The 52,362-nt window shown below is 42.7% G+C and overlaps 2 protein-coding genes across 3 annotated transcripts; both read right to left on the bottom strand.

Moving 5' to 3' along the window:
- Window positions 1-1,014: 1,014 nt before the first annotated feature.
- On the bottom strand, window positions 1,015-31,147 carry LOC138960139 (cyclin-dependent kinase 1-B-like). The gene is made up of 8 exons (XM_070331896.1): window positions 31,049-31,147; window positions 19,782-19,834; window positions 12,546-12,702; window positions 11,528-11,651; window positions 10,725-10,895; window positions 9,843-10,006; window positions 9,178-9,319; window positions 1,015-2,641 (listed from the first exon to the last, which is right to left on the bottom strand). The coding sequence occupies exons 2-8, from the start codon at window positions 19,816-19,818 to the stop codon at window positions 2,525-2,527; spliced, it is 912 nt and encodes a 303-aa protein (XP_070187997.1). The 5' UTR covers window positions 19,819-19,834; window positions 31,049-31,147; the 3' UTR covers window positions 1,015-2,524.
- Window positions 31,148-32,859: 1,712 nt separating this feature from the next.
- On the bottom strand, window positions 32,860-51,532 carry LOC138960136 (sorting nexin-16-like). Of its 2 annotated transcripts, none has more exons than XM_070331890.1 (8): window positions 51,446-51,532; window positions 50,139-50,937; window positions 47,672-47,770; window positions 47,253-47,401; window positions 42,557-42,626; window positions 41,934-42,070; window positions 40,646-40,798; window positions 32,860-38,465 (listed from the first exon to the last, which is right to left on the bottom strand). In XM_070331890.1, the coding sequence occupies exons 2-8, from the start codon at window positions 50,718-50,720 to the stop codon at window positions 38,432-38,434; spliced, it is 1,224 nt and encodes a 407-aa protein (XP_070187991.1). In that variant the 5' UTR covers window positions 50,721-50,937; window positions 51,446-51,532; the 3' UTR covers window positions 32,860-38,431. The 2 variants fall into 2 exon arrangements, with proteins under 2 accessions (XP_070187991.1, XP_070187992.1); XM_070331891.1 differs by lacking the exon at window positions 51,446-51,532 and adding an exon at window positions 51,213-51,376.
- Between the last annotated feature and the right edge of the window lie 830 nt (window positions 51,533-52,362).

Raw genomic sequence — 52,362 nt, 5'->3', positions numbered from 1 at the left:
ACATGCTGAAAAGTGCCGCATCTCAATCTTGCTATTGTAGCAGTTCAGACGAACGAGTTTCGTCCCACCTTAGTTCACCGTCTCATATGTTCATTACTATAGTGTCGAAAGTGAAGCCTTCACTGTTTCTGGACGCTATACTCCGATACTGTTTAGCTGTTGTTGGACTGAAAAGGTGACAAAAAGATTGTCTTCCCGTAAATGTATGAATTTTGGGCTTGGTATGTGTATTAACAACAGTTAATACTGAATCAGTGAATGCTCTGATTGTACTCAATGTGTGAATTGTTATAAGTACATGTAATACAAACCCTTGAATATAAATTGTCAATTTACAGCAATTCAGTGTCCGTTTGTCTAAAGTGATGCTTAGAGAATTCCTTGCGAAGTTTCACATTTTGAATGCATATTGTCAAGTCATAATTCAATGCACTTTTTATTCTCGCAAGTGACAGTACCGTTCTGTTAATGTAACCATTCTCCCTGATCGTGAATTTTAAACGTTATATTTAAAACCCTTTGTGAATGTGATGCTACTTTGTGGAGTGAATTTGTCAATGGTTTTGTAGTGTGAGAATCAGAATGCCTCAGTATCATGATACTCTTGTTTCTGTTATTTGGATGAATGCAGCAGTTTTTATCAACTGTTTACGTGTTTTTGATGGGAGAGTTTTCTGTGAAAATTGAATGAGCTTGTCTATTAATTAAGGAGTTGATTTGTGATGGTGTTGAAAATTGAAAGTCTCACGAAGTTCATTAACACTTCACAATGAGCGAATTATCAATGCAATCTTTAAATTTACCCTGTGGATTCTTTTCAAGATACATGTATACAGTATTTCTTTGGATGCATGAGTTTTTGTTCTGTCTGCTAATAAACCATGATTGTACAGTTGTACTTCTTAACAAAATAAGCTATTTCACAATATGCTTTGATTTGCATGAATGTCAAATCTAAAAAAATCAGTTAAGTTGCAAGTCATGCAAATACACCACACAAGCTGAAGTCAACAATTATGTGTCAAAAACGATATTTAATCAATATTCATAATTTTCATGTTAATGAAGAAGGTGCATTTACTCATGATTTGACATTGACGGTTGCTATCTTTCACACTTATACTTGCACTTAACACAAATCATCTGGGCAAAGAAGTGAAATCTGCAGTTATCACTAAACGAAAGTCTGTTTCTATGACGATTGGCAAGGAACACAAGATTTCAAGAATAGCATCACACTTACTGTCTTCTACATGGGAAAATAACATTGCAACCTCACTGAAGCATGCAGCATTAATGTTGACAATGACAGCCTAAATCATATTTGCTGATTTCTCTAATTTTCTCTTCCCAGGCATTTTGGTATAAATCCTAGTTCATCATTCAAAAATGTCAGGCTTTATTTCTGCTTCAAATCCCAGGATGTTAGCATCACAGTCTAGTGAGAACCCTGAAAATGATTAACATTTCTACACCATGGACAAGAGAATAAGTTTCATTAACAAAGGCTGGTATTTGCAAAATGAAGATCTGTACAACTCGAGATCACATGATGATAATGGAAAGATGCACTGCTAGGACAAACATTCACACAGAACGGAAACAAGTGAGAAAGGTGGAGACAGACTGATGCAAAAAGGAGACAAACATGATAACAAGAACACTTTGGTGGCATTTCATCAAGCACCTTCTATCCATATTTTGATCAGACATGCAACATTTCACAAATCACAAAACATCTCTCATACCTTCAAAAACACACAACTTTCATTTTAAGCTAAAGATAAAAACCATACCTCATGTATGAAACACTTTCACGCACCACAGATTCTAAATGCCAACAAAGGCCTACAGATTTTCATTATTATTTACAAATGCTTCCAACTCCAAGGAAGTTCAAACACGGCTCTTTATGCATAATAGATCTGTTCAGTCTTTTGCTTAAAATTTTTGTGAAAAAAACAACAGCTTGGCCCACCTGATCTTATCATATTTCAGGTATATAGTCCTCAATAGGCATCAACCAAAAGCCTGTAGGACATGAAGCTTCAACTTCATCATCGTTGGCCCAACCACCAAATCAATACAATGAATCCAAGATCAGAAAATAAATGTTTTGGTCTCCGAACAAGAGTGGAAAATGTCCTAACAATGCTGCCTTGTAAACTGTCCTACACTTATTACGAGGATGAGGAGGAGAAGAAGAGACAGACAGAAATAAGAGTCCTCCGTCTATCCTTTAGGGCCAACCCTTTCTTGCCATATAAAACCAGCAGTCAGCTTCCTCAGACAAGGATGCTGTAAACCTTTCCTGTATGGCGACGGAAAGGAAAAATGATCATGCTGTACAGAAACTTCACAAAAATCACAGCAGAGCAACCCTTCCAAGCCCAGTATGCAGGAACACTATCCTCTCTGACTGGCAAAGGAAAGAAAATAGCAGTCTTCAGCGCTGTATATGCTTGGTCACACAGGAGCTGTCACTGGGCCTGTTGACTGTGTGTTGAGGATCCAGGTCCACTGGTTACTGAAAAGTGATGAGGTTGGCGGGCAACACAGACTTGTCAAGGTTGTTGAAGTATGGATGCTTGATCATCGCCTTGGCCGAGATACGGTGCACTGGGTCAAACAGCAGCGTTTTCTGAAACAGACAAACCAGAATGTAAAGGTATCGCAAGTGCAACGGTACTGAACAAAATGGAAACTCCCTGCTCGGGGGGGTGCGGAAGGGGGGGGGGGGGGGGGGGGTGTGTGGTGTGTGTGTGTGTAAAATAACCAGAGCATGCAACTTTTTTTTCGGGGGGGGGGGGGGGGGGGGGGGGGATCAGAGCTTTTTCATTCACGTCTTACCTTATCTACAACCAGGGAAAGAAGACTTGATTAGTATGCAACTTTTGATGCAACAGCCCAGTTTGTATGGGAAGGGAGCAGGTTATGAACTTTTTCCTAGCTATTCTCACATGTGCCGAGTTGAATCGCCACAATAACTGCAACACTGACATACACCACTACTGTCCAAAGACAATATTTCTGTAATACAGAGACAAGAATGGAAAACGACCTAAAATAAAGAAAATGGGTACATACGTTTTTAAATTAACAAAATTGTCAATATATTTTGTTACACGACACTTGAGATTGCCACAAGTTCTCAAATGTCGTATAGTTGTGTTCTTTTATTCTACGTCGCCCGTCTTCGCAGCAGCAGAAAACAACTCGTCAAATTGAGTTCGAGGATTTATTTAGCATTACATACATACAACTGCACATCTAGCAGAACTCAAATAGAAGCTTTTTTTAACATTCAAATCGCGCTGGCATATATAGTAAATACTCAATCTCGAGAATATTCCAGACCGAACACGATACAACTACATTATACGAGCCGTGCATGGACTAAACTAGCGACATTCTCTCTGACGTACATCAAAAGCACCGACACACTTAATCCGAACGAACGCCACGAACTTACGACTAAAACAGCATGGTAAACAACTTGTTTTGACAGGACTAGAAAGTTCACCTGCATTCTCGTCCAAGCATAAATATTGTGTTTACAAAATATAATTCGGTACTTTCCCACAAAGTACAAATAAGTCAACTACATGCAACACACAAAACTGAACCAAAGCTCAGCAACGGTAGCGTTTCCTAACATTACCCCCAACACCAGAAGAAATTTACCTAATTTCTTTCAATCATTGAAACGCTACCTGTACACATATTATGTATACATAACAGATTGAAATCCAGGTATGTACATTAGTCTGTTGGAGAATGAACACCGTTTTACTCAAATACTCGGCTGAGAAAATCTGCTCCAACATTGTCTGAACCTTTGATCGATTCCACTCGCATATCAAAGTTCTGCAAGTACATCACCCACCTCATGATACGATTATTCACAAACTTCGCAGAGTTCAGGTAGGTGAGGGGTTTGTGATCAGTCTGAAGCACGAATTTCACCCCTTGGAGGTAGAGTTCAAATTTCTTGATTCCCCACACGATGGCTAAACACTCTTTCTCCATGGTCGAGTAGTTCTTCTCGGCTCCTGACAGCTTCTTGCTGGCATAGCTGACCGGAAACGGTTTACCTCCATGCTCTTGCATCAGCATGGCGCCGATCCCTTCGTCCGATGCGTCTGTACGCAAGATGAACTCTTTGGCAGTATCAGGAAGTCGTAGCACCGGGTCTCGTGACATCAGGTCGCGCACGGTCTGGTATGCCTTCTCCTGAGCTGGTCCCCAGAGTATTCGGTTGGGGCATCCTTTTCGGGTCATGTCCGACAAAGGCGCCGTTATGGCGGCGAAGTTTGGAATGAACTCTCTGTAGTACCCAGCCAATCCAAGGAAGGATCGCACCTGCTTCTTGGTTTCAGGACGTGGCGCATTGAGGATCTTGGTGACGTTTTCCAACAAAAGCCCCTTCTGCTGGTCTTCCGTCAGGTCAGGTCCTAACTTGACGTCACCCACTCCCTCTTTCTTGTGGAGGTCTCCCAACTCCAGTAGTTCCTCGCCGTCGAACTCGTCTAGTTCGGCTGGTTCTTCCACACTTGCTGCGACCTGTACTGCTTCTGGAGGTCTCTCCACATACAGTTTCAGGAGGTTAGCGTGGTAGATCTTGGACTTCTTGCCGACATTCACCTTGTAGTCGTTGATCCCTACCACGGCCTCAACCTCGTATGGGCCTTTCCACTGCATCAGTAGTTTGTTGTGATCAGTGGGAAGCAGTATCAGCACTTTGTTACCTGGTGTAAACTTCCTGTTTACGGCTTTGCGGTCGTAGTAGTGCTTTCCGCTATCCTGAGACTTTCTCAAGTTTTCTCTCGCAATCTCGAGAGTCTCCTCCAGTTTCTCTCGCAACTCGAACACGTACTGGTTACTGTTCTTCACTTCAGGTGTGTCCACATCTTTCGTCCACAATTCCTTTAGTATCTGCATCGGACCTCTCACGGTCCGCCCGTACATCAGCTCGAACGGGGAGAATCCAGTGGACTCTTGTGGCACCTCCCTGTATGCAAACAGCAAGGCATTGATGTAGCGATGCCACTGCCTTGGCTGCTCACTGCATAGTTTCTTCAGCGTGGACTTCAACGTCGCATTGAATTTTTCGACCAGCCCATTGCACATCGGGTGATAGGGTGTCGTAGTCAAGTGACGAATGCTCAGCAGCCTGTTGACCTCTTCCATGCATTCAGAGACAAACTGTGTCCCCAGGTCTGTGAGGATCTCTTCAGGAACCCCAATTCTGCTGAAAATGTCCACAAGTGCCTCGGCAACAGTCTCGGTGTCAATTTTCTTCAGAGGCACGGCTTCTGGGTACCTGGTTGCATAGTCTACCAGGGTCAGTACCCAACGATGACCCGCTTCACTTGGCGGTTTTATCTCGCCGATGAGGTCAATGGCCACCCTCTTGAAAGGTCGGTCGATCAAAGGCATCTTCTGCAACGGCACTTTCGGGACCCTTCCTCGAGGTATGGTTTTCTGGCAAATATCGCACGATCGGCAGAATCGAGTCACATCTGCATGCAGTCCTGGCCAGTAAAACGCAGCCTGGATTCTGTCCGATGTCTTCTTGACCCCCAGATGACCTCCCATAATAGAGTCGTGGGCCACCTCCATCACCTGGCGCCTAAGTGGTTGAGGCACCAGAACTTGACGTAATGGCTTCCCACCGTTGACTCTCGCGTGCTGGAACACTCTGTACAGGATCTTGGCCTTTACTTCAAATTGCACAGTGCCTTCGCCCTTAGTCATCTCCTTGACAGGACGACTCCTGTACTTTGTTAAGGTCGAATCAGCTTCCTGTAGCTGAATCAGCTGATCCCTGTCCACGACAGCAGTTGCAGAGCTGTTGGTGACCCTGAGTGGCGTAGTTGTTTTGTCCTTCTTCGCCTGGGCTCTGGTCGTCACAGCGCTTACAACCTGCGGCTGGTCGCGGCGATGCACAGTTGCTCTGTCATCTCGTAACAGTTCGCTGATATCTTCATTCGCGAATGGCAGTGGGTCTTCCTCCTCAGCAGCAGGCTGAGCTGAGCCCATTCTCCATTCGAAATCAGGGTCATCAGGACGTCTCGCACCCCCAATGTTCCCAATTAGTAGATCGTACAAGGGCTTCTTCAGGCAGACGGCCTCAACTTCTCCGGTGAAGTATGGAGTATCGATCTGGATTTTTACCACTGGTGCCTTCACGCATTTGCTGTCAGCCATGAGCGTCCACTTGAAGTCACCAGTGAACTTCTCTGTTGGCACCAGATCCTCTTTGACAATGACTCCATTGCAGCCCGAATCTCTGAGAACAGTCACTTCCTGCTTCTCAACAAATCCCTTCGACACGGGCATGTTCGACACTGACACAGCTGCGCTGGCGACGACAGAGATTGACCTGCCATTGGCGAGTAGAAGCTGGCCATCAGATATACATTCTTCTACGTCCGATGGTGTATCCACTTGCTCGGCAGCCCTTGGGAGTATGACGCTGCTCGCACATACTTGTTGGTTCGAGCCACTCGTTTGCCTCTTGTTGTCGTAATATCTCCGTCGATGTTCTTGCGCTTTGTCATTGACATGTCCGTTATTTTTCTTTTGGGGACAGTTGGCGACTCGGTGACCCTTGGCATTGCAATGGAAACACGTTATGTTCTGCCCTTCATTGGATGATGGTGCGGACTCAGTTTGTCCCTTGGCAGGTTGGTTTCCCTGGTTCCCGCTCTTCTGGAAAGGTTTCGATGACTTTGACGTCCCCAGGGTCCTTCCATGAGCAATGAGATAACGCTCAGCAGCATCAGTAATGTCCTTCAAACCCCGCAGTTTTTGCTCTTCCAAGCGGGTTGCCAGGTCCTTCGGGCAGGCATTAAGGAACTGCTCCTTCACGATCAAGTCCCGCAGACTCTCGTATGACTGCTCTTCACCTGATAACTCCACCCACTTCTGCAGGTATGACGACAGGCGCTCCACAAACTGGCTCGGTGTCTCTCCAGACAATGGCTGGCATTCGCGGAAGCGTTGACGGTAGCCCCTTTCAGTGAAGTTGTAGCAACGCAACAGAGCTTCCTTCAGTACATCATAGTCTCTGGCGTCATCGTTTGAGAGTCTAGTGTAGACCTCAAGTGCTGCCCCAGTCAAATGTGCGCTGAGTTGAATCGCCCAGTCGTCGCGCTGCCATCTAGCACTCTCAGCGAACCTCTCGAATCTTGCAAGGTAGCAGTCGATCTGGTCCTTCCCGTCAGCGAATGCTGGAAGTTTCGGTGCCCTGTGTAGCATTTGCTGCTGGTTATCTCTTTGGCGTGGTGCCGCGTGCTCATTTTGAACACGCACCATTTCTGTCTGAAGCTCTAAGCGCTTCGTCTCCATTTCTATCTGGAGCTCTAAGCGTTTCAGCTCCATTTGCCTTTCTTCACGCTGTGCTTCTCTTTCTCCACGCTCACGCTGCGCTTGTCGTTCTTCACGCTCACGCTGCGCTTGTCTTTCTTCACGATGCGCTTGTCTTTCTTTTTCTTCTCGCTCACGCTGCGCTTGTCTTTTTTTTTCTTCTCGCTCACGCTGCGCTTGTCTTTCTTCACGCTGCGCCAGCAGTCGTGTCTGGGACTCGACGAACTCCGTCAACTGCTTGCCTTTTAGTCCCAGTTCAATTCCTTTTGCCCAGAACTCAGCCATTCTGGTCTTTTCCGGTGCGTTCGTCTGTATTCTTTCACAGCCCCGAACGTAGACGAATGTAGTCTTCTAAAGAACACAGTCTCTACTGCACCTCCGATGCTTCTCTCGTCGCTGTTCACCTTCGTAGACGCAGGCTGCCACCCTCCTCGTCTAACGTGACGGCGCACTCTGCTCACGATACGTACACGACGTACCTCAGTCGTATTTCGTAGTATTAATGCACTAGCTCCGCGACGAAGTCCGTCTCGTCCAAACGGCAGCTAACCTCTGTAATCCCGATACACTCCGGCGTCGCTCACCGTACCGAGCTGCGGCGATTACCAAACTCTTCACCAGTCACACCGAATCCACGGTTCCGTAGTCTCAATACTGATCCCTCAGGATACACCCGATTGATGGCTACCTCCTGTGACTGTCTTGACTCTGGTCCTTGTTACTGGAAAACCCTTGGCGTTAAACGTAGATCCTTGGCTTGGCCCCCAATTGTTACACGACACTTGAGATTGCCACAAGTTCTCAAATGTCGTATAGTTGTGTTCTTTTATTCTACGTCGCCCGTCTTCGCAGCAGCAGAAAACAACTCGTCAAATTGAGTTCGAGGATTTATTTAGCATTACATACATACAACTGCACATCTAGCAGAACTCAAATAGAAGCTTTTTTTAACATTCAAATCGCGCTGGCATATATAGTAAATACTCAATCTCGAGAATATTCCAGACCGAACACGATACAACTACATTATACGAGCCGTGCATGGACTAAACTAGCGACATTCTCTCTGACGTACATCAAAAGCACCGACACACTTAATCCGAACGAACGCCACGAACTTACGACTAAAACAGCATGGTAAACAACTTGTTTTGACAGGACTAGAAAGTTCACCTGCATTCTCGTCCAAGCATAAATATTGTGTTTACAAAATATAATTCGGTACTTTCCCACAAAGTACAAATAAGTCAACTACATGCAACACACAAAACTGAACCAAAGCTCAGCAACGGTAGCGTTTCCTAACATATTTCATACAAGATAGGCAATGGCTTGCACATGACAATTGTGATGTTTACTGCCTCAATGAATGAAACTTGCTTAACTTTTTGTTTCAAACTGAGCACCAGGAGGAGTAAAGGCAAAGGAGGAATTCCTCCAAAATGAGGAAGAATCTTATCTCTTGTTTGTTTGTTTATTTGCTTAACGCCCAGCCGACCACGAAGGGCCATATCAGGGCGGTGCTGCTTTGACATATAACGTGCGCCACACACAAGACAGAAGTCGCAGCACAGGCTTCATGTCTCACCCAGTCACATTATTCTGACACCGGACCAACCAGTCCTAGCACTAACCCCATAATGCCAGACGCCAGGCGGAGCAGCCACTAGATTGCTATTTTTTAAGTCTTAGGTATGACCCGGCTGGGGTTCGAACCCACAACCTCCCAATCACGGGGCGGACGCCTTACCACTAGGCCAACCGTGCCGGTCAATCTCATCTCTGATCGATTCATGTGCCCCCTACCTGCAGAAGGTCCATGCCCAGGTTGTCGAGGTTCTTGAGGGAGGTGTGCAGCTGGGAGCCCTTCCAGCACGGGAAGTTGGGTTTGTAGTCGGGCATCTGACAAACACCTGGCCATGTCTCTTCTGTTGGGGTTCCCAGAGTCCTGAAACACAAGGTTCAGCTCTTTACTTGAAATGCAATCTATAATGCGGAGACAAACCAACACCCAAATTCATTCAACAGGTATGCCAGGACCCGGGGCTGGTTTCATAGCCCAACAAGTCGGTGAACTCAATTTGAATGAGTGAATAGCAATAATCTGACAAAATCAGGTTTCATGAAAAAGCAATTCGGACAACCACTATTGGGTGAAGAACCTGGTGTATGTTCTATAACTCAAAAGTTTCTGCCATTTACTAACAAATTGAAATTCCAATAACAAAACAAGTATAAAGCACACATGACAAACTGAATGACCAGTACCCAAATGCAGAATAAATAAGCTACAGTTACACTAAACCAGGAATACAGTGTGCTCTGCCTACCTGTAAACTACGCTGAACAAAACACAAGGGGTCATTATGGAACCGAAAAACAGCACTCCAGTTAAAAATGTGGATACAGGAAGACTAGCAATCATGTCTCACTGAAACAAGCCTAATTTCCAAAGTCCTTAGCTTACATACCTGAATATCCTAAAGAGCTGGTCGATCTCGGAGTCACCGTGGAAGAGCGGTCGCCTGTTGACCATCTCAGCAAACATGCAGCCGATGCTCCACACATCCACCGGTGTAGAGTAACGTGTGGACCCCAGCAAGATCTCCGGGGCTCTGTACCACAGTGTAACCACCTGGACACAGCCACACATGTTAAAATCAAGTCTTATTAAAAGTATCATGATTGGCTACAGATGGCTGTATAAAGTAAAACTTTGCGTTGTGCCACAACAACATTTTGTTTCTGCCAAAGCTAAACCTGGGGATGCTTGAAGAGGGAATGTTCAGCGTGAATATTGATACAACTTTGATATCAAACTTTAGTATCTTTGCCTATTTACATACAGGTATTAGGCACAGCATATAAAGGCCTCTTGACCAATTCATTGTTAACATGTCAAAATAAATGTCAGCAGTTGGCTGAACCATTACAAGTTCACAAGTGTTGAACCAGCCCGAAGCTAAAATGACATTGTTTGTACACACTAATGAACACCTAACCCTGCATACAAATGAACCAAAAGCAGAAGAAAACAAATTACAATAAGAATAATTCGACACAAAAGTAGAACAATATGTGACCCTCCACCACGAAATGAGTCGCATGTCACCTCGCGCGGTTCTGCGCTAGGCTTAATATAAGTCCGGGGAGTGTCTGGTAACAGTGTGAGGGTCACCTTAGTCACAGGCTTATAACTCAAACAGTTTTCGCTCCTTTCTAAAACGGGTTTCACCACTGGATAGAGCAGACAAAACTCATTACGATAATGTAAAAATATGAAAATTATGCAAAGGTGACATGCGACTCATCCCGTGGTGGAGGGTCACATATCGAATTTTCACATCACTTACTTCATGTGTGTAAACTCTGACTGGAATGCCAAAGGCACGGGCGAGACCAAAATCAGCAACCTTGATAACGCCCTTGTTGTCGATGAGTAAGTTTTGAGGCTTGAGATCCCTGTGCAAAACTCGCCTTTGGTGGCAGAAGAGAATTGCAGCTGTTATCTGATAAAGGTAGCTCTGAAAATAAAAGGTCATAAAAATAAACCAATGAAGAAGAATTAAATCTAACTGTGAACATCTTTATCAATACATTGCATTTAATTTACAAATCCCCCACCTGACCTAAGTTTGTAACATGGCCACCAAAGAACCTGTGACCAACAGAGCAGAACAAGTGCCAAGATACATAGCACGCAAAAGTAATTTTGAGAAATCAATCCTTCACCACACTTTCATGAGTACAGAGATTTAACATGACCACTGATCTAGATGCAAATAAACCTGGGACACTTTGCCTTGGAAATCCCAGCAGACATTGCTTTTTTTCTGTCTTTAATCACTTCTTCAGTGTGTCCTAACTTTAGTTTGGGCCTTGTTTCCACAAAAGAATACAACGTGAACATGTCCCACTTTAAAGTTTAACACATGGGCAGTTTGAACCAGAAACGGAAGAACCTGGCTTGGAAGAGGACAATCCAAATGCTGCGGAAAACAAGGTTAAAAACAAATATCCTTGTTTTCCATTTCCCAAGGGACTCTACCGGGTTTTTTTTGTGCCTTACCATCCAAAACAAATGTGTGTTCTTTTTATGGGGGGGTGGGGATGGGATCAGTAAATTTAATCTGAATGCAGCAACAGAATGTAATACCTTAATGAGCATTCGGTCCATCTGCTGGCCTGCGGGAATGCTGTCGAGATATTTCTTGAGATCCATGCTGAGGAACTCAAACACAAGGTACAGTTTGTTCTCCTGCATCAGAACGTCTTCCAAACTGAAACAAAAACGGTTTCATGTTCACAATTGAAAACTCAACCGATACAAGTACTCCTGCACAACATTCGCAAGACTAAACAAAATAAGACAATTTTCAGGTGTTTTTGTTTAATCTTAAGGCCAAAAAAAAAAAATTGTCTGTTTAGGGTAACATGACCAAAAAAAGTAGGGTCGGTAGGTAGGTAGTTTTTTTGTTTTTTTTTTGTGTAAATGCTATGTTGGCTGAACATTCACTTCTTATATTTGATGAATACATGTTTCAAAACTAACGTTTAAATAAAACAGAGAGAAAGGGAGAGAAAGAAACGCCAAATGTCTCTTTTTAGCATTTTTACCTCTTTTTTTTTTTTTTTTTTTTTAAATCAAAAAAAAGTTTTTGGGTCGGCGCCAAATCGATAGGGTCGGTCGGGTTACCCTAAACAGACAATTTTTTTTTTTTGGCCTAATCATCCACCAAACCACTTTCCTGCCCATAAGACTGAAGCCCTCACTCAGTAACAGTGCGACTGTCATCATACATCTTGCTTTAACATCTAATTTGTAAAAGCAGACAACGTACAACAAAGTCACTCTTCTCTCTTGCCATGAAGGTAAATTATTCAACAGACGGTTTATAGAGTAAACCATTGTCTTCCCCACATACTTCAGTCATTACTTTGGTGACAACATGAAGGTAAATGATTTAACAGACGGTTTATAGAGTAAACCATTGTCTTCCCCACATACTTTAGTCATTACTTTGCCTGGTGACAACATGAAGGTAAATGATTCAACAGACGGTTTATAGAGTAAACCATTGTCTTCCCCACATACTTTAGGGAAAAAAGCTCAAACAAATCCACAATAAGTTGCAACTCTCTAGCTGACCGCAATCTCTCTGGTCAGAACTTACCAGACAATGTTGGGATGCTGCAGTTCCTTGAGCATGGAGATTTCCCTGACTGCAGTGGAAGGGACGCCCTCCTCGTCGTTCTCCAGTCGAATCTTCTTCAGGGCCACCATGCGGTTCGTCTTCTTGTGACGACCCTTGTACACCACACCATAGGTGCCTAGAACAGCCACATTTGAAATTACTGACGGGCGCAATGGCTTAGTGGTAAGACGCCGGCCTCCAAAGCGGAAGGTCAGGGTTCGAATCCCGGCCGCGCCTGGTGGGTTAGGTGGAGATTTTTCCCCGATCTCCCAGGTCAACTTATGTGCAGACCTGCTAGTGCCTTATCCCCCTTCGTGTGTACACGCAAGCACAAGACCAAGTGCGCACGGAAAAGATCATGTAATCCATGTCAGAGTTCGGTGGGTTATAGAAACACGAAAATACCCAGCATGCTTCCTCCGAAAGCGGCGTATGGCTGCCTAAATGGCGGGGTAAAAACGGTCATACACATAAAAAATCCACTCGTGCTAAAACATGAGTGAACGTGGGAGTTTCAGCCCATGAACGAAGAAGAAGAAATTACCACATCACATGAGAAGAGTATGTAGAATCTTATCTCTCTGTGATATTAATAGTTTTACACTTAATACTATACTGAGCAAAGAGTTTGTACTTGAGCAGATAGCTTGAAGTTGAAGATGTAATAGATCATGTACCTGCAGTTATTTAAAAGGACTTTTTGCAGGGATGGGCTTTAATCGAAAATTTCAAAACTAAATTTTCATTTAATTAATATACTTACTCAACTCACATAAATGGCATTAACTTCAGTTCATTGCTAAGATATTGAAGTAGTACTCGACCCTGGTAAGGGGGGAAGTAACTCCCTAAGAAAAACAATCCGTAGTCAAGGACGGGAGTCACCTCCCCTACCGGTAACCCGCACATGCGCGGTCCTGCTACCGGCCGTCATTCCCCCACGGAAACACACACCTGTAACACATATAATGTTAGCGGGGATGGATGGGAGGGTATAAACGATGTGAGTTGAGTAAGTATATTAATTAAATGAAAATTTAGTTTTGAAATTTTCGATTCAATCACATATTCTTACCTCAACTCACATAAATGGCAGATTGCACATAAAGGCGGTGGGATACTCACATTAAACTCTTGGAAGTATCTGGCCTGCGGCAACCATGGCTGGGAGGCAGTTGGTACCGTCCGGGTGAGTGCTGGCAATGTCCCGGAGGTAGTAGCTGAGGAAGACATCTTGAGACGTCCAGTATGCAGCTTTGAGGACGTCTGACATCCTACCAGACTTGAGGACAGCTAAGGAAGTTGCCCACGCTCGAGCCTCGTGAGTCCGAGGTGATCGAAGAGGAAGGACTGACTGCCCCCCCCCCTTGTGTCTGCCACCACTGATAGGCATGCCTTATAAGTGTGGAAGACCATCTGGTAAGCGTGGTTTTTGCAATGTCTTTATTTCGGGCTGTATTAATCGAAATAAACAACAACTTCTGAGCTGATGCTCGAATCGGAGCGGTACGCAACAAGTAAGCCTTAAGCGCACGTACCGGACAGTTAGAAAGATCCGGATCGCCGGGGGCTAAAATGTCCCGAAGAGGCCGAATGGAAATGATCGGTGAAAGTTGGTCAGGTTTTTGATTTTTGGCGAGAAAATCGGGACGGAAACGCAGTGAAACCGAGCCGTCTCTTTCAAAAGTGATATCACGGTCTAAACCCGAGAGGCCGTGGATCTCGCTGCCCCTTCGCGCGGAAGCGAGCAGTATGAGCATGAGAGTTTTGCGCGTAAGGTCAGAAAGACTAGCGTCTTGTAAAGGTTCGAAAGCACTAGAACGGAGAAATTCGAGTACTAGCAGAACGTCCCAAGCCGGAACAGAAGTTCTCTCCGTTGCAGAACTGAGGGCCGCGCCCTTTAGCACACTCGCGATGACTCCCCCGAGGGAGATGGAGCGACCAAGCTGCTTAAGAGTAACCGAGATGGCTGAGCGGCGAACGCGCAAAGTGGACGCGGCGCGTCCCTGAGCGGAGAGCCATGCCAAGTGGTTTGCGACCTGCATTGATCGCGGGGCAACCGGGACAACATTGTTGGCCGCACACCATCGAGTCCAAGCCAGCCAGTGCGACGAATAAACAGAGGAGGTGGAACGCCTGTGAGCCTTCTGGACTAAGTCCAAAGTAAGATCTGAGGCGCCTGAGCGCTTCAGTGATCGCCGAACAGTCGCCAGGCGTGAAGATCCAGGAACTCGGGGCGATCGTGAAGAATGCCCGTCCTGGGCTGTAGAAGCTCCCCTCGCCGAAGGCTGAGCGGAATTGGCGGGCCGCTGGCGAGCCGCAGGAGGTCCGGGAACCAATGCTGACTGGGCCAGCGCGGTGCCACGAGAAGAAGACGAGGCCGCTCTAAGTCGGCTTTTCGCAGGACCCTTCCGATGAGTGGAGTGGGAGGGAAGGCGTAAGCCACTAGCCCTGTCCAGCTTATCGTCATCGCGTCGATCTTCCACGCTTCCGGGTCCGGAAACGGGGAAACAAAGATCGGAAGGCGACGCGAAAACCTCGTGGCGAAGAGGTCGACCATCGGTCGCTCTACCTGCGCCCAAAGGCGGAGGAGCGCCTGATGTGTGATGGTCCACTCTGTGTGGAGGATCTGAGAGGACCGGCTGAGGGCGTCGGCCAGGACGTTCAGGCAGCCGGGCAGGTAGCGAGCCGAGACCAGAATCTGATGGCGAGCGCACCAAGAAAGGATCTCGCATGCTCGGCTGGACAACAGTTGAGATCGGGAACCGCCCTGTTTGTTGAGGTAGGCAGCGACTGTCGTGTTGTCGGTATGAATCAACACATGGGTGCCCTGGAGGGCGGAGAGAAAATGCTGAAGCCCCAAAAAGACCGCCTCGAGCTCGAGGCGATTGATGTGCCAAAGCCGCTGCTCTTGTGACCACCGACCGGACGTCGTGTGTGTGTCTACGTGAGCCCCCCAACCCTTCTGAGACGCGTCCGAAAAGAGATGCGTGGAGGGAGGAGGAAGCGCTATGGGCACTCCCTGCAGAAGCCAAGGGGTGTTCATCCACTGAAGCGTGGTCTGCTGAAACCAGACCCCGAGAGGAACTAAAACGTCCCAGCCTTGTGAAGTCGGATTCCAGACTGAACTGAGAGCCGCCTGAAACGGGCGCTTGTGGGATCTGCCCAGCGGAATAAGGGACGACATGGACTCCATCTGGCCCTGTACAGACGCAAGCGTCCGGGCTGGGGCTGACTGAAGCCCTAAAAGGGAAGACAGGAGAGCTTGCAGTTTGTCCACCCGGCGTTGAGTGGGACGGACTGTCCACTCCCGTGAATCGAAAACCATGCCAAGGTAAGTAAAGGTCTGCGACGGAGTCAACTCGGACTTGGTGTGGTTGACTTGGAAGCCGAGATCCTGAGCCTGGGCAAGGACAAACTGGGTATGCTGAAAGCAGAGCGCTTCCCGCTGATGAAGGATCAGCCAGTCGTCCAAGTATGCCCTGAGCCGAACCCCGTGCTGCCGAACAAGGGCACAAAGCTGGCGCACCACCATGGTGAACACCCAGGGAGCAAGTGACAGCCCGAAGGGTAGGGCCCGAAACTGGAAGATTCGGTCCCCCCACAGAAAACGCAACCACTTCCGGTCCGCCTCGTGCATGAGGATGTGGAAGTAGGCGTCCGTCAGGTCGACGGACGTCACCCAGTCGCCCGGGCGAAGCGCCTCCCTGACGGTCGCCGGCGTTTCCATGGTGAACCGAATTTTGCGCAAAAAGCGGTTCAGTGGAGAGAGGTCCAAGACTGGCCGCCACCCCCCGGAAGCCTTGGGGACAACGAAGATTCTTCCGTAAAAACCCAAGGAGGAGTGGTCGAGAACCTCCTCTATAGCCTGCTTCTGCAGCAAGAGAAGGATTTCTGCCTGAATTGCCTCCCGAGCGTCGGGGCTGGCCGGAAACCGGAAGTTGGCCGGCGCTCTGGACAAAGGGGCCTTGCCTTCCTGCCAAGGAAGGCGGAACCCCGATCGAATCACCCCCATGATCCATAGGCTGCTTGTCCGAGACAGCCAAGCTGGAAGGGCCCGGGGGAGGCCGCCTGCTACCAAAAGGGTAGAGGCTGGGGGGGTGACTGGATCGGGGGGGTCTCATTGGGGGTTGGGCTTGCGCCCAGACCCCCGCTTCCCAAAGGAAGGTTTACGCTGGTAAGGGCGGGAACGTGAACCACCCCTACCTGCCTGAGACGACTTCTGCCCCGAGGACTTGCCCGCAGCTGGTGCAGAACTCCGTGGTTTGTTACCGTGCTGCTTAAGAGCGAGTTCCGTCAGTTGTACCACATGATGGTCACGAGCCTCCTCCGTTTGCTGCCAGAGGGCATCCAAAGAGCGTGATCCCAGCAACGCACCCTCTGAGAAGGGAGAGACTCTCAAAGAGTTTATGGTGGCCTTATCCGTCAGGCGTGAGCCGTTAAGAAAAGCCTCGCGCCTCCAAAACACAACCTGAGAGTAGAGCCGAGCAGCAAGAGTCATCTGACTGTCAGTGACCTTCGCGAGGGCCGCCAAGAGCATGGCAGCATCAGCCTCAATGGCATCGTCACGGAACCTAAAAGGTTCGATGGACGAAGCGATGGCTCTCGTGAGAGACCGGATGAGCGTTTCCGCTAAGGAGGTCAGTTCGAGGGAAGAACGCCCGCTCTCCTCCAGCCCGAGTAGACTCTGTTCCGTACACACGGCAGTCCTATCTCGGCTATAACCGTCCTGCCGTAAGCGAGCCAGTTCCGGAGTCACCGGAAGTGGAGCTGTGGGCAGCGAAAACGAGGAGAGAAGGGAATGTGGCCTGCTAGGCAGCCGCGATCTTCTCGAATTAGCTGGGAGGCCGCCGCCTGCCTGAGCCGAGGCTAACCAAGGCTGAGCAGACGGGGGGGCTTCTCCATGAGCAGCCAAGAGAGGGTAGGGTGTGTTAGCGTCCGCCAACACCTGAGCCATCACAAAAGGGACGGAAGGAGATTCAATGAACCGGAACTTCGCCTACGTGTCCCCCGCGCCCGCAAAATCTGCCAAAGCAGAAGGAGGGGGTGCGACCACAGTAGAATCGGCGGAGACACCCTCAGGGAAGTACCGTGAGGTTATCTCCGCAGCCAACTCCAGAGTAGGGCCCAGTTTATTGGGAATCCGTAAGGGGGTAACAGATTCAGAGCAATCCTCATCCCCTTCCTGTTCCTCTCCAAAACCTTCCTGATCTCCATCAGAAGGAGGGTCCGGTAAACCGGAAACCCACCCGTCCACGGAAGCGGAAGTGGCTAGAGTCGGTTGAACAATAGACGGAAGCGCCGCAAACTGTCCACCAACAGCACCGCCGACAACCGGAACCGCCGCGGCGGAACCGGAAGTCGGGGCCGGAAGTCGATGCGTAACCAGGGACGGGATAGCAGGGACACTGCCACCGGAACCACTAGCCCGCTGTCCTCCACCGGAAGTGCCTGCCACAGCACAACCGGAAGTCGAGGACGACAATCCGCGGGCAGGCCCGACCGGAAGCCCCGAGGGGCAACCAGAGGAGCCTACCCCCTGCGAACTCCAACCAGGAACGGCGGCAGCCGAACCAAGAGCTACAGGTCGATGACCGCCGACAGAATCTTGTAGGCCAGAGCTGGGCAAACAAGACGCTGCTGCCTGCCCCCCAGAGGCCGGGACAGCCGAAACTGATCCCAGGGGGGCAGGCTGGCGCGCTACGCCGCTCCCTAGCGCACCCGCCACGTGATGGACGGTGTACTGCCGGGGAGGAGCCGTCTGCGAACCCGGCGACGCAAGAGCGTAACCCGGGCCCGCAGGCAAGTGTGAGCCCCCAAAAAGATGGGGACTCCCACAAACGCCGCCCAACGCCGAAGCGCTGGAACCGGGCGGCGCTAAGGCCGCGAACCCCCCTGAAAAGGCAGGGGAATCCGCAACCAAACCAGAAAAATCCGGCCCGAGATCAGCCGACGTGATCGTCGCGGACGGCCGCAGCCTAGAAAGAGAAGCCACCCCCCCCACGCCAGGCGGGAGGGGAGCGACAGGCCTTTCCGCCGAATGTAAGGCAACTAGGTCATGTTTCAGAGTTGCAAACATAGCCAGAATTTCTTCCCGCGACACGGACTCGCTAGACCGTGGCGTCTGCGAGCGCGAGAGAGGAGAAGAAGAACGTTCCCGCGTAGGGAAAACCGGTGACGGTGACGTAGAGTCGAGCGAAACCCGTTCTGTCTTCTTAGTCACCGGGTCAGTAACCAGAATTAAAGAAGTAGGCTGTGAAGAAGACACAGAGGCACGCGTCTTTGATTTAGACTTGTCTTTATCCTTCTCTTTTCCCGGTGAAGAGAGTAGGGAAACAAGTTTGCCCTTGCTTTTTGAGTTTTTGTCCGCCATTTGCAATATCGAACACGCGCACGTGGAGATGAATTACAACAGCGAAAATACTCAAACGAACGAAAAAACTCGAACGAACGCAGCGAAGAGATAGTGAAACGATCTTACCTAAAGATAGCAACGCAAAGACCAGGGTCAAATGGCCTTCCACAAAGGCCAAGGCAAAAAATATGCCGGAGTACAACAACACGTCTGTGCAGTAGTGTTGAAGTGGGTGGAATGGCGGCCGGTAGCAGGACCGCGCATGTGCGGGTTACCGGTAGGGGAGGTGACTCCCGTCCTTGACTACGGATTGTTTTTCTTAGGGAGTTACTTCCCCCCTTACCAGGGTCGAGTACTACTTCAATATCTTAGCAATGAACTGAAGTTAATGCCATTTATGTGAGTTGAGGTAAGAATATGTGATTGAATATGGCACAAATGCACATGTTAGTGTTACGATGTATGCAAATATTGTCAAATGAACATTAAGCAGGCCATAAAGTGGAGTACAAAGAAAAAGTGTAGATGTCAGCTTATGTTACTGTCAGTGTTACTCTTTGTACAGCTCAGTCACCTCATGATGAAGTGTACAGAGAAGAAATGTTTCAGACGCGTATACTATAGTAAGATTATGCATTGGCCTGTGGTGCAGATTGAAGAGAGTGAGAAGACAAGAACTGAGAGAAACAGTATGATCAGAGCCCAATGCAAGAGAATATAAGGTGGCTGAATACACCTAAACACGCAGACACCTGGGTAGCGCGACTCCGTTGCTGCTAGCTTTCTACTGGGAGGAAGCGACCCGAATTTCCCAGCGATGGGACAATAAAGTAATGAGAAATATCAGATGCAGTGCATACCTTCTCCAATCTTCTCGATCTTGACATAATCATCCATGATTGCAAACTGTACTCTGAAACAGAAAATTAAGAGATAATGAAAGACTTTGAGTCGTAGTTGAAAGACCTTTGTTTGAAGACTTTGGCTGGATAACCGACAGTTAATGAGTTATGGATCAAACATTCGCAAAAAAGCGGCACTCTTGACAACCCCCAAAATAATTTATTTTTATTTTATAGAACCAACGAGTTGTAAATGAAGATAGTTACGTTTTAATCAAATGCCAATAACTGTGTTTGTTTTTTTTGTTTTATATAGAGAAAGGTTATGAAGATCAATTTTAGAAAAAAAAGGGTATCTTGACAACAGCATGGATCTATTATGGCGGACTGACCCTAAGGAGAGATATGATTGCTGGATCGGATCTGGTGTCAGCTTACGAAACAGTTGATGTAAAGCAGCGCTTTGTTATTTAGTAACTGAACAAAATCATTTCTTTGTTGGAATGTTAGTGGTTAATGAACTGAAATGCTGCTTCTAGCCTCGGGACTGATTCCACACTGCTTGGTTTGCAGTCAGTGGGTCACATTCTATCAGTGACTCGTTAGTTTTTGTTGTGGCCAGAAACGGGATGACCTATCTTTGTGAGAACCTATTTGTATTTTAGGCCACACTTTTTTTTTTTTTTTTTTTTTGACCTCAGTTGCATGCAGGATGGTTCAACCCATATTTTGTGCCCAATTTTTGTAATTTTTTTTTTTTTTTTTTTTTTTTTTCTTTAAGGCGGGGAGCATCCTTCTTCCTTGGTCTCTTTCTGTATAACATAATCAACTTTATATTATACAAAACATAAATTTCTGTCTAATGTTTAACTCTAATTCCAATAAAATACGTAAGTCTAACTTCTTCCCATACTTAAATTTTCCTATGGTCATTTTTGTTATCAAAATACAATAATTTATAAAGTAAATTTGATCGTTTTTTAAATTTTCATTCCAAAAACCAAATAATATATCTGTTTCATTCAAAGTTATATTATAATAAATTTGCTTAAAAATAAAGTCTTTACATAGTTTCCAAACGTTCCACACCTCTTGACAATGAAAAAAGAAGTGCTCAAGTGTATCCAGTTCATTACAAACTTCACAATTATTAGTTTGACATAAACCCATCTTGTTTAGTAAAATATTCGTTGGGTAAATTCTGTGTAAAATTTTCCAATGAAGCAGACGCAGTCGTTCTTCTTTTGTACAATTAACAGCTAACAGCCAGTGTCTTGATTCCAGAACAATATTATGCTTTCTTTGCCAAAAAGAACAGGCGCTCGGAGTTTGTACCTCGAAATTAACCAAAACAGTTCTTATTTCCCTTGGTGTAATATTACCAATACGAGTCAAACCCTGCAACAGAACATATCGGTATGGCAATGCGTTAATCAGTTTTGTTTTAAGTGCTGTACATAACGCATTATACTCAAATTGTCTGGCTGGTTTATAAGCAACCTTTTGACATAATTCTTCAAATGAAATCATGTCACCGATTTCATTCATGACATCCTTTACATGATAAATATGACATTTAATAAAATCTTTGAAAAAGAGGCATTTATGTTTATATTGTATATTCATGTTGTTCCATATACATTGATTCATCAATGGAACAGGTGTGGCATCATACTTTTCATACAAAATGTGTTTGTTGTCTAGCCAGGTTAACAATACTTGTCTCCAAAAGACCGATCTGCAGTTAACAACGCCAACCAGCTTCTTGGAGGATGCATTAGAGTCAAAACAGGACAAACCATTACCCAAACTTGAAAAAACATATCTAGGAGTGACAGACCAGTAATTGTCTGTAGAGTTCTGCAGACCAATAGCCCACGACATCATAAATGAGTTGTGCATATCCACAACATTTATCATATTTAATCCACCATCATCTTTTAATTTACACATAATTGTTCGTTTTACTTTTTCAAACGCCCGTGTATTTGAATATTTTTTCTTCCAAATAAACCTGAACAAAATGGAATTAATTTGATGTAAAACATGATAAGGAACTGCTAGAGACTGGAAGATATAAACGAACTGAGATATAAGAAAGGTTTTAACAATGCAAATTTTACCTTGTATACTTAAGTTTCTTTTGGACCAATTAAAAATTATTTGTTGCATACGTTGAATTTTCTTAGACCAGTTGTCTTCAATTGATGACGCAGGTATATTGTTTGAAAAAACAATTCCAACGATTTTTACTTTCCGTTTCCATTTAAGACCAAAATATTGGTCATTACAGTATTTGTTTGACCCAATCCACATGGCTTCAGTTTTATTTACATTCACTTTTTGGCCACACTTGATATTGGCTGCCCCAGCACAATCGCCGCAGCTGGCTTATCATTAATTGCCGTAGATGCCTGACATATAATGACAAGGCGTCATTCCTTTCGATGCAAAGCTACCTCCACTTCTCACATCATATATATATATATATATACTAGAATGAATACCCGCTTCGCCGGGAAGAAGTACTTAGAGCCGTACGCCAGCTTCGCCGGGTCCGAACAATGGACCCGCCAAGCTTAGGTCCCTCCCAGATTCGTGGAATGGGAACTGCACGAAAATGATTCAGTGGCCATAATGCCATTCCTGACCATACCGAGTCCCATCCTTGTCGACGAATGTAACCGTGTTAATCACCTTTGGAGGCGAACTCCACTCAAACAGGATTGAGCAATTTAGAGGTTATCTCTAAGCCCTTTTGAACTGTTATGGCTTCTCAAAGGAAGGCCAGTACATACAAATACACAAAAGCCGCCAGACCACATCACAAACAGAACTGAACAATCCCCAGGTGTTGCCCACATAGAGAGACACACACACACACAAACACAGAGAAGCCGTATATATAGAGAGATAGATGACAGTGTATTTTTCGCGTGGCTATAAATTGATTCGACCTTTGCACTTTTACAGTGAGGATAATTTACGGGTCCAATTTACGTTCTGGACACTGCGGTGACCTTCTAAAAATAGTAACAGAATGCCGGGAATATCCGAAGATGCCCCACTCATACTATAGTGCACCATACGAAGGAAGGGAGGTAAACGCTGAAAACCTGGAGAAGATAAGGAAGAGTTACTTATAATGGTGAAATGAACACAAAAACCAAAATCGGTTCAGCGCTGCGCGCTGAGAGCACGTGTTGAAATATCTCATCGATGATATTGTGTCCGGGGTGTAGCTGAATACGGTGTCCAAATTTGAAAAAGATCCACCGAGAACTTTGGTGTTGTGATGTGGTGTAGCGGCTTTGGTGTGTCGGTATGGGGGCCCGGGTAGCTGAGGTGGAACCAAAATCGGTTCAGCGCTGCGCGCTGAGAGCACATGTTGAAATATCGACCAGGTTGTGTCCTGTCCCGGGTCTACCTGAATATGCCCACCAAATTTGAAGCAGATCCATCGAGAACTTTGGCCGTGCATCGCGCACAACCACACACACACACACAGACAGACAGACACTAGTCGTATATATATATATAGATTCTTTTTCTTTTGACTTTTCCAATACAATAGATGTGTTCAGCAGAACTGGTGTGGCTGAGTAGCGCCAGAAACAATGTGGCAAGGAGTTTGTGATTCTTTGCGCATTAATCGCTGAAAACATGCTTTGACATGGGTCACATTGGTTCGCCAGACCTGGGAACCCCTATTTTGCACATGTGGGAGAATTCTCAAGCAAACTTGGTGTATTTATAAAACAAGAGTGTACACCACACAGCATTCGAACATCCATAATGGAAACATGTCTCACCCGCGTTCGTCTGTTACTAAAGTTTACCAATACATTTAAAACAAAAGCTTCTTTCACTTGCAATGTTTACGGACAAAAACTGGGATCATCATCATGTGTCAAAATACTGGGTCCGTTTCGGCATGCGCCTGTGAAGAAAAGTAATCTAGGAATTGTTCTGGTCATATTTTATTCCACTGACCGTACTGCTCGTATTCTACTATTTCTAGTCTAGACAGTCATGCGTACAAATTAAGACGAAATTATATGGTTCCCAGGTCTGCTCGAGGTAAGGTATAGGTGGTACACTGGTAGGGAAAATGAGAAGGCCCTGCAAGGCCCCCTTCGTTTTATTCTATGTTCTATTTGGGTCTGTTATAATGGATGTTAATTTTGAACTTGCGTGACAGTCACTACACAACATAAGATTACTGGCTGCAGCAAGTGCAAGTGGAAGAGTGCTCAGTTTTTGAAAAGACAATGAAATTGAAAAGTCAGCGTTTCGCATGAAAATGTTCCATCAGTCTTGGACCGACAAGAAATTCGCAGAAGACTTTCAAATCTTAATGGCATGTCGACCATGTAATCGCTGTTCATTTAAACCATCCTCATCAATGTCCGCAGCCCAACGTGTCTAGGCACGACGATATATGGAACAATGACGCTGTTTCTGACAGAGAAAAGTAACTATTCCTAGGTAGCGGCAGTCAAAACTTGGTTTTGAAGTGAGAGTGAATGTTTTGTGATGTCTTGAAAGAAAAATAAAGTACAAGCAAAACACAAAAAAAAGTAAGTGGATACCTTTATTAGTTCCTGAGATTTTGATATTTTAGTACATACGCTGTCGCGACTCTGCTTAAAACTGTAAAATAGGGCAACTTCAGCAGCATGTGGGTACCACATAGTTATCCTCAGCCCTTTCAACTTTTCAGGATCTGTTATCAGCAACCAAGAATAGAAAAAACACATAGTTCTAGCCCTCTAATCTCATATGGCTTCTGTCAGCAAGCATGCAAACTTCACGAAAAACACAATTAAAACCATCGCAAAATTGCACGGGAGGGCAACTTTGGGTCATCACAATTCACACAATATGTATAGCAGCTGTCTGAAACTTTCACATATTCCAAACAAATGTGTGTAGAACATGGCTATTTTTTTTCAGACAGCTTAGTTCAATGCTTTTGGAGTATAAGAGCCTCAAAAATGTCAAAAACCTCAATTTGTCAAGCGGAAAAACAGGAAAATTACAGTTTTTCGCACTTCAAGGCCAATAATTAAGAAACTATTTAAGATACAACGAAAAATTTTGGTGTGTAGATAGATTACAGTGTAATCTTTACAGACATCAGTAAAATTCAGTGTAATGTTGAAAATAATCCCCCAAGAGTGGACAACCCCCCCCCCCCCCCCCCAGAGGGGGGTAGCACATTTCAGATTGAAATATTTCAGAAACTACTGAAAATACAGCCATGATTTTTGGTGTGTAGATTGATTACAATGTTATCTTCACAAATATGTGTTCAATCAAGTACACTACATTGGGGTGTGCACGTTAAAGATCCCACGATTGACAAAAGGGTCTTTCCTGGCAAAATTGTATAGGCATAGATAAAAATGTCACTGTTATCCCTGCGCCTTGAATATGTGCGCGATATAAATTGCATAAAAAAAAAAAAATTAAATTAAAAAAATATATATATAAATCCCTGCGCTTAGAACTGTACTCACGGAATATGCGCGATATAAGCCTCATATTGATTGATTGATTGAAGTAAGATCTAGAGAATACTACATGGCTTGCTGTGTCGTACCAGATTTACACGAGTTGTTTTTTGACTCACATGCGAAGCAAAAGTGAGTCTATGTACTCACCCGAGTCGTCCGTCCGTCCGTCCCGGCGTCCGCCCGTCCGTCCGGAAAACTTTAACGTTGGATATTTCTTGGACACTATTAAGTCTATCAACACCTGATGTGGCCTGATGGTGTATGGTTACAAGATCTCAAAAAACATGACCTCACTTCAAGTTCAAGGTCACAGGGGCCGTAATTGTTGTCTTAAAAACGGCCATTTTTCACATTTTCTTCTGAAGTTATCGAGAATGGCAACCTTAGCTATGTATGCTATACAGGGCAATGTAAGCCCTATCTTTGGACACCAGTTTGGTTGACCTTGCTTCAAGGTCAAGGTCGCAAGGGTCCTTTAAAGTTGGATTGTATACATATTTTGAAGTGACCTTGACCCTGAACTATGGAAGATAACTGTTTCAAACTTAAAAATTATGTGGGGCACATGTTATGCTTTCATCATGAGACACATTTGGTCACATATGATCAAGGTCAAGGTCACTTTGACCCTTATGAAATGTGACCAAAATAAGGTAGTGAACCACTAAAAGTGACCATATCTCATGGTAAAAAGAGCCAATAAGCACCATTGTACTTCCTATGTCTTGAATTAACAGCTTTGTGTTGCATGACCTTAGATGACCTTGACCTTGGGTCAAGGTCACATGTATTTTGGTAGGAAAAATGTGTAAAGCAGTTCTTAGTGTATGATGTCATTGCTAGGTTTAGTTATTTGACCTTGACCCTGAAGGTCAAGGTCATGTAAAGGTCAAGGATGTGAGTCGTATGGGCTTTGCCCTTCTTGTTTAAATAGTGAACTGCGAAAGCGAGCTGTTTACTATTTGAAAAAGCAACGAGTGTAAATCTGGTACGACACAGCAAGCCATGTAGTATTCTGTTTATCCTACATTATATACTTCTGTGCCAGATCTAACTAAAAGTCACCGACAGCGATATTGCCTTTGGATCAACCGCTTTAGAACTTCAAACCACTTTACTCAATTTGACATTCATTCCTCCGCCATGACACACACTCTCAAACTAGGACAAAGTAGTTCGCCTTTGTTAACACTGTTAAGTTTAATATTCGAACAATCAAAACCGAGTACCTGCAAAACCGGTAAAATCCGTTGCGTTGATCGCGAGTCATGGCGGAGTATTCGAGCGAAGCGATGGTGACGCACGCTTCGAGACAATTTGTGGAAGAAATCAAAAACCCATCACTTCAAAATATACCAGATAAAAAGAAAAGCAATGGCCACAGGATAAAAGAAACCAAAAGGAACAACAACAGCAAAGCATATCCTTCCTCGATAGGATTAGCTTGACCTTCCGGTTTATCCCATGTACTACTAATTTACATAGCTTGACCTTCCGGTTGACCTCATTTACATGATATACACACGTGTGATTTGAACGATTTTTATCTCACGGTTATCTCTCTCACGTATGTGGGATAAATTTACTAACATTGTTCACAGTTCTCTGGGGAAAACTAAATTCTTGCAAAGTGCACAGTCGGATGAGAAGTGACAGTCAAATGCATATATACCCCTTCTTCAAAGTCAGTCAAACAAAGTTGTCAGTCAAGTACTGCTTGAAACAGGTGTACATGGCAGGCAGGTTTGCTGGAGATTCGACTGTGAATGTTCTGCCAGAAGAAGAAAATGGTGCAAGCACAATGTTGTGTCCAAAAACAACCGATGCAGGAATCTGGCAGAAGTCAGCGATAGGTTCTCCTTTTTGTGGAACGATATTAGATCGAGCACCATGCGATTCACAAGTTCTGATGGACGGTCAAGGTCTTCCAGAAGGTCCGGATTCAGCAGGTGGTTTCTTGTGATCCTATGTTTCAGCAAATGAACCCCAACATTCCGGCCCATGATGCAACGCCCTGCGTCGATATCCAAAAATGCTTCTAGTTCTAATCCAGTCTTATTCCCCAGCTTTGTTGCTTCTTTCACTGTTCCCTCAATTTCTGCCTTGATTTCAAGTCCTTGCAGCAAGTTCACTCGAACACTTTGGGGAGAAATTAAACCAGGTCACTCCAATCCCTCCCTGTTTCCAACCGAAGCAGATCCAGCTGCAACAATAGCTTGTTGGTCAGTGGTACCAGCTGAAGTTTGGGTGGTCGACCTCTTCCAGTTGCTGTGAGTGTGAAAGCAGACTTCATTTGCTGGAAGTGAGCATAATCTGTAACACGCACAAACAAAACAAAAATTTAATACTATGTTCATAATAATTTTGTACTGAAACCATGAAGGCTACCAGTAAGTTCGTCACGCGGTAGATTCGTCACCCGTGACGAAATTACTGGCAGGGGTGGGCGGGTGTTAAGCTTAGAGCTTATGCTTTCAGATGTTTGATTTGTGGGAGAGATTCAAGATTCACTGACATTTTTTAGAGAGAGAGAAAGAGAGAGAGAGAGAGAAAGAGAGAGAGAGAGAGAGAGAGAGTTGTTATTTTAAAACCCGAGATCTACTCATTGTGCAGTTCTCAACTGAGCAGTTTTCAGACGACACAGTCCGAGCGTTGTTATTTTAAAACCCGAGATCTACTCATTGAGCAGTTCTCAACCCGAGATCTACTCATTGAGCAGTTCTCAAAAACATGTAGTCTGAGAGAGGGAGCGAGAGAGAGAGAGAGAGAGAGAGAGAGAGAGAGAGAGAGAGAGAGAGAGAGAGAGAGACGGACGGACGTACATACACCCATATCCATGACACGCACGCACACACACGCACAAACACTCACACACCCACACACTAACACCCACACACGCGCGACCAAGAGAGAGAGAGGGAGTCCTATGACTTCAACCTCACTGTCAAGGAGGCAGAGAAACTCAATGTGAGGAGAGGGAGGGGTGGAAGGAGGAGAGAGAGAGAGAGAGAGAGAGAGAGAGAGAGAGAGAGAGAGAGAGAGAGAGAGAGAGAGCCGCGCTCGGACTACTGTGGCGAAGTTACCGGGACCGGTGACGAATCTACCGTGTGACGAACTTACTGGAAGCCACCATGAAGGCCTGTTTACTTTCAGTTTTACTTTTGTCCCAAAACAAAAGTTTGCTTTGTTTTTCTGTCATGTATTTGGTTATTTTTTAACTCGTTTCTAATTTATTATATCACCTTGCTTGTCATGAGAAACAAATTAGTAATCACACAAGTTTGATGGACCATAAACTCTGATTAACTGGGGGAAGAAGGAATGGAGATGCGCTAGGGTCAGTGTAAGCTATGCTACTCGTTGCTAGGCCTAGTCTTGCACTTCCGTTTAGCAAAGGAACAATTATTCCTTTTAATCCTAATTTAATCCTCAAGAAAACAACAACTGAGAAACAAAAACCATCGGAGTAATAATTCAAGATTAGTTTGAAACAAATATATCACATGTACGGCGAAAGGCAAAAAATAACTTAGGTCGTTTATCGAGTAGAGTAAGTGCGCCGGTGTCCGTACCCCTTCAGGCTTGAAAGCTCATAACTTCGGAGCTGTGGCTGCGATCGCCATTCTATAAATTGCTACAGCTACTGCGGGCTGTCGGCCTTTCTTGGCTGCCATTGGTTGGTTTAGAGGGGAATCCCCTAATTATGTAGAAGTCCGTTTCTAACGTCATTCATCTGAGCCTCGGACCGTACCGGGTTTTCCTTCATCCGTACTAGCTGTTCCTCGAAGCCGTACCCGGGTAAGCCTCGATCCGTACCCTACTACCCTGGTCCGTCTGTCGTTGTTTTTGACCAAGTTAAGGGTTGTAGAAAATCGTTTGCATACCTATAATTATGTATGATTGCTTGTCTGTAATTTTATGGTGAATATATTCATGGGATAGTTAATTTAGTTTAGTCTATGTGTGTGTGTGATGTCAACAACAACAAAAAAGTTAGGAAATGGAGAACTGACCAGATCCTAGTAACAAACAATAACAGTATCACAATCAAGTCATCCAAGTAACCCGTATATATTCAAATCTGTAACATAATAAATTAACAAAAAGTAATGAGTAGGCCATAAAACAGACATTGGCTTCAAAAACCAAAAAAAAGAGTAAATTAAAAGTGGGTACGGACCGAGGAAGACCCTGATTTTTTCAGGCCCCGGGACCGTACCCCTTTCAACTCTGCTGAACGCTACGTTATGTTTTGACAAATACCCTTGAAACTTGACTCAAAGCATACTTTTAACCTCCATAATCGTGTTAAGCGTGAAAAATACATCTAGAAAGACCCAAACTGAGCTGTACGACCATTTCAAACAACCATATCAACTGAATTGATCGAGTGGAAAACTTAAAAGTTTCAACAAGCAGAAAGCAAAAGTAGAAGTGGGTTTGCCGTGTAGGCTGGTAAGGCGGTAAACGTGAGCGCGAACACGTCATTGGCTACAAATATTCGCTGCCGGATAGTTCTAGTTTAAAAATAGACACTTCACGAACCGACTGGAGGTCTACAGACGAGTAAAAACAACAAAAACCGAAGGGGTACGGTCCGAGGAAGGGGTACGGACACCGGCGCACTTACTCTACCCCCATTTCAACACCCAATACAAAATGACCCAGCACAAACTACTATCATCAAAATGAAAACTACGCACTCAAAACGCTAAATTCAGCAGAATGGTTCGACAGATCAACTTCTAAACACTAAATGAACAGAAAAACATCAACACTTACCAAGGATGGGTTTGATTTCTTCCACAAATTGTCTCGAAGCGTGCGTCACCATCGCTTCGCTTGAATACTCCGCCATGACTCGCGATCAACGCAACGGATTTTACCGGTTTTGCAGGTCCTCGGTTTTGATTGGCTCGCGCTTCGCGCGCATGAATCTTAAACGGAAACTTCCATATTTGGAGGATTCACAAGAAATCGGACTTTCTAGCGCATCTTTTACGACTACGATCGTTTGAGTTGTTTTTAAGTTACGAAAGGTTAAAGTTGGGCAATTTTTTATTGTCCATGTCTAAAAGCCACCATCGATTTAATCTAAAAAATACCCCCCCTAGAAAGAAAAGGGACTCTTTCTTTAGCAGTCGACACTGGTTTCCGATCGTTGAATGAAACTATTTTTAGAAAATACAACGCCGAAAGGGAAACACCACAAAAAGTTGAAGAGCAAGTAGTAATGGCGGTCGCGTCACGGCTGTCCGAAAATCCGGAGAGAGTATTTGTGATTCACGCACACGCATTCAATCCAAGCACATTTTGCAAACAAATGGCATGGGGTAAAAGACAAAGAATCCAACTTCATTTCTGTAGTTTCCATTTTCAATAATATGCCATATATTGAAAGCTGTCGGAAATTGAAAACGTGTTATTTTCAGCACAGATCTCGCTTTCCCGCATGGGACTAGCGTTACTGCCGCTACCTACTATTCCGAATGAATCCAATTTAAATACACAACTTACTCTTTTTTTAAGATGTCACCAGTTTACAGTTATATTTTCAGAAAAGTTATCTTTCTACCTCTTGGTTTAAAAATGAAGCATGCTCGACTAGCTCGTCTCCTGAGCAGCCCAACGAGGAATGGAGCGGATTCCGATCACAGGCGACCTACCCGATTTACAGCTTCCTCTGCTAAAATTAGAAGATTATTACGAAAAGACAGATGGAAATATACCAACAAAGCTTTCGAATTACAATAAAACCTTGCTTACCTGTTCAAAAATGTAGCTCTGTGTTGACAAAAGTTGTCTTCTACACAAACCTGTCTCGTTCACACTGCGTCAGCGGGTAGTTCGAATCAGCCAATCACAGCCGACTTTGCATTGCGTTGTTGTCAACAAGGTTACTGCCGCCAGGTGGCAAAGTAATTAGGAGTTATCTTTCCTTTGTGCTTTCGAAATTGGCCGTGCAGCGATGTCAAACTAAACTTGCTAGTGTTATCTTTGAGGGGCGGATCCAGGGGGGTTTCCGCCCCCCCCTCCCCCTAGCCAAAAACAAAAAAAATAATAATAACTTGTTCATTGTTGTTTGACTTGTGTATTTTGTCCTTTTGCGGTGTTTATATAAATAACCTTTACCGCACACAAAAAAGTAAAATTGCCGCAAGTGGTTCCTGCAACGTAAAAGATCCAAATCCAGATCCAGATTATAAGTCACTTGTTAATCCAACGCACTGACAAAAATGAAAATGTAGAACTATAACTAAAAGTGTGTGCTCTTTCTCTTTAAAATGTTTTTGATACCTACAATAAGAAAGAAAACAAGTCGCGTCGCGTAAGGCGAAATTACAACATTTAGTCAAGCTGTCGAACTCACAGAATGAAACTGAACGCACTGCTTTTTTCACCAAGACCACATACTCGTAGTTTCGTCAGTCCACCGCTCGTGGCAAAGGCAGTGAAATCGACAAGCCATGCAGAATAGTGCGGTAGTGGTCGCGCTGAGCAGGATAACACGCTTTTCTGTATGTTTATTTTTTTTAGCTTACTGAGTTTGTTTTTAATCCAAACATATCATATCTATATGTTTTTGGAATCAGGGACCGACAGGAAATAAGATGAAATTGTTTTTAAATCGATTTTGGAAAATTAATTTTAATCATAATTTTCATATTTTTAATTTTCAGAGCTTGTTTGTAATCCAAATATAAATTATGTATATGTTTTGGAATTAGAAAATGACAAAAAATAAGATGAAATTGTTTTTGGATTGTTTAATAAAAACATAATTTTAATTACAAGTTTCCGATTTTTAATGACCAAACTCATTCATTAGTTTTTAAGCCACCAAGCTGAAATGCAATACCAAAGTCCGGCCTTCGTCGAAGAATGCTTTGCTAAAATTTCAATCAATTCGATTAAAAAATGAGGGTGTGACAGTGCCGCCTCAACTTTTACAAAAAGCCGGATATGACGTCATCAAAGGTATTTATCGAAAAAATGAAAAAAAATGTCCAGGGATATCATTCCCAGGAACTCTCATGTAAAATTTCATAAAGATCGGTCCAGTAGTTTAGTCTGAATCGCTCTACACACACACACGCACAGACAGGACTGACCACACTAACTAATGGTCAAGTAACTGGTCTATTTATTAGATAGCAGTATCACTGTATTTTTACACAATAGTGGCATCAATTAGAGCTGATAGAACGATTCGAGTTAGTATTTGTGTGTAAGTCTCCAAACAGAAATGTCTGGGTGTTTACTGTTTCTGACACCAAATTCCTTCAAAGAGCAAGCTATTCTCTTTTTTTGACAAAACTAGATAGCATGTATGCATGCTTCCGAGATAAACAGTTAAAGCTCAAAAGAGATACAGAGAGAGAGAGAGAGGAATTCTCAGCTCCCTGGCATATAATTATAGAGTGAAGTGATAGTGAAACACGTTATACTCTGCACCTCACACAAATATATCTGTAGCACATGTAAATATGGACAGGATGTCAGACTGCAGACCTGTGGCAATATTTACGGTTACACACACACACTCACACAGAAGGAAAGACAGGTACCCTCACAAGAAGCATTTCTTAATGACTTTATTGTTCATTTCAGGGTTAAAAACCAATTCAATTGCACTTCAAATGATGTTGTCAATGTAGATTTTTTTTTAATGGTGAGGGTGAAATAAAAATATTCAAATTAAAAAAAAAGAAAAAAAAGTCTCATCTAGTGTCTACACTGTCACCAGATCATTAAAAGTAAAAAAGGCGTACACAGTGAAATAACAGAAGAAAAGACAAAACAACAACAGAAAGAATCAATAAGCACAAAAAAGGATTTACGGAGGACTACTTGTAATAAATACAAACTTTGTCAATGAGACTTTTCTTTCTTTATTTGGTGTTTAACGTCGTTTTCAACCGTTCAAGGTTATATCGCGACGGGGAAAGGGGTGGGGGGATGGGATAGAGCCACTTGTTAATTGTTTCTTGTTCACAAAAGCACTAATAAAAAAACTGCTCCAGGGGCTTGCAATATATGACCTTATTACTGGGAGAATGCAAGTTTCCAGTACAAAGGACTTAACATTTCTTACATACTGCTTGACTAAAAATCTTTACAAACATTGACTATATTCTATACATGTACAAGAAACACTTAACAAGGGTAAAAGGAGAAACAGAATCCGTTAGTCGCCTCTTACGACATGCTGGGGAGCATCGGGTAAATTCTTCCCCCTAACCAGAGGGGGGCGTCAATGAGACTGAAAATTGAAAGTTCCACTGCCAAAACTTCTTCATTAACAGAACAATGCTACAAAGCACAGATGATAAAAATAAGAAATATTATAAGAACTTCTTCATTAACAGAACAATGCTACAAAGCACAGATGATAAAAATAAGAAATATTATAAGATGTTTGGTGGCTTGTTGTCAGACTAGCTTTTTTGTTGGTCCTCAGGGAGTATATCGCCTTCTGTTACATCTTTATTGACTGACGCTACCTCGGTCTTGCGGCCTTGGTCAGTAATCAGAAGATGGGACGCTCCCCGAGGTCTGACAAAAAAGCTGGTCTGACAACAAACCACCAAAAATCTTTTTTTGTCATCATCTTTGAAGTGCAAAACTACGAATAAGTATGATGATGTAAGGGATACGATAAAAATAAACAACCAAACAAAACTTGATCCTGAACAAAAAAAACAACAGCAGACCGCAAGATGCACAAGACACGGTAGAAGCATAAAGAGAAGGCATAAGGAGCCTAGGCAAGGTTACAAAAAAAAACAAGAACAAAGAAGGATGAGACACTGTATAAAAACGACTGCAACAGTCCTTCCCAAGACCAGACTCGACTAGTAACAACAGAACATGTAACACAACACATGAAATATGATGTAAATTTACAATTGAAAGTCTCACCAGCAAACCACCATATTGGAATGAAACTAAATTAAATGCAGATCAAAGTGATGAACTTCAGGCAAAGGAATTAGAAGAAAATCAAGGGTAATAGATTAAGTCATATGCAAAGGCACATTTTAAATTCAGAGTTTGAAACATTAACATAAATGAAACTATTATTTCAAAGCAAATTTGTTCTCAGAGGCAAACAGTAATTAGGGAGAATGATTTGAACTTTGCAAATACATGTACACAACTTATTTCAGAAGTATCTCGATTTCTTAAACTGCCATGCAGAAATTTCTCAAAATCTATCTAAAAATAGACAGAAATACACATTTGCTCTTTGAGCCACTCCATAAGAAAAAGTTGTAGGATTTAACAGAATATTTTTTTTTTTAAACGGAATCATAATTTTCACGTGCTAAACAAGAATGTGATTGTTTGGAGACAGAATACACAAGTAAACTGTATAATTGTACACATTATGACTGATTATATTCCACACAGCTATTTGAGTTTCCTGAATGTAATTGCTGTTACAACTCATCTGTATTTTGATACCAACATCACTGATGAATTTAAAAGTAACTCCTATAGTATACAGATTTGGTTCAAATTAGGATGGGCAAAGTGGTGCAGTGGTAAGACGTCAGCCTCCTAATCGGGAGGTCGTGAGTTCGAATCCCGGTCGCTGCCGCCTGGTGGGTTAAGAGTGGAGATTTTTCCGATCTCCCAGGTCAACTTATGTGCAGACCTGCTAGTGACTTAACCCCCTTCGTGTGTACACGCAAGCACAAGACCAAGTGCGCACGGAAAAGATCCTGTAATCCATGTCAGAGTTCGGTGGGTTATAGAAACACGAAAATACCCAGCATGCCCCCGCTCGAAATCGGCGTATGCTGCCTGCATGGCGGGGTAAAAACGGTCATACACGTAAAAATCCACTCGTGCTAAAACATGAGTGAACGTGGGAGTTTCAGCCCATGAACGAAGAAGAAGAAGGTTCAAATTAACCACTTAGTGAAAAGACAATTGAAGTCCAAACAACACTTTCCAATTCCATAGCCACACTGTGCTGTTCACAACAGTCCAACGTAGAATTTATTACATTCCACACTTTCACACGATTGTCCAAGTCCATGTTTGGCAAAAGTAGTAGCACAGTTCACAGCAATAACTATATATATATATATGCACACCTCACACTCACAATTGTTCAAATTCAGTGTACCGTATTTGACGGATTACAAGACGCACCGTTTTATAAGCCGCACCCCCGACTTGAAAAAAAACCAATTGGGACGAGCCACGTATAGGCCGCGTCACGTCACTATATTAGCCGCCGTCAAAAAAAATATAATCAGATCGTGTCAATCAATCAAAACAACCAGGCAAACGAAAGTACGGTATTTGGCGAAATCGGCTCCGAGAATAAACAAGTGAAACAAAGAAGAAAAGTGAAAAAGTTTGAAGAAAATATCACACACACAATTTGTAACCAACACACACATGTAGTCCCGCCCAGAATAAGCTTTTTTGGGATGATTTACGACTTTTGCGTACATTTCGAGCAGACGAAAACACAGCATGGCGGCTCTCGCTCCTCCAACTATCGCGAGACACAAAAAAACGAAATCTGGCGTGCGCGAGATCTTGATACATCCGGTGTTTCTCTGTACGCTATCTTGTCACGACGACTTGTTGACAAACGAAGATTCGCGAAAGAAAGAGAAAAGCGCCGAGTCTTGAGTAGAGAGCTAATAAAGTACCGGTAATCGCTAATCGAGCGAAATGAAAATACGCGGCGACTTCCATTAGGTGAATGCTATTCAAGTTCAGGTAACGTTTTAGCCGCATCTTTTTATAAGCCGCAATGCGATTTTTTTTTAAAAAAAGTCGCGGCTTGTAGTCCGTCAAATACGGTATATACAGAGCCAAGTGAACTAACAGTAGAAGTGCATGGTTATAAAGGTACATATCTAAGTGGTAAAAATTCAAAGAGAATATCGGGTAAAACTTGGCATAAAAAGCTGTGGATAAAGATTGAAGATAAAGCAAGGTTTAAAGACAATACTGCCATTGAAATAATCTGAGCAAATGAGAAGACATAGCACAATAAATTCATTGAAGTTGTAAATTACAAACGATCAGAAGCACCCACACAATACTGTTACATGTAATGTTACATTGACTAAAAGCACAACACAGCAAGTAAAAAGCTTTTGGAAACTGTGCAACTCAAAAAAAAGTGGTTCACAACCTTGTGGTGACAATCAGATGAAAAATTAAAATTAAAATTTAAAACCCACACCAGTTGAATACAAATGTCACAAAAAGAAGACTACAAATATTAACAAAAAACCACTCCACTACTGTTGCTTTATGCAGATTCTTCTCACTATGTGAAAAGCACAATGTTTTATCTGATAAAAGAAAGTTTAAAATTTGTTAATAGTATAATGCCCAAGACCTTAGACAACCAGCCACAAACAGCTAGTGTCAAGCTTTATGAAAGCAACAAACACAATTCAAGCAAACTGAACAATTTATGCATGTGAAAAACCCCTTCACTGCTGTATTTACAAGAACTGTTCATGCCAGAAACATGTGTCAAGATAGCACAGATTTGGAAACTGGTTAGTGTTAAATTGTTTTCCTTGGTTGATTTTGTATGTACATGTATGTAAAATACATATACTTGACAAAATACATTCAGTTTTAAACAGGTAAGTAAAGAAAGTGACTAGACTTTACTGTTATTTGATTTGGATACAAGATCATTTAAAGTTATCCGTTAATATTCAATGGAAGCAGCATTTAAACAGCAAAGAAGTGCTCAGAAGGGAACAAAATTGAATTAGGAAATTTAAAAAAACATTGGCTGAGAATTGCACACAACCAATCTTTTCTTTCAAGGCTGAAGAATATCTGTTTCATTAAATACTGTTCAGGGCAAAGGAAACTGGTCCCAACCAACTCTCGGTTCTTTCTTGTCTTTCGTTCTTAGCAGTTTGTTATCATGATATTGTTAATTCATAAATATCAGCTCTGGGCCATAACTAACTATATCTGATTATAGCCTGTACTTGCATCATACAGACAATTAAGAGTTCTTAATGAATCTTACTGTTATGCAAAGAAAACTTTAGCACTTTACACTTGTGTATTAATTTATGCTTCCTGGCTCTCAAAGTTAACACCAAGGTTTTGCTCTTCATGTGAAGCACTCAGTTTGACCTCGAACAAGATTTCAAACTGACAGCACTTTTTCAGTTGAAAAAAAAATCCTCCTCCTCATAATTGTTTTAGATACTGATGAGTTACTAACCCTTTTTTCAGCCATCTGGTTGTACATTTTCATGACATATCAAACACAAACCTGAACATAAAAAAAAATGTTGTAACAATAGTCAAAAGAAGAACTGCCACATCAAAATTCAAGAGTAAAATTATAAATAGGATAGAGCAATTAAAATGTAGCACCAAATCAAAATATATACCATTATGCGCCAGAGCCAAAGATACATATGCATGGGAACAAATACATAAGTCTTCCTTTTTTTAAAGTGACCAAAATTTAAAATCTGACTTGTACAAATGGATAATTAAATCATAGAGGATTGTTTTGAACTATGAACACAGCAGATTATTCACATCCGTAAGTGCAGTTTATATTCATGTTCAAGAGTTTTATAGGCTTACAGTATAATTATTTATAAAGGCACAACACATTTAATTGGATGGAATCATGGTAAATATATTCTATATATTGATTCAGAGTGAAGTACTGATACAGAATTTAATATGAATAAAATCAAGACAACATAAGGAATTCTCTGACCAAAAGTTATCTGGATTTCTGTGCAATCAAAATGATGATTGAAACTGATCATCATTTGTTGTTATAATTGTCATTGCGAGTAAAGACTGAGAAGGGATAGAGAACAGTTGAACACAGGTGAATAATAATTACTGCATGGAGACAAAAATGATGCCAATATGCCAGATAATAAGTTCAACCACAATTTCAGTTCAGTGCATATTATTCATATTTTATATTGACAATTTAGTGAGTGTGGTCATAATGAAGTTTCAAACCAGAATTAAATGTCAAGGGTTTCATCATAATTTTTATCAGCTGCGAAATGTGAACAAACTGAGTATCATCAAGCTAAAAAAAAGGTCTCTTCCAATTGAACAGCTGCATATTTTTCCGCAGGAAAAGGTTTTATGTATCAGACATCATTCTGTGCTTGAGCTTGTTTCTTCACTGTGCCTGAAAACAAAATAGCATGCTTATCTGAAATGACACCAATTCATTTTTCCATAACGACACGATCAAGGTGAAACTACATGCACTTGCGTGTCAATCAAAAAGAAAATGTAACAAAATGTAATTTTTACAGTGGAACCTCCCTTTTAAGACACCCCCCCCCTCCCCCCCCCATTTAAGACTTTCCCCCTTTTAAGACCCTCCCTTCTCACTGCATGGGTGAAACCTAGGAAAATCAAATTGACTGAAAATTTTTTGAGGCAGGGGTCCAGGGACCGCCCAAGCCCTGGCGGGGCCCCGTTAGGGGGTCCAGGGGGGCAATGCCCCCCTTGGCCGAAAACGAATTTTTGCATTATTCATTGTGATTTTGTGGCCTTTCCTGGCAAAAAAATAGACTATCATGCAGGTCAAAAAATACCTTCAGATTCTAATGATATGGTAAAAAGGGTAAACAAAATCAAAACAATTCACAGAAGTAATCATTTTTCTTTTGTATCCTTTCACACTTGCATCTTCCAACACAACGACACAATTGATAACAATTAACATTGACAACAGCCATACTACATGAAATAGAAAGTGAACAACTGAACAACTGAAATAAAAGTTCGAAATATTTAATTATAAGAAGCCAACATTGCCAGACAGGCATTGAATTAAATGATGAAACAGAATGTCACACATGCAAACAGCATGATGTAGCACTGCACAAAGTAGCAACTAAGCAGTAGCATCTCTTATAGTGCAAAGTTCTCAAGGAAAAGCACTTGAGTTTCAAGCACCAAACTTATCACACACAGTTTTAGTTTCATGAACTCCAACCCGGGCAAACTGCAACCGGTTCACTATAGCAGTTCGAAAACGCGTTCCGCAAGTAGTTTCGGTTTATAAAAAAATATAAAAAAATTGCAGATTGACGGAATTTCCGTCAGAATTATTTTCAGATTGACGGATTTCAGTCAATTGACGGGCTACTTTCACCCATGTGACTGACTGACTGACTGACTATTAGGGTTTAACATCCTCTTAGACCAACTGGTCTATATTGGGACAGGTATTGGTAATACGTTGAAGATATGGTGTGATACTTTGATTCGAACAAGCCCGCTGTGGCTGTCTTCTTCGACACACCAGCATTGGGTTTGTCTCGTCAAAGTATCGAAATAGGATCATGATAATCGGAGACGAGAGATGATGCATGCGTGTCTTTGAGTTTTCCAAGCCCTGAGACTTTCGCTGTGAACGTGGGATCTTTTCTTCGTGCGCATGTGTGCACACGGGGGTGTTCGGACACCGAAGAGAGTCTGCACAAAGTTGACTCCGAGAAATAAATCTCTCGCCGAACGTGGGGATCGAACCCACGCTGATAGCGACCAACTGGCTACAAAGCCAGCGCGCTACCAACTGAGCTACGTCCCCGCCCCTTCTCAGATGCTATGTTTATAGCCTCTGTAACTGTACGTCAATTTTAAGACTCCCTCCTTTTTTAGTCCTCATTTTCTTAGATCTATGAGGGTCCTAAAAGTGGGTTTTCACTGTACGATTCTGCATTTTATCTCCAACTTGATAATCCACTTCTACCTTTGCAGAAACAGGGTGACTGTCAATGTCATCAACACACAAGCTTCAATTACTGTACAAATATTGCAGTTAAAAAACAACCTGTAAAGTCATAACCATTTACACCAAAGGAACGTGTAGAAAATATGTAAGTGCTGTCTCAATTTATTTTGTAAAACCCCCCAAAAACAAGCCAACCTCACCGGTCTCCTCCCATCCCTCAGAAAACTAGATACAGTCAAACCTGTCCTGGCGGCCACCTCTCGAAAACGACCACTTGTCCAAAACAACCACCCCAAAAGGATCCCTAACGTGTTTTTTTTTAAAATCTAAGTACACCTGTCCATAACGACCACCTGTCCATAACGACCACCTGTCTATAACGACCACCTGTCTTTAACGACCACCTGTCTTTAACGACCACCTGTCTATAACAACCACCTGTCTATAACAACCACCTGCCTATAACGACCACCTGCCTATAACAACCACCTGCTTATAACGACCACCTCTCTATAACAACCACCTGTCTATAACAACCACCTGTCTATAACAACCACTTTGGGTGGTCTTTACTGACAGGTCTGACTGTAAATAAACTGAAGGAAAGAAACAGCTCTTACTGCGTGTCCTGTGCTTGCAGCTCATCTCCACTCTTGGCTTCACCGGTGACGGGGGAGGGAGGGGCGTCACGGTCACACTCCGCCAGAGAGTGCCGGGTGGAACTGGGAGTCAGGGCTTCCCCCCCTTTAGCAGGGGCACCGCCAGTCACCACTCTGAGGAAAAGATTAAATAAACAATAAATAAGACAGAATCATGAAGTACACAGCTCAAGAGTTCTAGGGGGAGACAAGGCTTCCAGTCCTTTAGCAGGGGCATTGCCAGTCACCTTCTTATTCTTCTTCGTTGTTCATGGGCTTAGACTCCCATGTTCACTCATGTTTTTAGCACGAGTGGATATTTAAGTGTATGACCGGTTTTTACCCCGCCATTCAGGCAGCATACGCCGATTTCGGGGGAGGCATGCTGGGTATTTTCGTGTTTCTATAACCCACCAAACTATTACATGGATTACATGATCTTTTCCATGCGCACTTGGTCTTGTGCTTGCGTGTACACACGAAGGGGGTTAAGTCACTAGCAGGTCTGCACATAAGTTGACCTGGGAGATCGGAAAAATCTCCACTCTTAACCCACCAGGCGGCAACGACCGGGATTCGAACCCATGACCTCCGGATTAGGAGGCCGAAAAACAAATTACAATGCTTACATTTCTAGGTGTGTAAAAGTATGTAACACACAAGCTTACCCTCATATGGCAAGTAGAGTGAAAGCTCTCTTTTAAAAACAAAAACGTTTAGGATTCCCTCTCTCTCAAAACATTATTTTCAACAACAACAAATGTATCTTCAAAAACAAAGAAATCGTACCATTACAGAATTAGTATTACTTGTTATCTGACACCACACAAAATGTGCTTTCGTGTCAGTGTTTTTGGTGAAGTTGGTCTGAGCAACTAGGAATTACCACCGCTGAGAATCAGCTCAGCTGCAGCTACAAACCAGAATAACGGTAAAGTCTGAGAAAATGGAAATAACAACCAAAGCTGACACCCAATTCAACTTCAATCAGAACTGCTCAACACTCAAACTTCATTTCACAGAAATAATCATCTTGGCTGAAATACAACAAAGCAAAAGCAGAGTAAATGAAAAGTATCGTAACACAGTGCAGCGGAAACCCTCTTTTAAGATCTTCAAAAATCAGGTCTTAAAAAGGAGGGAGTATCAAAATGGTGTTAAATTTACAGAGGTTATGAACAGAACATCTTGAGAAAACAAGGTCTTAAAAGGGAGGGAGTCTTTAATGGGAGGGGGGGGGGGTCCATTGTACCCAGAAGTGTATGCTCACCTCAGCTGGTTAGATAGAAGCTCCACCTGTGACTTGTACAGCTCCAGTTCCTCTTTGAGTAAAGTCACCTCCGATTCCTTCTCTGTCAGGTCTTGTTTCAGACTGTACACACTTTCCTCCAGTGTTTCACACAGTGCCTGGAAGAATGCAAGATAACAACTTTACATAGTTCGAAGACAAAACAAGACAAAAACAGCACACGCAAACAAAACAAAAACATACAAACTAAACCACACAAACAAAACAAAAACACACACAAAGTCTGCTGAAAATAAGCAGCACAAAGGAACAGTATTATCAACATGATTGGTTTATAATTACACAAACTGCACATTAAATAAGGCAAGGCCAGAGCAGGCAAAGCTGGTGCTGTTATTGTTGTGCAAACTGCTCTGTTAATTTTCATGTTTTCCAAAAGTGAGTGCATACCATCAAAGTGCATTTAGTCAGATTGTATGCTTTCAGCATGAGGAGAAGGAAAAAGGCATGTGATGAGAAAAAAATGAGACTGCTACTTTAAAAATCTGCAAGGCTTAGTATCCCTTCCTAACCACTACCATAGGTGTAGCTCTACTGTAACAGTCCATTATAATTTTGATCACATTATTACAATTTAAACTCACCCTGCTCTCCTCCAGACTGTCATGGGGTCCTGGGGGATCATCTACACACAGGAATGCTCTCACAGCGGCACTGGAAAGTAAACATAATGTCAATGTATAATTATCTCTTAGGCCAAACCCAAACATCTTTGTCTTTCAGACTAAAGAATTATAATGGACATTTCTCTATCCCTTATATATATATGTAACAGATTCTAAATGAAAAGACAGACAAGCCAATACAATGATAACCTGATAATGTGACCAGCAAAAGATGTATCAAAGCTACATCACGCATTTAATCAATAACCAAGTCAATCAATGATTTGGTCCATCAGTCATAAATCAGTTTATAAAGGGTTTCACTTCAAATAAAGCCACATTTTCATTTTTTTTACACTGCCATATATATGTTCCCTCTGTGACTCTTGGCATGCCAGAACATTTGGAATAATTGTTTCCAATGTACCCAACCCTGTCCTCTACAAATACAACTGTTTGTTTGCTTGTGATTGATCAAATCTTGCTCCAGTTTTCCTTCACTGGGTGTTGCTTGTGTTTGTTGAAATCTTGCTCAAGATTTTCTTCACTGGGCTACACAGGAGAAAGGCAATGATAACGTGAATGCTCCTGTTGCTGATAAGTCTGTGATTGACACAAGCATCCTACATGTTGAAAGGCAAAATTCAAGTTGAATGCTATTTTGTTGTAGTGATAACTTCATTGATTAGATTTAAACCTAGCTAAGTTAATGTGGCCTGGATACTTGACAGACTTCTGATTAGTTTGCATTCCAATGAATGAGTGACCAAGAATCTACCAAAGTGTTACATTTTTAATATTATCTAAACCTCCTTAATTTTACATGAATAATTATCTCAGTACTCCTGTCCTTCCATTGTAGCATTTGAGTTTTCAGTCAAGTGTCAGGTTTATCAAATATATAAGTATATATGCAGGTACAGCACAGATGATTGTATGTTACATTTACACCATAACATAATTTTAAGGTGCTGTCATTTTTTTGGTTCAGCTACAGGCCTGATTTACTACCCATCGGCTGGATGGCCAAATGTAGTGTGTACATATATATTATGAAATCTAGAAGAGCAGACAGACTTTTGAACTTATTTTCTAGTTGTGTGTGGTTGCATAAGTGAGGAGTGTCAGCGTTTTGCAAAGCAAGACTGATTTTAGATCAGGGGAGATAATCAACTGATGTGCAGTGGTACCTGTATGAAAGAACACCCTTGGAACCAGCTGAAAATGTTCCTTCATTGCAGGTGGCGTGACTAGACATACATGTACATGTATTTTAGTCAAGACAATAGACAAAGGGATTAAAGAAGGTGTCCTTTAATGCAAGGTGTCACCTCATTGGAGGGGCCTCAAATCCCAGATACAACTGTACATATATATATTCAGTACAATTTCAGCTACAGTTAAACCCCCCTTTTAACTTTTTAAGACCTCCACAAATCTGAGAAAAAGCAGGGAATCTTAAAATGGAGGTGAATTTACAGAGGTTCTCAACAGAAAATCTTAAAATGGAGGTGAATTTACAGAGGTTCTCAACAGAAAATCTTAAAACGGAGGTGAATTTACAGAGGTTCTCAACAGAAAATCTTAAAACGGAGGTGAATTTACAGAGGTTCTCAACAGAAAATCTTTAAACAAAAATAAATCGGGTATTAAAAGGGGGAAGTATTAAATTATGGGGTCATAAAGGGAGGTTAAACTGTAAAAAAAACAAACACACACACACAAAAAAAGTGTCTGTCTAGCTATCATGAGGTTATTGTACAGTGGAACTGCAGTGGCTTCGGGAGTGTCTTCGGAATTCTTCAAGTCTGTTTCCACCAGAGACATATTATGCTACATTATGCCACATGTGTGTATAACTGCATCACAAAAAGATTATACAGGGCAATGTACTTTAATAGTTTGTTGGTAGGAGTGAAAGATATGAGATTCTCCATTCAGAGCGCCCCATAACTCATACTCAAGCTGTTACCTGATCACAAAATCTCTCCATGAATCAATAACTGGGGTAAAGCACACACACACACAAAGAGCAGACGGTGCTTATACAGAAACAAATATGCAGGATGTTACAATAGCAGTTTCCACCTGAATAATATAAATAAGACAGGTATGGTTGAACCATTACAGTCCGCCTACCGCGCAGATCACAGCACTGAAACAGCCCTACTTAAGGTAGCGAATGATCTTCTCACTGCTTGTGACAGCGGCTCTGTTTCGCTTCTGGCCCTGTTGGACCTATCCGCAGCGTTCGACACCCTTGACCACGATATACTGCTGGCAAGGTTGAACACCACATTCGGCATAACAGGCACGGCTCTGGGGTGGTTCTGCTCCTACCTGACTGGACGCACTCAGGCTGTTGTGATCCAGAATAAGCACTCCGAGGACACCATATTAAAGTATGGTGTCCCACAAGGATCTGTGTTAGGCCCAGTGTTATTCACTATGTACATGCAGCCGTTAAGCAAAGTCATAAAGCACCACAATGTCCTGTACCACATGTTCGCAGACGACACTCAACTACAAAAATCCGCACACACCAAACAGTTTACAGAGTTAGTGCAGTCAATAGAATCATGCAGCGATTCCATCAAACAGTGGATGACAGTCAACAAGCTCAAGATGAATGATGATAAGACAGAGATCATGCCAGTTGGCAAACAATCAAAGTTAAAGCTTCTTTCAGAAACATCCAGTCTTACCCTTTCTGATACCACAGTCACATTCAGCACCAAAGTAAAAAACCTGGGTGTCCACCTTGACAGTAACCTGTCAATGGACGCCCACATCAACTCACTCTGCAGAACCGCCTTTCTTGAAATGCGGAGGATTAGCCAAATCAGACACCTTCTTTCCCTCGACGCAACCAAGACACTGGTTTCGGCTTTTATTTTGTCGAGACTGGATTACTGCAACTCGCTCCTAGCCGGCCTCCCAGACGCCAAGCTAGACCGCCTACAGCGCATCATGAACAATGCAGCACGTCTTGTGCTGCGCAAGCGCAAGCGCGACCATGTCACCCCTCTCCTCATGACCCTTCACTGGCTACCAATCAAAGCACGCATTACATATAAAATAGCTACCCTGTGTTACCGTAGCCTTCAAGACTCTGCCCCTTCTTACCTGTCTTCGCTCTTAAAGCCACACGTCCCCACACGCAACCTCAGATCCGCTGACGCAGGGCACCTTGTTGTCCCACGCGTCAAACTGAACGCTTTCGGCAAGCGCGCCTTTACCTACACAGCTCCCTCTATTTGGAACTCTCTGCCCATGTCTGTCCGCCTTTCTACCTCTCTCCCTTCCTTCAAGTCCTCTCTAAAAACACACCTCTTCCGGGAATACTTCAACCCCTAGCCTGTGCGAGTGATTCGATGTTGTCCGTGTGTGTGTTTGTGTGTGTGTGCGAGTGAGCGACACGAGTATATGCGAGTAATTGGTTGTGTGCACTGTTCAGTATTTGCCACATTAAGGAGAGGGGTCGCTTGCCATCGTAGCGCGCTGTGGGCCGGCTGGGGGCGGGTTGCTTGCGAGGGCTGTATTTTGTACATTGATTATTTGATACATGTATAATTATTAAATGCGTCTCCAGGAATATGTTTAGTTTAAATCTTGTGTCGATACTATTTAATTCTGCCTCGCTATTAGCCATTGAGTAAAACTGTTTTATCACCATTGCTTTATTGTTGTTAATTCGTCTCCAGAAATATGTTTTGTTTTAATCTTGTGTCGATACTATTTAACTCTGCCTCGTTATTAGCCATTGAGTATAACTGTTTTATCACCATTGTTTTATTGTTGTTCTTTGGCCATTTACGTTGAATGACTTGTTATACATTGACATTGATAGTTTTATTCTTCTTCTTCTTCGTCGTTCGCTAGATAGTTTTATTATAAGAACCTTTTTTTTTTAATTCCTATTAACTCGATGTTCTTTAACTATGTTTGTAAATTGTTAGAGGATCTTTTAGTAGAAGTGTTTAACTGTCGAAGCTGCTTTTACCTAAGAGACCGACTGTATATTGTGCTGTTGTACTTGTCAGACTTGATTGTACCAAGTCCTTCACATGTTGTAATGCGCTTAGAGCCAAATATTTTTGTTTTTTGTAAGGGATAGGCGCAATATAAATACACTTTATTATTATTATTATTATTATAATCTCACTGTTAGCAGTGATGCTAGGGTGTCTTGAATGATATCACTGATCTTAAATACACTTGGACTTTACCTGTGTTCAGACTAAAGCAGAAAAATGTGTCATGCAGTCAAGATGATAACACTGCTTTGTAGTGCCCCATGCACGTAAATATCTGAACTCGACAACAAAAATCATGTAGTAAGTATTTAAGTATACCTATGCTGAAAGGCCGTGTGAAGTCTGTCTTCCACCTTTCTTAGATGTAAAATATATATTATTATGGCTTACCACCAAATACTCTGTTTGTTACATTGGGTATCAGGCCTTGGAATGAGTAAAAGTGGTTTGGGAGTACTGACGGGAACATTTTGCGTTTGAAGCATTTTTAAGGGCACACACAATTTTACACAATTAGAAAAGGACTTCGTCATATTTACAACGAAAGGTGTATCATTCCCAGGCCTGGGTATGCAAATGTGTATCTGTTTTCCTGTGTTTACATAGCTTGTTGTAGCTGTACAGACTAAAGTGCACACCTGTTCAGGATGTCTTTGTGGCCAGTAATGTTGTCCAAAAATGCCTGAAGTCCAAGAACCCTGTCTTCCAAAAAATTTGAGTCGAAATTGTCTCGAAACCATCTCTTGGGGGGTAAGGCGAGTCGAAAACCAGGGTACTGGTACTTCAGCTGCACACAGGTACAAGAATAATTAAAGATGATAAAATCAGAACTAAATATTAACCAGTAACTTCACTTAGTTTTTTTTTTCCACTTTAAAGATCAATACGTTCCAGTGAATGTTTAATTTTGTCTATTAAACTTTTATTAACTTACTATTCTTGTTTCTTGAGTTCTTAAAATAATTACCCGTCTATTTGTTTTGATTTTCACTTTGTCTCATTGAGTGAATAAATCATAATTAGGAAATTATTGCAAAGGCAGAAATACACTACATACCCTTTCATTCAAGTGAAGAAAGTCAGAATATCTTCGGAAAACAAACCAGCCAGTTGACTCTGCATCTGTCGCAGCTTTGTGAACATGAATTTTGAACACCTGAAACAAAATTCAAGCAGCATTGAACATAATTTTATGTAAAATCATAACTTGCCCTCCAGAGCACAGTTATCAGTTCTAAGGTAAACCATAGACCAAATAACCTGGACCGCCAACTTGTCACGTGACCCTTTGAGGTTACGACGCTTGACTTTCAGGGGCGCTTAGCGTCCGGTTTGAAAGGCCAGCGATTCGAAGACAGTGAAAAGAAAGCACGCTCCAGTTATTTGTGACAATGGGAGGTGACAATGAACTGGATTTTCCAAAACTCCAAACTAAACTTAACAAAACTCATCAAAAAACATGTTCCATATGCACTTAAGCTGTTCGTCCATGTTTACAATCGACACCGGATATGACATCCCCCTGATTTCTGAAAGGCCATGTAACTTGTAAGCGTAGGTTCCTAAATGCGAGAGGCCGCTACCTCGTAATAGAGAGAAAGAGTGGAGAGAGAGCTAGTTGGCGGTCCAGGATAAATGGTATATGGGTAAACCTGAACCAGTACTTGCAGTCGGTCTGTGAAAATGACAAAAATTACCCCGAAGAAAAATATATCCTAGTCAGTGCTCAAAATCATTTCGTTTCTCCTTAAAGTAAAAGCGCACAGTGTTGTTCCCAGACCCAGAGGACAACAGGTCAGTTAGACCAGATCGAAAATATGTACATAGGTCCTAACGTCCTCACTAAAATAAACAGTGTTTTGTCAGAACACCTCCTACAAGTCAAATCTATCGGAGAGTCAAAAAGCCAGGGTTCAGACCAATGCGTCAGATCAAAATGTATGCATGTGTTAATGACTGAAGCCTGGACCAACATTGATCTTAAATAATTCTATAATTTATAAACTATCTAAATTCTAATACTAAATTTAGTAATACATGTGTACTCAATTCTTTTAGTAGTACATCACTACATGTATACAACTTGTAAGGTAATTTTGCCAACAATAAAAATTCTTTGACATGTTTAATTAAGGCAGCAGCAGAGTGTTTCAACTTTGTGTTATCCTGGATTTTTTTCCATTTTTTATTTTTTTAATTTTTTTTATCGGTCAAGAATTCAAAACACCAGTGAGGCATTATAATCACATGTTTTCATAACATAAAGCAAAGATATTGCTAATGCTAAGCTAATCACCCAGTTAATGAGTTATTTACTTATTACTATTACGTATTAGGCCTTGGTTCAGCTGGTTACCATGACATAATGACCTGTTTTTCTCAGTTTTGTTGTTGCAGATAATATCTTATATTATCAGTAATCAAAACACCTACTGACCTAGCAGTAGCATCATCATTCAGTATTCCTCACTTTATCAGCTATTGACTGAATGAGTTACAGTGGTACATGTCTATGTCAATTGTCATTGGAGGACAAGTTAGAAGGGTCCCTAGATTTCAGTTAGCCTTTCTTCCAAGAACATATAATTAACTATTGTTTTCAAAATTTTAAAGACCTACACATAGTACTTAGTACCAGGTATTCTTTATTTAGAGGCATTCTCTAATAAGACTAAGAGAACCTCACATTCACATCACAGGTACAAGTTACAATACCATTGCAGATCTCTACTTTGTACAAGAACGACGGGCGCTGTGGCGGGGTGGTAAGACGTCGGCCTCTTAATCGGAAGGTCGAGGGTTCGAATCCCGGCCGCGGTCGCCTGGTGGGTTAAGTGTGGAGATTTTTCCGATCTCCCAGGTCAACTTGTGCGCAGACCTGCTAGTGACTTAACCCCCTTCGTGTGTACACGCAAGCACAAGACCAAGTGCGCACGGAAAAGATCCTGTAATCCATGTCAGAGTTCGGTGGGATATAGAAACACGAAAATACCAAGCATGCTTCCTCCGAAAGCGGCGTATGGCTGCCTAAATGGCGGGGTAAAAACGGTCATTCACGTAAAATTCCACTTGTACAAAAACACGAGTGTACGTGGGAGTTTCAGCCCACGAACGCAGAAGAAGAAGAAGAAGTACAAGAACAACTAGCTCCTTGGAAGTGACATCACATAATGATTGAAAGAAGAGTTTAACTTTAACTCACACAGGGCTAAATAGGGACACGATTGTCCATCAAAAACACACATAAAACCAAACGTCACTGACAACAACCTTTGTTACAGTCAGTATTAATATTACAGTGGAACCCCCCTTTTAAGACCCCCTCATTTAAGACTTCCTCTTTTTAAAGACCTTGAGTTTTCAGTTTTTTTGTTCATGACCTCTTTAAATTTATCTCCATTTTAAGACTATTAAGACTCCCTCCTTTTTAAGACCTGATTTTCTCAGATTTTTGGATGTCTTAAAAAGGGGGTTCTACTGTAATAACACTCAACAGCCTACATGTACAAACAAATCCTGCTTACAGTGAATCTGGTGCGCGACTCCATGGTCTCATATCCCAGGATTGGTGTGCTGAGGTCTCCAGGCAAGTAAACAGTCCTCTCTTGTCCGCCATCTTCTTTGTCCTCATCACCGTCTGCATCAAGAGTAGTCTCACCTCCTTCCTCGCTCACCGTCGACAGGTACTCACCATCCTTCACCGGCGTACTCCGGTGAGCAGGATGCAACATGGATGCCGGAAGTGACTCGTTGTTGTACATCCACGCCTGCGAGTCGGAGCTTGGATCATCCTTGTTTCCCTCTGTGCTACTGCTATCGTTTCCACTGTCTCTGCTAGCTGTCATGTTGCTGTTTTGGAGCTTGGATTCTTCAGACACAGCAGAAGCGTTTTTGTCCTGGTTCTTAGGAGTTTTAGGTTCAGCTGTATTCCCATCAGAGCTGTTTAGGCTGGTGACTGACCCAAAAGTTTCTAGTGAGCTGGATCTTTGCGAAACGAAAGATGCTGAGTTGAAGTCAATATTGATTGCAGATGGCTTTATTGGAATTTCTTTGGGATCAGAGCCTGCACGCTCTTCCCTACTACTGCTATCACCATTATCAGCCATGGTGCACTTATCAGAACTGAAAAGTTATGTATACACTCTGCTGTTCAACTTCAAGTGCAGATGGATTTTATTATCACTTCTTCACCGCCCTCGTCACAGATGCCTCGTTCCATGTTTACAGTGGTTGTAGGAATGTTTTGTCTGAATTTTGCGAGGCATGGTCTGTGTAGAAAAAGCTGACAGTGTCAGTACAGTCACTGTCACCACAGCTTTTCATCTGAAAAGGAGAGTAAAAATTACCACGTATTACATGAACTTCACCATGTATCTGCATCTGGTCTAGTTTATGGTAAACTGTAATGTGATGTCAAACAATAGTGCGCTGATCTGATCATGAAATTGAAAGGTACAATTAACGACAAGTTCTACAACAGTTACAATTTGCGTAAAATTTAAGAGACAAAAGCTACGAACAGAACTACGAACCCAACTGACACGCAAAGTGTAAACTTAACGCAAGTTAAGTCGCTCTTCTTTTCTGCGTCTACTCACCTCTTAATCGATTACTTCAGCAGATTAATCAGAAGTTTGCAAGTTAGTTAGTTACCAAACGTTCCTCAGAAATCAGAATTCAAATCGGGTCTATTCAGAGCACAGGCGGTCAGAGGAGCCAACATCAGAATGTTAAACTAAGTCTAACCAACAGCAAGCCCAGCATTCTTAATGTGATCCCAACAATAACAACGTAGATGGGGACACCTCAAATCAACCGTATGTAAGCTTACCTGAGCCTGAGGCCACAGCTGAGATCAATAACAAAGCCAAAGCGGAAGAGTTATCTTCACGTGCTTCCCTTCAACACTGCGCCATCTGTAAATAGAACAGACAGGGTAGACAACTCCAGGGACTCGTTCAAATCAGATTTGCGATAGCGCACTGGTATCATCTGTCCCAACTTCAGGTGAGAAAAATGGGTTCGGTCATACATTAAAGTGAACACTCTGTGGTCAGGTAAGCTGATTAGAAATAATCCTACCAAAATTCCCTCTTTTTACATTTAGTCAAGTTTTGACTAAATGTTTTAACATAGAGGGGGAATCGAGATGAGGGTCCTGGTGTATGTGTGTCTGTGTGTGTGTGTGTGGGTGTGTGTGTGTGTGTGTGTGTGCGTGTGTGTGTGTAGAGCGATTAAGAGTAAACTACTGAACTGATCTTTATGAAATTTGACATGAGAGTTCCTGGGTATGATATCCCCGGACGTTTTTTTCTTTTTTTTCGATAAATGTCTGATGACGTCATATCCGGCTTTTTGTAAAAGTTGAGGCGGCACTGTCACACCCTCATTGTTCAATCAATTTGATTGAAATTTTGGCCAAGCAATCTTCGACAAAGGCCGGACTTCGGTATTGCATTTCAGCTTGGTGGCTTAAAAATTAATTAATGACTTTGGTCATTAAAAATCTGAAAATTGTAATTAAAATTATTTTTTTATAAAACGATCCAAATTTACGTTCATCTTATTCTTCATCATTTTCTGATTCCAAAAACATATAAATATGTTATATTTGGATTAAAAACAAGGTCTGAAAATTAAAAATATAAAAATTATGATCAAAATCAAATTTCCGAAATCGATTTAAAAACAATTTCATCTTATTCCTTGTCGGTTCCTGATTCCAAAAACATATAGATATGATATGTT

Source organism: Littorina saxatilis, linkage group LG2 (genome assembly GCF_037325665.1).
Source record: "Littorina saxatilis isolate snail1 linkage group LG2, US_GU_Lsax_2.0, whole genome shotgun sequence".
In the NCBI taxonomy this organism is placed as follows: domain Eukaryota; kingdom Metazoa; phylum Mollusca; class Gastropoda; order Littorinimorpha; family Littorinidae; genus Littorina; species Littorina saxatilis.
The sequence above is the reverse complement of the archived record's forward strand: the minus strand, read 5'-3'. Positions and strand labels throughout refer to the sequence as shown.

Excerpts from the sequence above, each read along its gene's own strand:
- LOC138960139 (XM_070331896.1), bottom strand. The coding sequence starts at position 19,818 with ATGGATGATTATGTCAAGATCGAGAAGATTGGAGAAG. Across the intron at positions 9,320-9,842 it reads CAGCTCTTTAGGATATTCAG|GACTCTGGGAACCCCAACAG; the intron begins GTATGTAAGCTA and ends CTTGTGTTTCAG. Across the intron at positions 2,642-9,177 it reads TGGGCATGGACCTTCTGCAG|AAAACGCTGCTGTTTGACCC; the intron begins GTAGGGGGCACA and ends TGTCTGTTTCAG.
- LOC138960136 (XM_070331890.1), bottom strand. The coding sequence starts at position 50,720 with ATGGCTGATAATGGTGATAGCAGTAGTAGGGAAGAGCGTGCAGGCTCT. Across the intron at positions 47,402-47,671 it reads TTCTTCACTTGAATGAAAGG|CTGAAGTACCAGTACCCTGG; the intron begins GTATGTAGTGTA and ends ACCTGTGTGCAG. Across the intron at positions 42,627-47,252 it reads CACAAAGACATCCTGAACAG|TGCCGCTGTGAGAGCATTCC; the intron begins GTGTGCACTTTA and ends TTTACTTTCCAG.